This window comes from Oreochromis niloticus, linkage group LG7 (assembly GCF_001858045.2).
Source record: "Oreochromis niloticus isolate F11D_XX linkage group LG7, O_niloticus_UMD_NMBU, whole genome shotgun sequence".
NCBI classification, from domain to species: domain Eukaryota; kingdom Metazoa; phylum Chordata; class Actinopteri; order Cichliformes; family Cichlidae; genus Oreochromis; species Oreochromis niloticus.
In genome coordinates, this window is record NC_031972.2 from 32,150,162 (window position 1) to 32,212,719 (window position 62,558).

At 39.2% G+C, this 62,558-nt stretch overlaps 1 protein-coding gene across 6 annotated transcripts; it reads left to right on the forward strand.

Moving 5' to 3' along the window:
- Positions 1 to 31,312: 31,312 nt before the first annotated feature.
- Positions 31,313 to 60,685, forward strand: sh3bp2 (SH3-domain binding protein 2). Of its 6 annotated transcripts, XM_005470469.4 has the most exons (14): positions 31,313 to 31,442; positions 31,534 to 31,683; positions 54,073 to 54,212; positions 54,346 to 54,448; positions 55,580 to 55,697; positions 55,906 to 55,973; positions 56,624 to 56,709; positions 56,805 to 56,882; positions 56,987 to 57,680; positions 57,871 to 57,979; positions 58,545 to 58,600; positions 58,879 to 58,954; positions 59,197 to 59,256; positions 59,372 to 60,685. In XM_005470469.4, the coding sequence occupies exons 3-14, from the start codon at positions 54,077 to 54,079 to the stop codon at positions 59,498 to 59,500; spliced, it is 1,713 nt and encodes a 570-aa protein (XP_005470526.1). In that variant the 5' UTR covers positions 31,313 to 31,442; positions 31,534 to 31,683; positions 54,073 to 54,076; the 3' UTR covers positions 59,501 to 60,685. The 6 variants fall into 6 exon arrangements, with proteins under 6 accessions (XP_005470526.1, XP_005470522.1, XP_019216867.1 ...); XM_005470465.4 differs by lacking the exons at positions 31,313 to 31,442; positions 31,534 to 31,683 and adding an exon at positions 42,352 to 42,743; XM_019361322.2 differs by lacking the exons at positions 31,313 to 31,442; positions 31,534 to 31,683 and adding an exon at positions 45,285 to 45,436 and having other exon boundaries at positions 57,874 to 57,979.
- The last annotated feature ends 1,873 nt before the right edge of the window (positions 60,686 to 62,558 follow it).

Sequence of the window (62,558 nt, forward strand, 5' to 3'; positions counted from 1 at the left end):
CAGATCACAAAAGTGACACAAACTAAAAACTAAACGCTGAGTCCTAGAAATAAAACTAGAAGCTACAAGCACAAAGAACATTCATGATCACAAATTCTCCTTTTTTTTTTCTCTTTTTTTTTTGTTGCCTTACAGTAAACACAACTTTGTAAATAAAGTAATGAAATGGGGCAGCACAAAGCAGCTGGGACCTTTCTGTGAGTCTGGGTGTTCTCCCTGTGCCTTTGTGGATTCTTCAGATTTCTTTCACAGTCCAGGTATATGCATGTTAGGCTAGCTTGTGAAAAAGCTCTAAGCGTGAATGGTGGTCTGTTTCTTTGGCAACCTGTCCAAGATATATCCCGGTTTTTGCTCTATGACACCTGGGATAGGCTACAGTCTGCTTCGACAACCCTGAATGTATATTCGCTTTAGGGAAAAAAGAGGCATGGTCAAGTAGAAATTAAAGAGGGGAGATTGATAAAGCTACTGACACCGGTGGTAGTGTTGGTATTGTTGGGATTGCTCTGGTTGTATCAAAAAGTAGACTTGTCTGTGCAAACACCACTCCTCTCACAACATTATTCCTCCTCCTACTGAGTAAACACATGTAGGCTGCAGTGAGTGAAAGCATGACCCCAGAGACAAAGAAGAGCATTTTACAGCTGTAAATGAAAACACTGAAAACTGTGATGTGTGCAGGAAGGCTATTTGCTACTGTGGCAACTCCACCAGTTTATTCAAACATGTGAAAAGCTGTGACAAAGAAAATTTAGAGCATCAAAAGAAACTACCAGAGGAGGGAAATCCTTCAGATAGAGCCAGAAACTAATACTTCGACCCATGTCGAACATAAGACATTAATGTTGATTCTCAGATATTAGTGGTCATCATAGTTGTTACTTTAGCAGAATGGTTACCTATAGAGTCTTAAAGCATTTGAAATAAAGGCGACCGGCAACCTCCTTCTCGTTTCATTTTCATTAAATCACTGAAGCCCAAATGTAATGGGTTTAATGAGTAATTGTTGTAACTGTTTGTGTATGCTTTTGTACTACAATACATTAAGTCTAACTGATTTGCTGGAAAAACAAGAAACAAACATACTAAATGAAAGATCAGTTTGGCACTATTGCTGTGTATTCTTTTGGCTGTGATAATCATGCAGTGGACATCTGGACCTATGACAGCCCTGGCTGATGATAACACACCTGTGTCTCTAATAACACAAAATGCAGCACATTTACTGCATAGCACTGAAAGCGGAACTCCAGGCTGTGTCAGTCACTCTATTTGTGTTTTTACAGGCTCCCAAACTGCGCGTGACCTTATTGCTGTCATCTTCATTTACAGCATTTGCTGTTAAACCCACACAGACATGCACTTATAAATATATACATGTTTTAATTAGTAGTTTTCCTACAATTTGACATCATTTAACGTCATAGAAACATGGCCTGAAATACAAATTTTCACTTAATTGCAAACAACTAACTGTTTTGACACCTGATTAAACATCTCTAACGGCTATAAGAGCTTACATTAGCTCTTCATATAACTGATAGCAACAAGAAGTTCTACAGAATGCCCTTTGCATTAGAACTGGTGTAGGTGTTTGCTAGTATGTAATGTACAAACCAAAACCAGCTGAGTAATCACCCTCTCTGACCACGCTGACTTCAGTGCAGATGTGGCTGAATTGGTTCTTCTGGAAATGGAAAATCACTATTTTAGCTTATGTCTCCGTAAGCAATGACAGTAAGACAGCATGTAAGCCGCAACAGTCATGGAGCTGGTAAAGCTGAACTACATTTAGCATTAGTCTCCTAGAGCCCTTCCGGTTGTGTTCACCCTCAACCCCCCTACTTTAGTGTTCCCAGTCAAAATTGGTCAGTTTTAAGAGCTCTAAAATTAACGTAAGAAACATTTTTCACCACCAAATTCAGTTCAGTGGGTGGGTCAATGGGTCGTTCCGTGGTCATTCAGTCAGACATTCAGTGGGTTGTTTAGTAGGTCTTAAAAGAGGGTCTTTCATTTTGTCATTCAGTGGCCCGTTCAGGGGGTCAGAGGCCAAAGGGGGGGTGGGGGTGGATTCCCATTCATTTTCTATGGCAGTCACTTTTGACCGGGAACACCACAGATGTAACAAAGTTGATTAAAACACTCAAAATTCAACGAAAGAGGTGCTCATCACTTCTATATGTCCAAGTGCATAGTGTGGAGGATGTCATAAGGCCTCGAAGCAATCTGATGTAAAACACAATATTTATGAGTTTTTAAATTTGTAAATGAGTCAGATTTGACCCGAACACGACAGGAAGGCTAGTCTCACTGTCACACCTGAACTGTCATTTAGGGGTTAAACACACTAAAGGGAACAGTCTTTTTTGTATCTTTGTCTTTCATACATATATATATATACATATATATATATATATATATATATATACACACACATATATATATATATATATATATATACATATATTAAAAAAAAAAAAAAAAAAAACACCCAGCACGCCCCTGCGGGCGGTTTATCCTTCAAGCTCGGGTCCTCTACCAGAGGCCTGGGAGCTTGAGGGTCCTGCGCAGTATCTTAGCTGTTCCTATATATATCTATATATATATATATATATGTATATGTACACATCAATCAATACAAACTGTGATCAGTAGTAGTAGATACATTCATTGTCTTCCACATGTCACCATGTCATCACAGTGTTTTGTCAAGCCTATCCCAGCTACCAGTGGGCAAGAAGCGAGGTACACACTGGACAGGCTGCTGACACAGAGCTGACACAGAGAGACAGACAACCAGTCCACTCACATTCACACCTATGGGCAATTTAGAATCACCAGTTAACCTAACCCCACTAATTGCATGTCTTTGGACAGTGGGAGGAAGTACCCAAAGAGAACCCACGCAGACACATGATGTCCGTGGCCAGATGGTCAAGTCTCAATTCAAAACCGTTGAGGCATCAGTGTTAACCACCATGCCACCATAGAAAGATAACTTAACCTCTTAAGCACCAACGCCTAACCCCAAATGTGAACTCCTCCCTTTTGGCCCTGTATCTGGGGGCGTTGGTGCTTAAGAGGACAACACCCTTAACAGCAGAATGATGTTGATGTTGAATTCACTTTGAGGCCATAAATCATGTTTGTCTCATTTCACATACGCAGACACAGGTGAACATCGTTCAGTTTGTCTTAAGAGACTCCCCCAAAAAAGTTCAAAGTTAGCTTCCTTACTGTTAAATGAATATTATCCAGTGATGTCATAACAACAAGCATGAAAAAAAAACACATAAAGGAAACTTACTAACTTGAAACAGGTTTTTTTGGCAATTTTAGCCAATGTCAGCTAAGAAAATCAAGTCCAACACAGTTACTGGTGGTGTTGCTGAATAGACAGTAACACAGAAGACCCTTTTTTTCTTTTTGTGCTTGAGCACCTTTACTCCCAAAATGTCTGCCACAGTTCACTGACTGCAATCTTACCTAACTGTGTCATACTGGTCACATTCTCATCACCACACAGCCGTAGAGGCCACCACAGATCAAGACAAAAAGCAGGCCTGGAAAGTTTAGTGATGCATGTGCAAGTCATACCTGGTGTGAAGGAAAGTCACATGGAACTAAAGTTACTGCCCTTGTTGTGACTCCGTAGTTTGTTTTTTGTATGTGCGTGGGTGTTTTTTTTAGTGGGAACGGTTCACAGGGTTCGTGATGCTCTTCCTAACGTTAAACAGGCGGTTACAGTTGGATTGCTGCGTGCATTTAAAGTGAAATTGCGTGTAAATATTTTCACATTTAAGAGTTTAATATAAAGCTCTTGACTCTCTGAGTCTCATCATACATGCTGTGCGTGAGTGTGTGGAGATATTTTAACCAGCATCACTGTCCCAGCTGTTCCAAGTTATGGCAGCAACAGAGAAAAGATCCTGAGTGGTGTGTATTTGTGTGTGTGTGGGCAGCTGTGCGGTCAGTGACACATGACGACAGACTCATCCTCTTTAATGTGTCTGCACTAAAAAAAGCAAACAGTTAATGTATTTGTGTGGTCCTGACATGTGTGTGTGTGCTTCAATGCATTTTATAATGTGCGTGAGAGTGTGCAAAAATGTGCGTTCTTCATATCTCACGTATTTGTCACAAAGCACGAGCCAGCCAGCATGACTGTCATTTTCTGAGGTTTTGTGTCATCTTTTGTTCCTGGAATTATTTTAAAAGCTCACACTGAAGACTCTATTGACTGTGCTATGAATCTATTTGAGACTGCAATAATGGACGCTGGTTTGACATTTATGAATTTGTAAAACATATAATGCAAAGTGAAATATTGTCATTTTCTTTTTTTAAATTTCCTAAATAAGCTTGAGGTTTAGGGGAATTCTTGTGTTTTGAGGTAACATCAATCTTCAAAGTTTGAACCAAAACAGGCAGACTAAACAATAAACCTTCCAGCAGCTGTTTTTAGACGGGAGGAAGACCATGTCACACCAAAATCAGCCAGTCAAACATTTTTTTTTTGTGATTGCTGAGTCCCCGGGCACCTGCGGCTGTCAGAGTTGTGGGGGAAATGCATGGTTTCTTAGCCTGAAAACATCATAATTTGTCTGTCTGTTATTAATTCTGTTTGTCTGCGTAGGACTTCAAACTTACCTGCCATGTCAATGGGATGTGGTGGAACAGGAGATTCAATAGGAGATCCATTCATAGATGGATTCATATGGATATAGATATATAAACAACTTTTCTAATACTGTGCTTCCCTTTTAAGCCCTGGAGCTTCGTTCTTATTAAAAATATGCCAAAAACAGCAGTTTTTCTTTTATTTATCAAACTCAGTTGTTAAAGATTTCCATATTAAATGCCCAACTTAGAGCAACAAATAATACTACAGTTTCTTTCTTCATAACCATGTCTTCCACCTCTCATCTTGCTAACAGGAGTCACTGAACTCAATTGCTCAACATGGTTGTGGTGTGTCTGAGCGATGCACCCAAGCAGGAGTCCATATCATAGTATGGTTAGACTGAGGTTTGTCCTTTTTGTGCTGTAAAACCATTTTTCAGAGGAAATACAGCGGCCATAATCATCCACACACAAAAAGCATATTGTGCATCCTACTCAATGTGCCCTCAAGAATTCGTGCTGTGACCACATAGGGGCCTCCGTACACTTGTATGCATGTGCATCATTTTTAAAATAATGCAGGAAGCGACGGAGCCGTCGGACCTGAAGGTGACCTCACATAAACCTCATGTTTTCAGTCGTGTTTCACTCCTGAGGCTGGTCCAGGGAACATCCTGTTCTTCCAAACAGCTTTTAGGTTTGTGAAAGTATGCATGGCTCACCAGGACACAAACCAGTGCGAACACAGGAAATCTTTCAGGCTGTAACTTCTAAGAAGACATGCAATGGTATTGGTGGCAAAGTAATTAATCTAGTCTCCAACAACTCCAAAACTGAGTCATAGGACTTGCTGGTGACTACTCTGACAAAGCTGTTTGGTGGGCTAAATATCGCAACTTGATCATTTGGTCTTTTAAGATTGATAAAAAGAAAGTTTCAGTAGAGAAAGACCAAAAGAGAGAGTCATATATAGAAAATTACAAACAAAAGATGCAAATGGATATATATATGCAATGAAGTATATCATACCATATATCATATTATTCCATATTGACAGGTAAGTCTCATCGAAAAAAGTAAGTACATGGAGATAGGTGTGTTACACTATTAAATCTATAAAATAAAATCGCAGGTATGCCAAAGATCAGAAGTTCAAAGAATGATCATAAATGTGTTTGGCGCAGATCAAGAAAAAAGTGGTAGAAATGTTGGAACAAAAATATACTACATTTATCTCTAGGTTCTGTCTGAAATACTTTTATAATGACTGTTTCTCACTGAATTTGGCCCAGTTTTGGAACCACTGTGTCTTTTCCTCTAGCTTTTACCCACTTCTTGGTGCCCATGCCCAATGTAAAACAATGTAAAACCTGTTCTTCACACCTACACTCAAAAAAAAGCTGGTCTCAATGCCAAAAAGCTGTCAATTACTGGGTATAGACTTGGAACCAATGCATAAACTTTTCTCATTTCTCCAACCTGTGGAAATCTGGGATGGTTCTTAAAAAGCACACCTGCAAGTGCAAGATAATAATGCAAGAGTTTCAAAAGATTAAGTGATTATTGTGTGCCCAGTTTAAAAAAAAAAAATCCAACAATTTCAACTATCATAACTGTTGCCATACCCTGGGCTCTTCTCTTATTTGTCACATTTCCTGTAGATTTCAAGCTAAATGAAACTTTGTATGGTTCTGGGAAATTACAGTAAAACCACCGATACAGTAGGCCAATGACTCAGCTATAACCCCACTGGTCTCTGTACTGTCCCATGGTTTGGTTTATGCATTTTCAGAGCTGCTGAAAATGCATCGGTGAGATGCAGAACAGATTGAGAAGTAGACTTGCATGCTTTGTCATTGACCACAGACCTTTCACACAATGCTGAACCTTTTTCTCTGATGGCCAGTCAGCACATTTCCACCTATATGTGACAGAGTGATGATGTGATATTTTTTGTAATCTATTTCCATCATACGTAGATGTTTAGTTTGATATTTATCCAAACCTCTACTGTACTATCTTTCCCAACCTGAAGTTAAATTTCACCACTGGAAAGTGATCATTTCATTGGTCCTTTACAAAATACTGGAAAGGAGCAATTATTTTTGAAATTCTGCTGAGAAAAAGGTCTGCAGGGCTTGAAACGGAAACATCCTATAAAGCTCTTTGCCTGACCTGCATAGAGCTTGTGCACAGGCAAATGTAAGCACACATTCTGTTTAAACGTGGTCTTCTGCTACATGTGTGAACATGTGATTACACATTTAGACATATGTGTTTTAGCTCTAATTTAAAACATGCTCGAAGGAAGTTCCTTCTTGAAACGCCAACCCTTATTGGATCAACCTACAGTAATTACAGACTACCAGGAAGAGGAGGCTGGCACTCCCAGCCAGCAAACCTGAGCCAAGAGGCCCTTTTCTGGGGGAGGAAGTGGCCTTACATGGGCACTCATCTGTAGTCCGAAGCTACCCTCTAGATGTACTGACCTACAATAACCTCACGTTAAACTCACAGGTTGAGGGTGATTGTGTGGATTTATGGTTTTGAAATGTGTTATTTGGAAAGCAGAGCGAAGGGACAGCAGAAAACTGAGGTAGGAGGATAGGAGTGGTGCTCCCAAGTCATGTGGCACTGTTACACTGACACTCAGCATTTCAGTGATACCCATGAAAATTACCATAGATATAGTCCCAAAAAATAAAAATCCTAATGACTTTTCCCTAACTCAGAAAGCAATTTGTTCCGTCTTAGTGGAGTTGCATGTTCTCCAATCCGAACACATGCATGTTAGGTTAACTTGATTCTAAACTAGTCACCTGTCTCCTTCTACTGCCCCTGTGGGCTGGTTACTTGTCCTAGTGCACCCCACCTCTCACCCTATGACAGCCTGGTATTCAAACCCCTGTGACCCCAAGCGGGTGAACAGTTCAGAAACTGGTTGAAAGGACTTTTCTGTGTCATATCACCTTAGTAACAAAAAACCAAACAAAGAAAAAAAAAACCTCCACACATTTTATTAAACATTTTATTTCAGTTTTTTTCTCAAATATGTTGGTTCTAAAAAAATCCCCACGGGGGAGAAAATTTCTCCCTTCGTAATAACAGTTTTTCACTGTTTGGTGCCATTTATTTCTCCATGCAATCTGCTAACTACCAGAGTAATAAGCCTCACAGCAGCCTCACAAGTGTGTGATTTCCTGACTCACAGAAGTGTCACAGTCAGGTCAGTGTTTCTTTCAGCCAAAATAATAATAATAACTTTGGAGTCATGGAGAATATGCTTGTCTTTAAGAATCAGCCATAGTCTGTCTATTTTCACCTTGTTTTCCATGAGTTGTACTCTTGCTGCACAGATGATGTCTTGTCTTCTACTTACTGGAATGACCTCCATGTTTGAAATCCTCACGTTTGTAGTGAGTGGGTGGCTCCCAAAAATACTCCACTATATAAACATGTGTTTAAAAATGTCACTGAAGGTTACAGCTTTGGTGTTTTTATGAAATCACAAGTAATTACATTATTATGAATGTCGGGGAAGTCACTTATACCCTCGTGAGAGGGTAAAAAGATTCCATACGTCCTACATATGGAATGCAAGGCGAAGATTATACAAAACAGTGGAAACCATAGGAAAAATGGTCGCAAGCCAACCCGCCACTGTAACTGCCTCGTGCACGCTTGCCTAAACTAGAATATTTCCAGGAGGTTCGTATAATCTCCTGGTGTGTGTGTAAGTGTGTGTATGTGTGAGAAAGGAAAACTAGCTTCATCTTATTCGCTTAACGTTTTCCAGAGGTCGCATATTAAAAGAGCTAAAGTGGCATCCACCAATTTAAAATGAGCCTGCACAGTAATCATACTAGTTTTCCAGTAAATCACTTGTTTTTGTGCCACAGACGTAAGGCGGAAAGGCGGGGACTTACAGGTGAAGCTCTGCAAGTACCTGTCCTAATGTGGGTGTTCCCTGAACTAATACCAGCTATCTGAACTATTAGAAACAAAACCAGGAACAGAACCACTACTCCCAATCCAACTCATAATTAATAAGAAAAACTGCAAAAACAACAGATGGATAACACCACCCAATTAGCACTGGGTGCACATAACATCACGTCTTCTGATTATATTTTTGGGCCGCGTAGCCCATAGTTGTAGTGGTTAGCAACACTGCCTGAATTCAGATACACCAAATACCATGCAATCTCTGCATCTGCATGGGCGCACAGTCACTGTCCTGCAGTAGACTGGTAGTGTGCCCCTCTATTGATCTGATTCAGGAAGCTGACCAGACAAACATCTGTATGATTGTGTCTGGTCTTAATCACCATCATGAATGCAATTGTGAATATTTATAACATGCCGTTCCACATGATATTTTTTATGTTACTGATAACTCATTTAGTCCTGTTGAGGAAGTAAAGCTCCTGCAGTGCTGCTTGTATGTGTTGACATGAGGGTATTACACACACACACACACACAGATGGACAGCTAAATATATGCCCTTTAATATCAGGTTGGTTGTGGGCTTGTGAGAAGGAGGGTTTGGGTGGATGCCTCATAGATAAAGTTACAAGTAGCCTGTGTGTGTGGTATCCTGGTTTAGGATTCAGATTAGATCTCACATTTTATAGAGATTAAAGCAAATTATATGTTCTCCTGTTTGACACCAGCAATAATTCATCAATCTGTTGTTTCCTTCACCTCACACGTGACATTTACATGATTAAGTGCTTTACACAATGCTGAGTGCAAGCTATCCAGGGATTAGCCCCCCAGAAGACCAGACAGAGACTTTTCATTTGGTCACGCTCTGATGGTGTTTACAGAGTAACTCAGAGTGTAAAAGTTTTATTAGAGGAAACAGTGTCTTTTCTTAGGGGGTTTTATTAGGTTTACCCATTTTATTCGATCTTATACTGCCTCCACAAAGCTACTATTTTAATCACGGATGGCTTTCTTGTTGGCCTTTGTTCCATTTCCTGAAAGTTTTAGAAAAGCTGGTAAAAAAAGAAAATCAGAAAGAAAAAAAACTGTGGGTGAAAAAAGCAGGAACAGAGACTCAAAAGGAGAGAAAAGTGGAGCATTTAGCTGCAGTGTTTGTATGCATGAAAAAAAAATTAATGCACATTTTTGTTTTACTATAAATGATCTACACTGAGTTGTAGTGAAGTCCGTGCAGACATATTTGAAACAGAGCTTTTTAAATGCATATGCATTGATTTTCTTAGTGGTATTTTCATTTAGGGGTCACCACAGCAGATCATCTGCTTCCATCTCACCCTATCCCATTCAACCCTTTGTATGTAATATTTAACTATATTAATGAATTTTCTCTACGGTCTCCCTCTTTATCTCCTCTCTGGCAGCTCCATATTCCCTCCTCTGTACATGTCCAAACATTCTCCACAGCTTTAGTCGTCCCTCTGATGTACTTTCTAATCTTGTCCATCCACGTCACTCCCAAGGAAGAGCTGAGCATCTTCAGCTCCAGCTTCACCTCCTGTGTTTCTGTCAGTTCCACCATCTCCAAGCCATTCATGATAGCAGGTCTCACTACCCTCTTGTAAACCTTCCTCTCGCTCTTGCTGCTATCCTTCTGTCACAAATCACCCCTGACACGCATCTCCTTTTAACCTTCTTCTTCATTTCTCTTGCACACTGTCCATTCCTTTGACTCCAGGTGTTTAAAGTCATCCACATTCAGTCCTTCTGCTCTTTTCAGCTTAACATTCCTCCCACCTAGTCGCACACATTGTTTCATTTGTCTTCTACACTTCTATCCATGATCACTTTGTTGTATATTAAGGTAATAAAGGAGGATACTCTATTTACGCTGCATATGCTAAAGGTGGAGCTGGGGAAGCATATTCTAATTCCACAGAGTTTACTACAAAAATTCCAAAGTGCAAAAACAAATCAAAGTAATCTGGAATATAGATAGTTTATATAAAGAACAAGACTGAAGTTTGTGTTTTATGCGTGTGTGTGGAAAAAAATGTGTCAACCTCTTTGTGTCATCAGTTTTTCTAAATTATCTGAGTGGTTTATTTTTATTTTGTTAATCCAAGATAAGAGTATATAAGACACCAGAAAAGGATTCTCAAAATTAAAGTAGTGGACAGCTTGTTTGCAGTGACTAAATTAATCCACTAGATGATGCTGCTGTATCCTGGAAAAATGCCCAGGACATTTTTATTCTTTCAGTCTTGTACTCCATTAACCTCTAGAGGGCAGCATCCCCTATTCTGCCTATCTCCCACTTGCTGTCAGTAAGTTGTTCAAACATGTAATAGGTGGGTTGAGTGACTACCGACATTCAGGAATCATTTTTTCTTTCTTTTTTTTTGATTGTGTGTCATCTTTAGTTCTTTAGGGGGCAGACCTCTTTAAGAAGACCAATGTGTACATGGATTAAAGTCCAGCTGCCACACAGGCTGTCAAACACCTCAATGACATGCAGAGAAAGAATCTTTAATGCTTAAAGATAACTTCATTTACTTAATGTCTGCAACAGGGTGGGATTTTTTTTATCAAGACAAACAGAAGAAGTGCAAACAAGTGCAAAAGGGGGAGGAAGAGCCCCAAAAGACAAGGCAAAAACTGTGAAAAACAACAATGCAGAGACGACCAAAAACTGCAAAGACAAAACAAAAATGTGCACAATGAAAAGAGTGTGGAGACAAAGTAAAAATAGTGTACTGACATAGTGAGCAGACATCCTGACCACCGTCTTAGTAATTTCCTGGAGTGACAGGAAAATTAGACACCAGGTAACAGTTAAACATGAACTAGAATATAATTCAGTGAGGCTCTCAGCCATTGTCTTTTTTAATAGCTCTCTTTGTGTTTGTCTTATTGTAGTTTCACCAGTCTCTGAATACTCTGTGTGGAAGTATTCAGCTTAACTGTGCATGTGTCACCTCCTCACGTCAGTTTGTTTTCATTCATAAACCAAAGAGAAATATATATGTGTTAAAACTTCAAATGACCCTTAAGAGTAAAATGCATCTCAAATACGTTTCTGAGCTTGCCTGGAAAACATGAATGGAAGTCAACATTTTGGTAAGGTTGGACATCAAAGTAGCAAAAACATCTAATTTGGTTGTAAGTGTGGTTACAAGTGTGAATTTGTGTATTTCAGGGGGTTGGGGAGGAACAAGTGCATGTGTCTACTGTGGGATGACTCATGTGCAAACACCCAAAATGTACACCTGTAGTAAGAGAAAACCCACAAAGGCACAGGTGGGGATACGGAAACACAGACTGTTTTGGTTTTTGCATTTGTGGTGCAAATTTCCCAGCTTAGCCCTACAATGTATGCAAAGTGTGGGAAACAATTATCTGATCCCCTGTTGAATCTGTAAGTTTGCTCACTTAAAAAGAAATAAACAGTCTCTAGCTTTATGTTAGAGTCATTTTAATCAGGAGAGGCACAATATCAACCAAAGATCCAGAAAAAAATGAAATTATAAAAAGTTATAAATTAATTTGCATGTCACTGATTTAAAATTATTTTCTAGTAAGTATTGAGTAAGTATTTGATCCTCGAGCAAAACATGACTTAATACTTGATGGAGAAACCCTTGCTGGCAAGCACAGCAGTGTGATGTTTGTTGTAGTTGGTCACTGGGTTTGTTCCTTATGCCTTAGGAGTGATGTTAGCCCACTCCTCTTTAAAGAAACACTCTAAATCCTTTAGGTTTCTTGGCTGCTGCTTAGGAATTCAAAGTTTCAGCACAAATTTTCTGATGGACTGAAGTCTGGAGACTGGCGAGGCCACTCCATGTCCATAATGTACTTCTTCTTTAGTCTCTCCTTTGTTGCTTTAATAGTGTGTTTTGGGTCACTGCCACGCTTGATACCCCATGCACAACCCATCTTCAGTGTTTTGGCTGAGGAAAGGAGGTTCTCATCAAAGATTTTATGGTACATGTCCTCTTCCATTGGCTTCCCAACATGGCAAAGTTAGCAGATAAATAGCCCAAAACATAATATTTCCACCTCTGCGCTTGACTGCGAGGTGACATAAAAAAATAACATAAAAATATTTAAGAATCTAAAACAAGAATAATGAATGAGTCAAGCTTTGTTATTTGACATAGAGTCACCTTGACTCTGTTAAAATATGTTGAATATAAATGTGAAAATACTGCAAATTTGGGGTGTTTGCACATGAGTCGTCCTAGTGTTCTTTGACTCATACTCAACATTTCTCTTCCTTCAAACACGGCAGGTCGAGTTGATAAGAGCTCGATTTTTGGTTTCATCTGACCTCAGTACTTTCTCCCAAGCCTTCTCTGAGTCATTTAGATGTTCACTGGCAAACTTAAGATGGGCCTGTAATGTGCCTCCTTCAGGAGAGGGACCTTAGAGAGTTCTTGGTGACTGTGGGTCATTCTTCCTGCCTTCAGCTCATTAAGACGCTCCTGGCTTGTTGTGTTGGGATGATCCATCACCTTTCTTGTAGTCATCCTCACCTGATGAGGCAAAATTTTTCATTGAACTCCAACCCAATGGTCATTTTATATTTCTTCCACTTCCAAATGGTCTCGTGTCACCTTCTCACCAAACTGTTGCTGATGGTCTTGTAATCCATTCCACCCTTGTGCAGGTCTACGATCTTATCCCTGACATGGTGGTGGAGAGGTTGGATTAGAAGAAATAGATTTTGTGGACAGATGTGGTTTGTACACATAACAAGTTGAGATCAGGAGTATCTATAATTGATTGATGGGCTGATTATAATCTGTGTTTCATGTGAGCACGTCTGGTTTGCTGGAGATCCAATAGACTGTAAATTTATTAATATGTGAACAAACCTAAATTTTCAGCGGGGGCTGAAATAATTATTGTATTTGTTCGCTGTATTCTTCAACTTTTCTAGTTTTTTCAAATTGAGATGGCATTTGGATATTTGTGACACCGCATGAATGCACAATCAGATGCGGCTATGTATAGAGCTTAACAAACAGAAACCATAATTATCTGCATGGCCACAAGATGTAGGAGGAATTCAGGAGAACTGATCTTTTAATGTCAGGTACCATAACCCGAAAAGCTGCAAGGCAAGCAAAAGACAGGATGCATGATACCGTGACAAAGCGGGGGGGACAAAAGCATTCAAGAAAACTGAAAGTTACTGAGGCCGAAAGCAGCAGAAAGACACAGAGAGAGGGCGCGAGCTGAAAGAAGAAAGTATCAACCAAAAAACAGAAAGGAAGCGATGAGTCACAGACAGAGACTAAAAGACTGAGTGAGAGTCGGCTCAGTTCGCTGGTGTGGTTCAGCATGCTTCCTGTCAGGGATAATAATAGAGCTGTGTGTTCCTCTCTGCGAGAAGCGTGGGAGGAGGAGGAGCAGTGATGTGACACGTGGGAAGGATGCATGTTACTGTCAATACGGGGGAAACATCCCCTTTAACACTCACACATTAAAAAACATACACGCAAACATCCTACCACTGCTCTGACTCACTGATAGCTTTATATGTGGGTTACTACATCTTTACTACATCTGCATGTTTGTTGTTATTAGATGCAGTGCTTGACTTATGCTTCTTTTCTCATTTCACCTGTGAAGCACTTTGGAACATGAGCTGAAAAAGTGTAAAAATAAAGAACCAATCAGACATTTTCATTACATGTTCCACATAGTTTAGAGGCACACGTGGAAGGATTCAGGTTTTAAAGCACATTTTATTCCAGCTCCTGTGTTGGAAATGATGAAATATGAAAATGCTGCCAGAAGATGTGGACCTTTGCAGTTACTGGGTCACTATTTTTTATGCTGCAACATGTTTGACAGTGATAGGTGGCTACTATCACATCACAAGTGAGAAAAGTAACAAGAGAAGCTAAATGGACTTTTTTTAAAGGGGTGTGCCAATACTACACAGAAATCTACAGATCACCATAAAACCACAGAGCTGCTTATCAGTTATCACAAGACAAATACATGTTCATATACAGTATAACTGAAACGCCCTTATGGGTCTTTGTCTGACTTGATTCTGATATACTGTGACTTTTGCATGAACTCTGATAATATTGGTAAGAAGGAAATTATGGTAACACATATGCACTGCAGAAAGTATATTAAAAATAATTGCAGGCTTTCCAGCTTAGCATATTTTCCATTAAAGTGGCCACTGTGGCTTTCTTGGTTTCTTGGCCATCGCCCTCATTGAGGCAAACCCTGGCTGGGGAAAAAGGGACTCACGCAAAACACCAACAAAAACAGGGTGAGTGACTCATATGAGCCTGATGTTCCTTTAAAAAACAATTACTGAAATTATTATTGGGAAGAATTATTCAAAAGATTTCTTTCAAGCCTGACTAAACATAATATTTTACATGTCCTGTGCCTCGGCCTGCTAAAACATCTCTTTTTAAATTTCAAGCATTTCAAGGACACAGAGAGCCTATTAACCAAATTGAACAGTTGGTCAAAGTTGGGAAATGTTTTTGACTCACACGCCTTTCAAATGACAATATCTAAGACAGGAACAAACTCAACAGTATAGCATCTACCTTACCTGTAGAACAAAGAGACATTTGCAGTATAGGTTAGCAGAACACAAAGATGCCATGTGCACAGGTAATATTACATAAGCTTGTGATCATTGTCCTGTTCTATGACCCAGTTTCAGTCATGCAACAGGATGGCTGTTGCGTGACAGACAGGCATCCTCACATTTGACTCTAGAATACGTTGGCATACAGAGTTCATGGTTGACTAAATGACTGTAAGGTCTCCACATCCTATGGTTCTGAAACAAGCCTGAATTATCACGCATCCACCACCGTGCTGACAGCTGATGTGTTTAGTTTTCTCGAAATGTGGCACTGTGCATTTCAATAAGGAGAGATCATTAGAAGGAATTGAACATGATTTACTGATGTATAGAATTTGTGGTATTTGTCAGTTAAACTCCGATTTCCCATTAGAGCAGAATGAAATCCCAGCAGTGATAGGGATTAGGACCACCAGGAGTCTAGAGGCTGGTGGTGGAGATGAAGATGGAGGCTTGAATGGGGCCTGAGTGACACGGGAGAGGCAGAGATGGGAAGGTGGGCTACACAAAGGTGTCTGCAAGGGAGAATGACAGAGGAGCAATGAGATTTAAAGTGAGGATGGCATGAAGAAGACTGGACAAGACTTGTGATGTCACAACCAGCTTGACAGCATAGGCAAGTGGTTTCCTTCTGTCCAACTAACACACCAGCCTTCTTTGTTCACTGTCAGCGAGTACTTAGATTCAGCTCCTGTAGTAATTCTCTTCTATACTGTCATTAATAATAACAATAATAGTAATACATTTTATTTGAAAGAGTCTTTCAAGACACCCAGGGACACTTGACAACGAAGAAAAATAAGAAAACAAAAGGACACGGCAAAATGAACAAACAATAGGTTCACAGTAAATATGCAGATTTGAATAGATTGGTTGTAAGTTGAGATTTAAACTGGAGGAGAGAACCAATGTTTCTTATATCTGGGGCTAGAGAGTTCCACAGCCTGGGAGCAGAGCAGCTGAAAGCTCTGCTTCCCATGGTGGCGAGGCAGAAAGAAGGCACAAGAAGAGGATTGAAGTGAGCGGGCAGAAGAGAGAGTGCTTAACAGGTCAGAAAGGTAGGGAGGAATGAGGTTATGAAGGGCCTTGAAGGTGAGCCGAAGAAGCTTGTATACTATTCGGAATTTCACAGGGAGCCAGTGAAGTCCCTGGAGAACAGGGTTGATGTGCTTGTAGGAGGGGGTTCTGGTAATAATTTAGGCAGCAGAGTTTTGAACCAGTTGAAGCTTATGGAGGGATTTTGGGGGGAGACCATGAAGAGAAGAGGGCCTAAGACTGAACCTTGGGGTACACCAGAAATGACTGGGAAGAGACGAGAGCGGAATGATTTGAATTGAATAAATTGGGAGTGATCCAGGAGATATAATTTGAACCCGGCTGGGGTGTCTTGGAGATACCAAGAGAGGAAAGTCTGCTTAGAAGGATGGAGTGAGAGATGGTGTCGAAGGCTGAGCTCAGATCGAAAAGGATGAGAATGTTGAGAAGACCAGAGTCAGCTCCAAGTAGTTTCTTTACTGTGACATGAGTGAAAACCAGATTAAAATCTCTCATAGATGTTACTATTAACCAGGTGTGAATGAAGATGAGCTGCAACTACTTTTTCAAGTATTTTAGAGATGAAAGGTAGATTAGAAATCGGACGAAGATTGTTAAAGTTGTTAGGATCTAAGGAGGGTTTTTTTCACTACGGAAGTGACTGAAGCAATCTTGAGAAAGGAGGGAACGATGCCAGTGGTGAGTGAAGAGTGAATGATAGCGGAGATGAGTGGAAGTAAGGAAGAGAGGCAGGATTTCACAAGCCCTGTAGGCATAGGATCAAGATGACATGTGGCGGGCTTTGATTTACATATGATCTCAGTAATATCAGGTAAATCAGGAAGATGAAAGGTGGAAATGGGCTCAAAATGGAGAAAAGGTTCTGGAGAGGGGGTAGACACACAGCATTTGAACTGAGTTGCTGGTGAATGCTATTAATTTTTGAAGTGAAAAACAGCATCAAGGAGTTACAGGTAGTGTTGCATTGCATGTAGTGTGTTACCTGGAGACTTTCTCTTGTGTTCAGTGCTCACCTGCAATTCCAGGCTGGTCTGTTCCTTTAAATAAAGGATTTACATTCATTTACCTTGGGAATCTCACCCTCCTGTCAACCCTCCACTATCTCCTTGACTTCTAGAAAACCCCAACTTGCTATTGACTGCCCTTTTCTCAACCTAATCAAGCAATGACTCAGAATTCAATCCAGATTCCCCACATTCCCTTAATCCATGGCATCTCCTGGAATCTCTAAATGGTGTCCGGATCCCGGGGAAAACATTTGCCCAAACACCGTGGAAAAGACGGAGAAAAGACAGGAGTGATCACATCTCAACAGCAACTAATCTGCACCAACACTTCTCAGTGAGGAGCGACTGTGCATGGCCTGGAACAAAAGGCTACCTGCCAATTATTAAAATACTCAATATTCCATAAATAAACCTCTTGTGTGCAAATGGTAATTGATGTGAAAAGCTATGCTTAAAGTGCGGTGCTCAATAAAGTGCAATGGTGCTCCTAAAGTGCTGTACAGGTTACCAACATAAAAATGGTACTAGTAAGGAAGCCCTCTTCCTTACACTGGCCATTGACCCATTTCCACCTGTTAACTTTTGCACTGTGATATTTCTCTTGCACATTCATTAGTCTGTGCAACAGTAAAACCTGTTAAACTGAGCACCGTGCATGTGTCAAAGTCTTGCTTTAGTGTTCTAAGCAAATTAGCTCCTGCACTGGTTATGACACAAACATCTCCATATTGGTCGTGTCTTTCCAAAGAAGACATTTCTACATTCATATCTACAGTCTTTATTAGTAATAAAGAGTGCACATCTGAAGTTTGTTCAGATGCAACTTTGAAAATTTATGCTGTGCTGCAATGTTATTTTTTGAGAAAGGCCTTTTCCTGTCAACCCTTTCAATCAAGACATGCTTAGTTCAGGCTTTTTCAAACTGTACTGTCGTGAACTTTAACATTTTACATGCTAACTGAGGTCTGTAGAGTCTGACATGTACCTCTTGAGTTTTTTTTTGTTTTGTTTCACTGAGCATTGCATGGTCGGACCTTGGGGGGAATTTACTGGGATTTCCACTCCTGTGTAGATTCTGGCATTGTGTTAACACACATTAATGAATGCTTCAGACCTATACATAAACAACTTCTAGTTTTATAGACATGATCAGCCTTCTTAATTCCTATGTAAGCAGCAATGGTGTACTCTTTCACCATGAAGAGTTCCAGTGTTCATGTAATCTCTTAACTCCCTGATGTAAAGCTTTCTAGGTTAAACACAACTGTGCCATGAGAACAAAGGTATTATAAATTTTATTTAAACTTTGATGATTTTAGTGCCATATCACACTTCTATATGACCCGTATACATCATTATTCATGACATCCTTCGTGTGATCTTTGATAACTAATACACCAATCAGTTAAATAGGAGTAAAAAAGGCAAATCGGCTACTCTCAAATTAAAACACTCAGGGGAAAAAAGGTCAGGATTCAGCCCAGTGTGACAGCCAACATTAAATGTTGTCTGTACAAATACCGCATGTACGTGAGTTATTTGAAACTCTTAATGTCATTCTTCAACGATCCCCACATATTTACAGTGTTGCTGAAATATGTGGCTCTTTACTCTTTGCTTAAGGCTACATACTTGTGCAGAGCGTGGGGTAAACATCGCTCTGGTTAAGTGATTAAATGTCACTATACTTTGATACAGCCTACATGCAACCCGTCATTTTCTATATCAAAGTGCTGCAGAACCACATCTGTCTGATTTTAAACACCTTCCGGTTCCAGAGGGAGAGGTGAGTGGTGGGTGGCATCATAGCATCTGAGAAAGAACAATTCACCTGTGTTTACATTAATAAAATACAAATAATTTAACCGAGTGTTGCCACAACAGAAGTAATGTTTAATTGTCTAGTCACACGTCACACATTGCACTGTGAGGCCGAAAGTTAACAATATTTGGAAAAACGGAGTGAAACCAAACCCACCTGCTGTTACCAGCTGTGGCTGCTGATTGTATCTGAACTAGTTTCAGGCCTCTGAATTACCAGATTTTGAAAAAATCCTTAAAGTCTTCAGTTATTCTGTTCAAGCTTGTGCTTTGCTTACACACTAATTTTTCTTCATGGGATGGTTGGAGAAATGGCCAGCCAGTCAGAATGGCAGGTGTAGTTCACTGTAAACCTTCTTAAATTAAGAGATTGTTCTGCTCTCTTTATTACTAATACTATTTGACTGAAAATAATGCCAGCAGGATGATTATGTTAGTTATTTATTCATTTTATATACCCTCAAATTTAGGATTACTGTAAACATTTTATACCTAACTGCAGTATTGTTTTGTATCTTATTTAATATCTTTCTGTGAGATGCATTTGAATGCACTGCACATTTTCTAAAAACAGAGGACACATGGACAGAAAGATAAAGATCGCGGTGGTCATAAAGTGCAACAGCACTCACTTTTGCATAAGTTCTGCAAATACAGGAAGCTTTCAGTCTGTGGCTATTTTGGGTGTCATACAACCTTTTGTAAATGTGGAAACAGACTTAGAACCACAAATGCGTATATATGTGAGCCAGTCCCCCCCCCACCCACTTAAACAACCTTAAGACATCCAAGTCAGCACTAAATATAACTTAAAATATTTGAAAACAAAATATGAAACTAAAATATACGTCATTACTTAAAGCAGTGTGAAAATGATGGTGTTATTTTTTCCATTGTTACTCTGTCAAATTGTCAAAGTTGGGGGGGGGACTGAAAATAAGCGAAAATATTTTTTATTTTAGTTCATTTTCACTTTTAGTGCAACAACAAATGTGCACACTTCAATAATTGCATGAATTTGGGGGGTTTAATCATTTCTTTGAATTGTTCTTTTTCTATTTTGTATTTGTTTCAGATTTTCTCTAAACCATGCAGGGTAAAAAGTATACAAGCACTTTTAAATAGATGCATACACCACCACTAATATTTGGTTAAGTCTACGTGCAAGTTGTATCTCGACCAAGCCCTTTTGGTAGTCAGCAACAATCTTCGACGAATAATTCTGGGTGCATATTTCACTGTTCCTCTGGGCAGAATTGTTGGAGTTCATAAATCGGTTGGTTTCCTGCCTTGGGCATTATTTTTAAGCAGAATCCAGAAATTTTTAATAGGAATTAGGTGGGGGGATTGGAAAAGCCAATCCAGAAGCTTAAAGATAGCCTGTTTTACCCCAAACCAGTTTTGATGTGCGTTTGGGATCATTGTCCTGTTGGAACACCCAACTATGTCCAAGTTTCAACCATCTAGCTGCTGATGTGAGGCAAAGTTGATGAATTTTGAGATAGTCCTCCTCCTTCATTAATCCACCCATGTACAATGCACAAGTACTACTGGTAGCAAAAACAGCCCCAGAGGTTGATGCTATCACCACCATGCTTGACAGTGTTCTTGGGTGACCTCTGACTATAAAACTTCTACAGGAAGTATTTGGCATACCCATGCAGGCAGCAGTAAATTTTAGTCGAGCTTAAAGGTGTTGATTTTTGGAGCAGGGGCTTCTTTCTTTCTTTTATCTCTCAGTCCATGGAGATTTAAAACTCACTTCACTGTGGACAGTGACTCTAGTGTTCCAGCGATTTCTAGTTCAATTCAGGCTTGAGCTTGATGCACCATAACTGCATTAATGCGGCAAATCTCCATTAACGAGTTACCGTGGATAGCCCCGTGCGTGGGACTGGACAGTGTCAACGAGTTAACGAGCTAACCCCGCTAACACATTGATGCCGTCCAGCCCCAGGCTCGGGCGATCCGCAGCCTGTGTGGATGAGAAAAAATCCAGAATAAATTCAGACTTGTACACCCAATTCATGCCCATGGGAACATACTTTAATTGGATTTCATCAAAAATAGAGGTTATGAGTCTGAGCCATACTAGCAGTGAGCTAACTAGATTAGTTAAATATAAAGATGAGCTGGCTAAATGATTGAAAGACAAAACAAAAACATCCTGGGCTCCTGTAACTTTGGACGACTGGGAAAAGTGAATTTAGGTTAACATATAATAATTGGCTTCTTGGCCTAATATAGAAGCAGTGTTCATATTAGTGCTCTCTAGGTTGACTCTAATGTTCTAGATTATTTGCTGTTTACAGTGAAGAGTGTGCTTCTTCACTACTGTACTGCTGTACAATACTGAAAACACTGTTGGCATTTTGAATGGTTATTTACAGAATTTTGAGGTTGAGAACCTCCGAAGGTGAATAAAACTTCGTACAAAGCAAATAAAAATAATCTGTTTCACATCCTCCTGCAGACAAAAAAAAAAGAAGACGGTCTGTAGAATATCTGTGTTCCCATCATTTGTTAAACAATGAGAAGCAGTTTCTGTACACATCCTTCCTCCCACCTGCACTGTCTCCACACACCGCCCACCTCTCTGCATACCTGCCACATGTTTGCACATACACCTACGTTTGTCTTAAATCTGTCTCCCCTCCTGGTGCTTTCTTCAGAAAAAAAAAACTGCAACATGCAAATCACTCATTGCATGGTAACTCCCACACAGAGTTTTTAAGGAGTATTTACAAGCGTCAATATCTTTGCATTTTCTTTTTCATCACTATGCTAGCGGCAGTGCCTCCACAACTCCCCCAACAGGAAGTGGTGGTGCAAACTGCCCTTGTTCCCATGGTGGTCAACTGATTGAAAATTTCATAAGCAACCATAAACACATGGTCAAACAATTGAAGGAATTGTGAGTTGGCACATGGCTCAAGTGTTCTCACAAGTGTTCATTGTGTAAGCCTTGGGAATACCAGGACCCTGCAGCTGAAGCAGTTCAATAGAACTTAATCATGAATAATTTTCCTGTCTTCTGTAAAAACTATTATTCTATTAGGTAATGCAAAAGGAAGGAAACTACACATCCATATGAAGAGATTATGTGGGGAAGAAAAAACTCATGGATTAGAGCTCTGCTCACAGCTGAGGCACCAGACTTGATAGATCAACACTGATTTTCCAACATACTTTAGGATTGTACAGTGTGGGTTGTGTTTCAAATTGTACTGTACATTATTGCCACTTGACTCACTTGTTTCGGATCAGGCTTCAGATTCTTGAAGAATATGTGTGGGGAAAAAAGCTCCAGAGGGAATCGGTCCCAAAACAGAGTTGGGGCAGGGGAGCAGATTCAGAGTTAGGGAAATTCTGTCACATTTCAGTTTTGATTTTCAGTTGATCAATGGACACTGTTAGATGTGAAGAAAAACACTGAAATATATAGGTTAACATATCGATTAAACTGATTTTTCGCCTACTGGATTGAAATTGTACCCAAAAATATATCTTCAAAAGTCTCAACTTGCCTTTGTTTATTTTTTTGCATGTAGCAAATTAAACTAAACTAAATTTCTATTTCATCCATTTTTGCAGATTTGTGGAAAAAAGTTTCGGCAATGGTACAAATTTTGTTTTTCATGCACTTTTCTGCTTCTAATTTTTTTCTAGTATACCAGATACACCTGACTGACTTTTATTGACTAATACATCAAAATCTATTTTTGGCCATTTGGTTATTGCCACTTAACACCAACACACTATGTTTCAGTTATTAGTTGTTATTACTCCCTGGCTCTTCTTCACAGTCTCTGTCCTGTCTTCCTCCCATAACTCCAACAAGTTATGGAAGATGGAGGCCCATCCCGGAGTCTGGCTCTGCTGGAGTTTTTCCTTCCCATTGTTGCCAAAACACTTGCTCATAGGGAGGGGGGGTCACATATGGGTTTTTTTCCTCTTTACTATTGTAGGATCTTCACCCTACAATATAAAGAACCTTAAGGTAACTGTTCTTGTTATAAATTTGATATAAATTTGTTTCAGGGCCACTTCAGTAAACAGATGGAAACTAATGACTGAATGGAATGACCAAGTGATTTCTTTTAAATGCAACTTTCTTTTTGTTGGCTCCTTGAGACCCTTCTGGTGTCTCATCAAAGGCTTTTTCTCCCTTTTCAATGGAGTTCTCCGGTGACATTTGTTTAAGGGTCATTTTTACGTGGGTTAGTTTACAGACTTACTGATGCATGGGGGAAAACTGCAGAAGTGAGGTGAGGGCAGAAGTGACATTTTTTTTTAAAACTTTAGGAAAACACAATGAAATCTTGTTGTTTGAACAACTACTTTGTTAATCAAGACAATTACTGCTAGTCTTGCTTAATGAACCAATATGGGGGTTGATGATTTCATAGAGACAAACAACCATTTGCACTTACATTCATGGGTAACTTAGAATCACCAATTAACCTAACTCTAATAACACACTGCAAACCAACCAGATTGTGAATTTGAACGCGGGCCCTTCTTGCTGTGAGGCAACAGCACTAACCATCACACCACCAAGCTGTCAATACAGGCTTAACAAAACTAGGAAAGCTATGATTACAAGGCTTGATGCAGCATTTTCTGTACGTTTTTGTCCTTGACAGGTTAAACCACAATAAATAGTGAGAGCATACACGTGGTGTGGGTGTAGCTGTCTGTCTCTTAAAACTCCAGCGATTTTCCTGCAGTTTGACATCTAATGTGATCTTGTGAATTTTGTGAGTCCAGGCAACTAACCACTCTTACTAGAGTGTATCACGTCATCTCAACAAGAACAAATTAAGTTGCCGAATTTCATGCAGATGCTACATTATTTAATTATGTTCACCATAGAAACATGAAATTATTTAGTTCAAATTGCAAGTTTGAATCTTGTACATGTAGCAACCACCCAATTTCATTTTTTTGAGTGTACACAGTCTCTCTTCTGATTCTGATTTTCCATCTTTGAAACTCAAATGCAACATTTGAGCCCCTTCCTGTTTGCTGCTCACATTAAAAAATGCCCTGAAGTCACTGGTAAGTTTACACTTTAGTTTTTTGAAGTGATGCTTCAAGGCTTTGGATATTACACATATCACTGATGATTGACCTCACTTCCAGTTTATTTAGTATCATATACAAAATCTGTGTGTTTGTTTTTTTCTTTCTTTCTTTGGCTGCCAAAAGCCTTTGGATGATCTGTAACTTCCACATCATCAAAAGCTGAGTGACCAAACTTGACACTCAGGTAGGCCCGATAGTGTAGAAGGGGTTAAGCATTTAACCAAGCGGCCACATTTAAAAAATTGGGACTGCTGTGAAAGGCAATTAGCTTATAAATGCTAATTATTTTAATGTTGAGTAAGACTGAGTTCAGCTTATTCCTGCAACACATTTTTAGCGTTTAGCACCTAAACAAACACCCTTTAAAAGCATTGTATCATTCCAATTTCATGACAGGTACATCTCATAATAGCTCACCTTTATATATGCAAAACTGGAATTATACATGCCAATGGACTGAAATGGCTCACTTTTAACATTTACCACCACCAATCCCCCATCACCATTTTTTTTACTACTTTTTCAGTTCAATTAGGTATATCAATTTGGCAGGGTAAAAAAATATATGTGCTAGTTTACTACACAGGCACTTAACAATATTGCACTTGCAAGGTTATAAGTCAAAATCCCAAAATTTTCTTCCCAGCACTTCCAGATTGTGGTAAGGAGTCTTGACAATGTTCAACAGCCACAACTTAACCCAATAGATGCTGAAAATAATAAAATATAGATTATTATTAAGAACGCACAATTATTATTTAAATTTGAATAAAAGTCTTCTAATGATTTAATAAACTGTTGAACTTCAAGACTAATGTGTAACTAGTTGTGCCTCTGTTGTTCTTATTCTAACAACCCTAATATAATAAGTATTATGTGTTAGTAATTTTGATTCAGTGCTATTAATTCATATCAAAGAGCAGATGTTTTCACAGTTGTTTAACAGTTACCTTTGTTTTTAACACGGGGGACTCTAGCTGACAACACAGCACCACAGTAGATAACGTCTGCAGATTTGGAATTTCCCAGAGAGGCAAAAGTAGGCACACTATCTGACTTTCCCATCAAGGCACCACCACATCAGTCTGAGTGACAGGGGAAACAAATAAAAGTGAAAGTTTTGCGGGCACTCACCCTGTAAGGTTCATAATGGCAGATATCGTTGCAGAGTTGTAGGATCTTTCAAGTGGTTGCAAATTCATGCAATGCATCTGCTCTGAGACCCTGTTTTTGAAGTGGAGGAGCTAAAGAGTTAAGACTTGATATTGTCCCACAAAGGCAACAAAAAAGACACCAATCTGTTACCGGCATAAGAACAAAAATCAGCAAACTACTGAGATTTTGAGATGTTTAAGAATAGACATTGGGGTGCACTATGCCCTTAATTTGGGATCTTTTTATTGTTCAAACATTTTTGAGACTGCAGCTGCGGTTGCACTGCTGTATGGGTGTGGATACTGTTTTCTCCAATAGTTTCTGCTTTTCTGTTAAACCATGCAGCAAGAAAATGTTTCTAACCCACCAAATCACTTGTCTGACTTACAGATCCAAACATAAATCTCCCTTTTAGCTTCACTATAGTTTCATTTGTGTGCGCGACCATGTGCAAAATGCCAGAAGGGGATAAGTCTAAATAGTTTTTCCTCAGGTCACCTTTAAAAAAGGACATATTTAGTTTCAACTTGTTTATTTAAATAGTACATGTTGTGTACTTGGTTTCTGCAGCTTGTTATTAGAGCAGATATTCATTTTCTTGTGCCAAAACACCCCCCGTTATTTTCAAATGAGCACCAAGCTTTGCATATGCTGCAGGAAGATGAACTGCGGTGGAGCTCTTGTTCTGTTTTCAGTCTGATTATCCCCTATGCACTAAAGAAGACGAGCCAAATATGCCCTTCCTGTCAAATACACACTTAAAGCAACAGTCATTATATCCAGAAGTCCAGCAGAATCATGTTTGGTGCTATGCAAACATCATAGCTTATTATTTTGACATTGTTTGTGGGGACTTTTGGGAAACATGGTTAGAGAATATTCATTTTTAATCATCTGAATAGACTGGCCTGTTGAATAGCTATGTAACAAAGCTACACAGTGTATTTAGCAAGTAAATGTTCCACTGTGAGCTCTGAAGCCCCACAAAGCAGTGATTTGACTCACTGACAGGTCTTTCGATGTGTAAGGGCAGTTTATGTAATTATAGAAATTTCTGGTACATTAACTAGGCTACCTGTCTGTATATTAAGTTGCATTTTATACGGATGGTTAAAGAGATCACAGGAGAAATGGGAAATGTCCATGTCAACACTTCTGATACAATCATTACTACTGCAGTTTGAATTTAAACAGATAAGCAGAAAAAAATAATAAACTTATGTATGAAAAATATGTTGGCCTGAAGTAAGCAGATCAAAGTTTTAGTTAAATTATAATACACCACTGGTTGCCATGGAGTTCTAACATTTACACATTCACCAAAACTGTGTCACAGAGAGGAAGGAAAGAGAAGAGTCATAGTACAGCTGCACAGGGTCAGCCAGCTGTTGCTGGGTCGTGTAATGAACAAACTAAAGCCTTACACTGATAAAACATTGCCACACAGATCATATCACCATCAAAGGTGCCTGAACTCCCAACACAACAAACACACCCATGACTGGAGGTCACTGCGAGACACAGAACTAGAAAGAGTGGGAGATCAGATTAAAACTGTGTGGGCAGGGGATTCTGGGCATTTCAGAAGTGTGGGTTTAGGCTAATTATCGGGCCATATTTTCTCACCCGTTTTAATCCTGAACCTGTCTTTTCTCATAATTACCAAGGAACTAACTTGCATGAAACTGTGGCTATCTATCCAAACACAAAAGTAGAAATATTTCCTTTTAGGCTCATGTGATGATTACAGCTGATTAAAGTTTTGGCTGGGCTGCAGAAGACTTTTTACATTTCAAAATAAGCAATGTCGGTTTCACAAGTTTTTTACGTACATATTTCTCAAATGATGGCCCCAAAATGCATAGGATGCGGATGTAAACAAAGAAACAGACCATAAATCTCTCATTTAAAAACAATAAAACTGAAAAGGTGAGATGAAGTCCCTACAATAATACAGAGAAAACCCCAAGAATCAAATGGCCAGACCCGATGAATCAATAAATCAATTAAATAGTATCTGTCTGACAAAGTGAAGTAGGCTAACATATCATTTCTCAAATTAGAATTTATGTGATGTTCTGAAATATTGAGTTGTGACAAATATGCAAAAAAAAATCCCCTAAGAAATCAGGCAGGTTGTAAATACTTTGCCACTGTGCTGTAAGTGATAAAGTCACACCATCTGCTTCAAACATGCTTAGCCTTAGTAAAGTAACATAATAACAACTTTAATGTCTGTAAATATGGAACAAATGAGAGCCCCATTAATAACTGTTGACACAATTCATGCGTCACAGTACCAAACAAGCACACTCATTTATAGAATTGCTCATTCAATAATTCTTTCCAGTGGTCCAGCTTGCATATATCACACACACATATTACTTTATGAGTGCACAGTTTCACATATAGCTAAAAAAAAAAAAAAAAATACTTAAAAAAAAACCACACACACAAACTTCAATTTTCAAGTTTTAATTCATAAGGAAAATATATTCTATATGAAGACTTTGGTTCAGGAATGGGAATCTCTACAAGAACCTAATCCCAGTAATTGAATTCCTTGGAATTATTATTCTGCTTGTCTTTTGATTCCACTTATATTTATACTTGTGCTACAACCAGCTGATTTCAGCTGTGTGCCAGAGGAGGAAATAGTGGTGCAGTCTACAGTGATTAGAATTTTAACAGAAACCAGGAAGAGAGAGCAAATCACTCCAAATCTCAGCTCCCTGCATAAGATATAGTGAAATACATATTTGGATTTAAAGTATTTTTGATTATTTATTAATCAATAAATGACTGGCTATAAAATATTTGTATGAAATGGCGAAATATCTGAGATGCTGAGTGGATACAAGCCTAGTATGTGTCTAAGGTCTGCAAGATCTGGTCATCCACTGTAGTAAGGCAAGGCAAGGCAAGGCAAGTTTATTTATATAGCACAATTCAACAACAAGGTGATTTAAAGTGCTTTACAGAGACATTCAAAACAAAAACAAATAAAAAGCATGATTTAAATTTGATTAAAACAAGCAAACAAACAAACAAACAAACAAACAAACAAAACAGTATATAAAATCAAATATCAAAACAGTAGATAAAATCAGAACAGTAGATAAAATCAGTAGTTAAAAAGTAGGTTTTGAAATTTAAACTTAAGTGTGGATTTGGTGCTTTATTCAAATGCAGCTGAGAATAGGTGAGTCTTCATCCTGGATTTAAATAAACTGAGTGTTTCAGCTGATCTGAGGCTTTCTGGGAGTTTGTTCCAGATATAAGGAGCATAAAAGCTGAATGCAGCTTCTCCGTGTCTGGTTCTGACTCTGGGGACTGATAACAGATCGGATCCAGATGACCTGAGGGATCTGGAAGGTTCATACTGGGTCAGGAGGTCACTGATGTATTTCGGTCCTAAACCATTCAGAGCTTTATAGACCAGCATCAGAACTTTAAAGTCTATCCTCTGACGGACAGGCAGCCAGTGTAAAGACCTCAGAGCTGGACTAATGTGGTCCACTTTTTTGGTCTTAGTGAGGACTCGAGCAGCAGAGTTCTGAATGAGCTGTAGTTGTCTGACTGATTTTTTAGGTAGACCTGTAAAGATGCTGTTACAGTAATCAAGCCTACTAAAGATGAATGCATGGACTAGTTTTTCCAGGTCCTGTTGAGACATCAGATCTTTTATCCTTGAAATATTCTTGAGGTGATAGTAAGCTGATTTTGTTATTGTCTTAATGTGTTTTTCTAAGTTTAGGTCTGCATCCATCACTACACCCAAATTTCTCGCCTGGTTTGTGGTTTTTAGGTGTATAGATTGAAGTTCTCTGGTGACCTGTAATCGTTTTTCTTTTGCACCAAAGCCTATTACCTCAGTTTTATTTTTGTTTAGCTGGAGAAAATTGTGGCACAACCAGTCATTAATTTCCTCAATGCATTTACCAAGAGCCTGTACAGGGCCTCGGTCTCCTGGTGACATTGTGATATATATTTGTGTGTCATCTGCGTAGCTATGATAGTTTATTTTGTTGTTCTTTATAATCTGTGCCAGTGGGAGCATGTAAATGTTAAACAGAAGGGGTCCCAAGATGGAACCTTGGGGAACTCCACAAGTGATACTTGTCTGCTCAGATGTGAAGTTACCTATTGATACAAAGTATTTCCTGTTTTCTAAGTATGTTTTGAACCAGTTTAGTACAGTTCCTGAAAGACCTGCCCAGTTCTCCAGTCGTTTGAGTAATATGTTGTGGTCAACTGTATCAAATGCTGCACTGAGATCCAGTAAAACTAAGACTGACATTTTTCCACTGTCTGTATTCAGACATATGTCATTAAACACTTTGGTCAGAGCGGTTTCAGTGCTGTGGTTCTGTCTAAAACCTGACTGGAAGGCATCATAGCAGTTATTCTGTTTTAAGAAGTAATTGAGCTGTTGAGAAACTGCTTTTTCAATAATCTTACTTAAAAATGGGAGATTTGAGATCGGCCTGTAGTTATTCATTTGTGTCTTGTCAAGATTGTCCTTTTTCAGTATAGGTTTAATTACAGCAGTTTTTAGTGATTCTGGAAACACACCTGATATTAAAGAAAAGTTGACGATCTGTAACAGGTCTGACTCCAAAGTCTTTGTGACCTTTTTGAAAAAACTTGTTGGCAGGACATCTAAACAGCAAGAGGAGGAGTTCAGTTGACCTAAGATGTCCTCCAGGTCTTTGCTGTTAATAGGGTGAAACTGTTTGATGGTGTTTAAACAGTTTTTCGGTGGACACAGTACATTTCCTGGATCTGCTGTTGATGTATTAATTGCTTGTCTAATCTTTTGGATTTTTTCTTTGAAGAATTTGGCAAAGTCATTGCAGGCCATGGTCGAATGAAGTTCAGCTGCCACTGAGACAGGAGGGTTTGTTAGCCTGTCAACTGTAGAAAATAAGACCCGAGCGTTATGACTGTTTTTGGCGATGATGTCAGAGAAGTAGGACCTCCTAGTAGTGCACAGACCTGAAACTAAACAGGGTGAAGAGGAATTTAGCCGCTGTGCTACCCATAGATGGAACCAACAACCCACTGAGGTCAAAAGAAGAAGCCAAAAGAGCTTTTTTCATGATTGTGTTCAAGCACTGGTTTGTTGTTGTTGTTTCTGGTATTATTTCTGGCAATTTTTCATCTTTTACTCTTTTCTTTTTGATTTTAGATTTTACTTGGGAGTGTCCTCCTGCAGTGTGTCTGTAGCCTCTTCTCCAAATCAGCTGTTCAGAGCAGAGCAAGGACAGCAGTGGACAAAAGTAGCAGGTGTACGTCAGAAGGAAAACATGTCTTCTTTCTCGTCAGTGCCCCTTTAGCTGGTCATGATAGCTTATACTAACAACCTGTCCAAAGGGTCTGTGATTCATGTGTGGTGACTGAAAGTGGGATATTTTATTTGTTTATATGTTGCTTAGCACTAATTAGTAGTTTTCTTTATCTATGTGCTGGACATATACAGTCTATAGATCCTATACATGCTAATTAAGCTAGCTAGACTTTCCTCTCCAATCTGCTGTCCAAATATAGTCACTTTTGGTGGGGAGAAACCAAAATAGCACGGCATAACGATCAGTTGACTTCAAAAGGCCACACACTACTGAATGATGTCACATTGGGCTATGAATCATCTTTTTTACATGGTGTCCAGAGGCTGTGTAGCAGAATTATAATACCCCAGTAAGAATAACTACACAGCTTCAAAATGATCCTAACATGATCCTAAGATATGATATATGATATGGATTTGGATCTGTGGATTTTAGGCTTTTGAAAACTCCAAATTTATTTTATAGTGAGCACACTGAGAGCTATATGTGCAGCAGCAGGCCGCAGGTTAGTGTTTGTTTGTGACATAATTAGTGACCAGAGGAAGGAGTGGTCCATCTGCACTGTAAAGGGGAAGTTAGTTGTGTAGTTCATGCAGCAGTCAAAAAACCGATGAAACTTGATACATGACTATGTCTACACTGGTGTAGGGACTTTGTTAGATTTTGTAAAGATTCAAACAACTCAAACCTTTACAGTCCAAAGGAGAGTTAATCATGGTCACACCATAATCGTGGAAAGGAGCAGGGTTCAGTAGTTTCTGCTGGTAAGTATACTGGTTTTGGTTGTTTTTTTTAATGCTGGCTTTTGTATGTCTGCTTGTCTGTGTTGAATGAGCGCTGCATCTTGTGGTTTAGGGGAGGGTGTTATGACACTTTGTACAGCAACTTTAAAAAAAGGCAGGCCAGGAAGTGAACTGGGCTGAAGTGGAGCTCTGCAAGGCTCAAACCACATTGATGACACGGACACAGACGAAGGAGCTACACAGCTGACGCGGCAATCCATGGGTACGTTTCATGAAATATTTTAACAGTTTGTCTAAAATGTGTGCAGTATTGTATGTTTTGGCTATTCAAGGTATATGCTAAGGGACAGCTGCATTGCTATCAGATGTCTTTAAACAGAAAGAGATGGCGCCCCACATGCAAGTGCTCAGATAGCTTTCACTAGTTTGTGAGTTCTTATATGTGTTGTACTAGGTTTTGATGGATTCACTCACAGAACCAGAGAGAAAAGATCTATACACATAAAGCATGCAGTGAACTGTGAGGCTTCACATGAGCCTTGCAGAGAATTTCTACCTTGGCATGTCTTTTAAATTGTTGGACAATATTCTGTTGCTCAAATTAACAATTTACTGACTGATGACTGAAATTTTTGTTTCAAGGTTGGTCTCAGTGCTGATAGCCTCCATACAACCCAGACAATCCTGGTACTGTACACTTGCAAAGAGAGCGGAGATATTTTTTAACCACAATATTTGACCACCGGCAGAAAAAATCATATTAGTCAATCCTTCCAAACACCTGACACCACTTCATAAGCAGGAATTCATCACTGATAGCCTACAGCAGTGGAACAACTAGGTCTGACTTTGACAAGGTCACAGAAATTTAGGCCTCGCTTGGTACTGCTTTTAGGTTTGCATTCAGCCACTGTTTCCTTTCAGTTTCACCTGTTCGGCCTATGCACCAAAACTATGTGGTTAGAGGGTTGGAAGAGATGATAGTTTTAATTTAAATACTACTTTTAAAATGTGTAACAAGTGCCACATAAGTGCCACCCCACCTTAAGGTCCTGATGTCATAGTGTGTTGATAGTCCAAAGGAAGTACCACACACAGGATAAAAGATGGATATGACCCATTAGTTTCTGAAGTTCAGGTTTTTAGTGCTTCTATTGTGGTTATCTTGGTGTTTTCAAAACAGATATGAGAAGTGAGGAGCGAATCGGAAGTTGAAATTGAATGCTCATTGGCAAACAGCTTGTCAATCATTAGTCATTAGACAGTTAGCATACTCTGAATATTCATTCCTTTGCAAAAGTTATAATTTAAAAAATAATCAGAATATTTTACTTGTTATGTAGGTAGATAATTTCGTCTCCCCTGCTGTATTTTCTTTGATGCAACCCTCATTTTTATCCAGCGTTAAACTGTGGATCTTTGGTGTGTTAGGCAAATGTGTTAACTACTACAACTGAGACTAAAAACGGAAAGTACTTTCAAAAGGTGAAACTCAAGGGCCGATTTTGCATTGACTTCTATAGGGACAAAGTCTTTTTGCAACCACATGTATAGCATTCTGCTGCTGATTAAAAAGAATGTCACTTTCACACTGGCTTCATTTGGAAACTACGTTAATCTTGTATACTGTCTATCTATGCTATTAAGAGCTTTGTTGTTGTCTGCTGTTGCTAGGTGCCAGTATCAAAACGATATGAAACAGCTGGTTTTTATGGGTTACCTGTGTTCATGTTTGGGCTATGGTTTGTCCTTTGGCATAGCCTCTGACACAAATAAGTTAAAATATTCAAAGAAATTCTTATAGTGAAGTGAAACTGAGTGTTCAAAAAAGTCAAAATTCCAGTGTATCTACTGTTTGTGCTTCTCATGGTTCCATTTTTAGCACATCCGGCCATAGACATTAAGAGCTCAATTCCTGGTGACGTGTCTGTTGTCAGTCCATCCACAAGTTTGCAAGGTGTGACCAGTGTTTCCTCCCAAAACATTTGTCAGAAATTCATTAAACTTAAGTCCTTTTTCGATTAGTACCTACTCGGATCGGCTCAACACGACTCGAGGCGGTACAACTCCCCTCGACTTGTTTTCTATTACAATCGAGGGCCACCTAATGTGCGTGAGGTCATTACAACAATGAGGCCTAGCGTCTCATGACATAATTAGTATGCAACATGAACGGCACAACAAAGATGGATGTCGAGATAACGATTATACCTGCTTCTTGGTCTGTGGCATATTGTCAAACTCAGGGATCACTGCGTTGTTTTTTTGTTGCCATTTCCCTCATTGCCGCGTTTCAAAGATGGTGATTTTGATTTTCATGAAGGAGACGCACTGATAACTCATCAAGTGATGCCACCAACCAGCTAGTCGTGGCATGCAGTCTGCCACGATTCTGGCAGAGCAGGCACTAAAAGAGAACTTGGTACCAGGTACTGTGAACTAACAGAAAAACCCTGAAAACTGTGGTGAGCCGATCCGAATAGGTACTAATGGAAAATGGGCTTTACACTCAGTGATAACCTAATAGGGCTTCACCCAACTTCCATTCAAGGTCAAGATCACATTTGTTGTTTTGCCTATCTTTGATGGGGGAGTTTTTTTTAATTTTGTATTTCTTCCTCTAAATGTTAAAATCTACTGTTGTTCCCTTTTCTTTTCAAGATAACTTTTCAATGAGTCAGTGTTTTACATGTGCATAGGCTCATCACCAAAAGGCTACCTGCTGTTTGGTCTTTTTGGTTCTATGTATCTCTAAATAGAGCTACATAAATAAACATCAGTGCAACACCAGAAATTCAAGGTAAATGCATGCATGTATTCTCGCTATACTTAAATTTAGTCTATAGGTCAAAATTGTGAAGGTGGTGAGTTTCTATACACATAAAAGCATGCAGCAAAGTGTCAGGCTTCACATCTTGCACAGAATTTCTACCTTGGTATGTCTTTTAAAATGGTAAATGGCCTGTATTTATATAGCACTTTTCTAGTCCCTAAGGACCCCAAAGCGCTTTACATATCCAGTCATTCACCCATTCACACACACATTCACACACTGGTGATGGCAAGCTACGTTGTAGCCACAGCCCACCTGGGGCGCACTGACAGAGGCGAATTGTTGTACAATTTTCCGTTGGCAAAATTAACAATTAACTGAGTAATGACTGAAGTTTTTGTTTCAAGGTTGGTCTCATATGACTTTAGGTCATAATTGTGGAGGTGGGAGGTCTCCATTTGTCCCATAAGCAAGGTCACTTTTGGAGCTTAGATCAGTTACAAAGTATCTGGTTCTTTGATAACAGCTGATGGTCCAAAATTGCCAAAGCAGAAGTTACATTCAATTTGGAAAAATTACGAATTACATTTTGGAAAAATCTAATTCGTAACAACAAAGTATTTTAAGTAAGTAACGAACAAAGTATTTTAAGATTTGTGCCTCAGACTTCGCCGTTCTAATAGCGCCCAAGGGCCATGATTCTTATAGTCTTTAGAGATCAAAAGTCCAGAAATACTTGTAGTATAAAGAAGTTTTAATGTATTCATACCAACTGTATGAAAGGAAAAATAGTTAGCTCAACAACTGCTTTATATTTTTCATTTATAGGTGCTATGATAAAGACATGTCTTTCTGTAGCATTGCTAAAGACATAATTTCTTATTAACACAAGCAACATAGAGGCTCGATTAGTTTCATAGTTCCACAGAGGCATATAGATACACGTTCTATAATAATCGAAGTCTTGTGACGCTGAACAATGCTAATTCTTGAGTAACATACCTTTCAATACAGCGCCTAAACACTTCCTTTTTTGGTGCTAACATACTACATTGTATTGTCATATAGCTCATGATTACGTATCGGCATTTAGCCTTAGAAGTCACTAACCTAGCAGCTACCTTCAGCCTCCAGTAGAGTATTTTAACATGTTGCCATGCATGCACTCGGTAAAAGCAATCCATCTTCTTCTGTCCGAACAGACTGTTTGCATGCGTTCCACCAAAACCTGTTCAAACCGATAATAAATATAAATGTTGGAGGAGTTTTACTTATTCTAACTTAAAATACAGGAACATGCACGTAGCCATGTAAAGTACTTTAACACAGGCTCTTGATTTAACTTCGTGCAACCTTTATGCAGCCTGTACCAAAAATAAAAGTTCTACATGCTAATGTGCAGCATCTGCTTACACAAACTACAGTAAGACAGAAGTGCTTTAGCTCAGAATCATATTATTAATATTCTGTACCCATTTCCCCTACAGAACAGAAAACATCCTCATAAGCATTTCTGCAATGACTCATATTTCCCAGACCTACTGAGAGCTGCATGTTTGATCCATCATTTACTCTCCGGTTAATATTAAGTCAGTTTACTCCTATGTCTGTTTGAAGCCATGCTAACTGTGTGGGTGGTAGTTCCACAGTGGGGTTAAAGCAAAACGTGATTCAGTTTTTAAGTCTTTTCTGGTTTTTTATGGACTAGTCTGGGTTAGAAAACGTTATAAAATGCCTTTACTCTTTGAATGACAGTGTTTGAAGTCCTGCTTTATGTGGAGTCATATAAAACCACAGTCTAGCCATATGTGATTTAAAATAATTGTATATTTTCTTAAGATTCTTTCTAACAAGAACGTTTGTGTTGATTCATTTGTGTATTGATACAGTTGATCTGCTGCATAACCTTCAAAAAGGATCAGATTTGTGTCCATCTTTGCGCTCTTCAGGGCTGTTTCGGCTGCACTGGTATTCTGGCACTGAACATACATATTTCATCATAGGTTTTGCAGACAAAGTCAGTCAGTCTGTCAGCTTTAGCTTCTCCTTCTGTGATTAACTGGAGCTACTGGGTTGTAAACTGTAGTTACAAGATATGAATGAGAGGGAGTTTGAGCTTTAGCAGCACAGCTTTGTAAATGTGTGATATCTGTGATAAAGGGCAATGCACTATGGTACACATAGTTTAACCACCGCTGTTGTCTCTATAGTCAAGGTCAAGCGACAGTGCTTTACTTTTACAGTCAGAAGATGTTTTTCATTCATGTCCATCATTATCTACAATGTAACACTACATCCATTTTCCACTGATTTTTTTAACATGACATAGTTCAGTCTATTTCTCTTAAAAAAAATTATAGTTTTTCTATAGGGGTTGGCAAATTAGTGTGGCTAATATTTTAAACATTAGAGAATTTGATTTTATTGTAATTTTACAATTATTATTCAGTGTATTGAAATTTAGCACAGTGACCCATGACTTACAGCTCTAGAGTACCTGAGTCACACTTAAGGCCCCAAAATGATAATGGAAATAGCTCAAGTTACAGAAATTAGTTCAGTCAACTCCTCCTGAAAACCATATTTGTAAACCATAGAACATTTTGGAATATCTGTCATAGATGAGGAAACATACAGCTTTAGTAAGCACTAATAGAGACATTAAAAAAAATTGATAGTGTGGCCACACTTGTCCAATTGTGAAACCACTAGGTCACTTGACAGTTAACATATTATTTAAGAATATAACAGATATCATTTCATTTAGCCTTCCCTTTACAGTTAAATTTACACAGTGGGCTTGCATATCCTTTCCATATATATTAGATAAGGCAGAATAAGGTTAGGAATAAGGTTAGTAATAGCTAACTGGCTAACTAGGTTAGCAGAGGATTCCTTTTTGGTTGTTTTTGGCTGAGAAGTGTCGTGCGGCGCCAGCAGGACAAGAACTGGTTCTAATCACCTTTCTGAAACACTGGTGACATCACCAGTGCTTGACACTGGTATCAAGTATAGGACATTAGTCATTATTTGACTCAGCTACAGTAAAGGCAGCAGCCATCCTCAACTTTCATTGGTTGTTTTGCTTTGTGAGTTTTGCTTTGACCCATTTTAGTTGTGTTTTTTGCTGTCAAGCAAAGCCCTCATGGTTTCAGACTCAGTGCAACAGGGACCAGCAGTCCCCACTTGCATGAATATTAAATGTCACCACATGCCTTTCACAGTGAGCAACAGTACCGCTACAGCCTTGCAAGTCATTCTGTTTGGCTCATACTGTACAGTGAGTTTGGTCAGCTGTTACGTGCTGCTGCAGGTTGTGTGGTTAACCTGCATGCTCAGTGCATCAGTGAAGGTCTGAAACTAATGCAGCAAAAAAATCCTGTCACTTTTTCAATCTTCATTTTTATTTATTGCTCATATTCTAATTAACCAGTATCTTCCTATAAAGGTGTGCATAGGGCTTTTAAAGGCACTGGTCATAAATTGCTTATTGCTAATTTAATTTAATTTAATGCTCAGCTAACTTCCTGGAAAAGGGAAAGAACTGGCAGGTCAGTGCTCGCCAGCTTCAGCAGGGCTCTTATGAGGAATGTTGTGCAAGAAGACTCAGTCATCTGCTGCACCAGCATTTACCAAAACAGGGTTTATTTATAATCAGTGTCGTTATAAATAAACCCTGTTTTCTAAGAAATTACATTTCTATGATTCAGCGATTACATTTTGAAGAAAAAAAACAAATCTCTGGATCATTTTTTCCCTCCCAAAAGTGCACAACAGGATTTTTGAAAACTAAGGTCTTTGTCTAATAATAACAAAAGTGTTTGTTGTTACTTTGTGGGAATGGGCTACACTGGGTTTAAATTTGGCTGATCTCACGTTCAAGATCATCTTCTCATGCACTTCTGGACCTCTGTGGCTAATATCACTGGATCTCGCATTAGTCTTTGTGCTCATTGCACTCAGGCGATTTCATTTCCGATGTCTGAAAATGCAGGTATTTTGATTTCATTTGCATTTAAATGAAGTGGATAAACTGGTGATGAGGCGGTGAGCAAAAACCTCTGGCGTTTTGAGCACGCTGGTGCTGATGTAGTGCTTTGGGGCACTACATCAGTAGTCCATGTTGGCAGCCTTGTCCAATGCAATAGATTCAAAGTGTTTCCCCTTTTAGGATAAAAATTCCCCTGGCATGCTGCCTTCTAACTGTGGCCTCTTTAACCGAAAACTCCCGAAATCTGCTCCCTTAATGTATAAAATTTGGGTCAGCATAAAACATGAATTGTGGTCTGCGGCAAAATCACAGCATGGTCAGCATAAGTGGCCTAAAAAGAACCTTTAGGAAGAGATCTGAAAATAGCAGCTGCACTTAACCAGAGCTTGAAACTAAATTAGCTGAGGCTTTATTGACAAATGAGGAAGGAACAAAATAAGGAACACTTACATCATACATCAGCTCTTGCTGATCCTCTTCAAGTTGAAAATCTTTATTGATATACAGTGTGTATTTTTTCTCTAGACAAATATGGCATAACAAGCAGATATTCGATTTTCACTGCTTGAGATACATTGCCAGAAGGAAAAAAGCAGAACAATAACAAAAAATTTCAGATGTTATTTGTGATATTGACATGGAGATGTTAATATCACATGATACAAGAGTGCTCAGCCATTGAAACCCAGACCATAAACGTCCCAGCGCACAGTTTTTGTGCTGATTTTAATCTCGAGGAGGCTTAAACTTCAAATCAGTTACTGGGTCAGCAGAGCGTTGGTGACATTTACACACCTCAGAGGCCCCGCTCTGTAATTTTACATGGCCTTTCACTAATGTTTGTATAGGCCTACTGAATGGCTAGATGCTGGATTGCTGTGGCAATGAGACTGAAAACACCTGAATTCAAAGATTAAGAGGTTTGGTGCACATACTTTCGTATTCAGTGTAATTCATCCTTTCGTTTCATGTTTAATGTTTTGTTTTTCACTATAAAGCAACACCACTGTCACTGCAATTTGTCCACTGTGTTCACTGAGGAGGAGAGCTATGCAAATTACACAAATACAAGGAAATACAAGGTTTTACACCCGAAATAGCACTTTCAGCATTTAGTAGCACGTCAAGTGTCCATTTCACAGAAGGACTTTTCTAACGTTACGTTCAAAGAAGTGGTGCAGACATCACACCTCAAAGCTGCCAGCCAGCACACTTTGTTATACTTCAGCAGCAACATGACCGCCGTTTTGTACCAAATATGTTCACACTTTAGATGATCTGGTTATACATAAACTATTCCTTGCTTATTTATACCCCCAGATGTACTAACAACTGTCTCTGGATTAGACTTACAGTGAAAAAAGAAGTTCTGAAGCATATTTATATAAAATGTAAAAACATACAAATTCATGATTTAGTCTTTTACCAACTGTGAGGCAACAACTTGTGAGAAAAGGAGTGTGGGGTTTTTTTTAATTTTCTGTCAGCAGATGGCCTCATCATCTGTGTGGATAAACAGTTAATCAGCTGATGAGACTTCAGACCATAATGACCCCTTAGCCTTAGCCGCCCCTTTTGATGATGGGAACTTGACAATAGTAGAGACATTACACAAGGATTGGCATGATTTTTTGCTTCCTCTTTTTAGTGTGTATGAAAGCTTTGATAGCAAAGTTAATTGGGTGTCTAGTAGAGCAGTAGATTAAAATAATATTTTATAGCATCATCACAAAAAACAACATCAAAATTCCCAAAAATAGTGTGACCTTCTTTTTCTTTAACTCGTTGATTTGCAGTCTTGCTCTGGGGCTTCGCTCTTTGACATCTGGCTAACAAGCTGCTTGCTACCGGTTCGTTTGCAGCTGATGCAGCTGCTGTGTCGGGCAGATACGGCCATGATACTCCATGTAAGGAGCATCCTAACCTAATCACAAAGTGCAACCTGATACGTTCACTTGCAGGACACTTTATTAGGTATACCAAAGTAGTACAGGGTTGAAGTTCCCTTTGCTGGAAGCGTTCCTCAGAAAGTTTGACCCATACTGACATGATAGCGTCACACAAAGTTGCTCCAGATTTGTCTGCTGCACATCAATAATGCGAATCTCCTGTGCCAGTGTGAATTGCAGTGGGTAACAAATACACTAACATGCTTCAGAGTATACAGGCTCATGTTTGGTCCTGAATCAACACCCAACAAACCTCACCCAAGTGATATGAAACACTCTAGTGGGTTTTTATCTTCTCACATTCTTGTATTCAGATACATTACAGAATAACTGTGTGAGCCCTTGACTGAGCCCAGCCTAATATACTTGTAAATGATTGAAGCAATGACAGAAAAGGGGACAGAAGAGACGGGAAAAGTTGAGAGAGTGGAAACACAAATGCTAAAACAACACTAGGAAATGTGCAAGTGATACAAGATGTAAAGGAAAAATGTTTAAAGAGAAACTGATACAGGACTAGTCATTTTTAGAGGAATGACTTAAATAGTTTAGTTCTTTTTGTAATATGAACTCACTTCCATGTAGTGTACAGGAGGGGTATGGTGGTTTTAGACATCATGGGGCTTCCTGTGTGTTCACGGTAGTATGGTGGGGGGAAAAAGGAGGCAGAGATCTGTCTTCTGTAGCCTACAATATAAAAGTTATTTTAGTGAACTAAAAATAAACTAAAGGCTCAACCCCGCCGTGTAAAAATAATAGAAAATTAAAACTAAACTAAAATAAAGAATATTGTTTTTATTTTAGCCTTTAAAATTTGTGAACACAATAAGCACAAGGAAGTATTGAGGAAGCAAATGTTTAGCGAGAGTGAGAAAGTCTGGGTTTAGGATAGAGACGCCTGCTCGAGTTTTAAGCTTCAAACTAAAAGTTAGGGCTGGATCAACTGACCCTGAACCATCCTGTAGCTACACTGCTACAGGCTCAGACTGCTCAGGGGACTTCCCATGATGCACTGAGCCTTTTTCCTCCAAAGATCTCTTTTCTCACTCTCACCGGTATTTTGTGTTTCATTGTCAGTTTCTCTGTGCTTCTCTTTGCGCTCATCTTTTCCCTCACTTCCCAGTCGGTTGTATCACATGGATTCTAATAACAATCTCTTCCCCACCATCACCAAGTTCTTCACGATGAACTCTAAGCCATGTCTGATTGACTGGTTTATTGTCTCTGTCTAATCTTTTAGGGTCTAGATCAGGGATGTCAAACTCATTATGCAGTGCAATTGCAACACTATGGATATATACGCAACAGTAAATAGAAAGAAAATCTATCAGCACGACTCTTGGAGAAATAACTGTGTAAAATAAAGAAACCCTTTGGTAGCTTGTAGCCCAGGCTAATTCACAGAGAATAACCTTTTTGTTGTTGTTGGCCCGTTGTAAAAAAAACAGACATTTTCTAAAGTAGATAATTTAGTCATTTATCTATTATTTAGTTACTTTGGCATAGCATGAATGGCAACGGGGGAGGTCTTTATCAGCAGGAGAAGCTGGAAAATCTATTTTTAAAGACCAAAATTTATGCCCTGCTTCACTTTTTAAAAAAACGTCCATTAGACTGGATTTCAGTCTCTGTCAGCCCAATTCTAGTCCCCAGGCCTTATGTTTGCCACTGCTATTCTAGATCATTAAAACTGAGTTGAAAGACATTATCAGTGACAAGTTTATGCACTGCAACACTGATACATCCTGTTGTTCTAAAAGCTTTCTGCCGAAGCACCTTATCTGTTTTATTTTGGCCTTTTTAGTCTTTTATAAAGTGCCCACAGGTCTATTTTAAGGGTCAAAAGGAAGTTAGGGTCTCTTAGAATTACTACACACTAGAAAGTATTACGAAGTTCACCTGTAACCTCACAGAGGAACGGCTCTGTTTCAGTGTGTGTTTTCAGATGCGTTTCTGAGTCTGCGTCCTTGTGTCTGCGTCCGTGTGCTTGACCTCTGAATTATTCCAATCCAGTGCTACGGAAAGTCCCCAGGCCTCTTTCACAGGAGCTGGGTGTCCAAGTGTGTGAGTTGTGTGTTTGCAGAAGTGTGGGCTACAAGCGGCAGCCTATCACATGCTGTCTTTGAGGAAGCAGGAAGGAACATGCTGAAAGCAGTCAGCCAATGAGGTGCCAGAGCTGAAGGAGGAGCCCCCCTCAGGAAACGCTTGGTGGAGTATCAGGGGTTCAGATCATCAACAGACTTCCTAATCGACACAGCTGATTGTTCTCTCTGCTCATCTATCCATTTCTTTCATTATTTTTTGGTTTTTCTTTCTTCGTTAACACTTCTCTACAGCTCCAGTTCCATTCATCTGCATTCTGTTTTCATGCTTCCACCCATAACAATTCTTATGGTTCTGAATCTTTGACTTGATTCTTTCTACCTTGAGTCCATTCAACCGTATATCCGTCTCTCCACGTGGGTTGAAAATTATGGTGGTATATTATCCTGTACTGCCACTGTCATGTCCGCCGACATGTCTGCTCCTTCGGTAAAGAAGAAGAAGTCGATTGCACGGAGCTCCAAACCAAGCACCAGGATGTGTATTCGGGAACAAAGGGACATCATGTAAGTTCAGATATTATCCTCACTGCTGGGTCTGACACAGCTTTTCTGGCATCTTTATTTTTTCACTCTTTTCGGACGTGTCACTGAACACGTCTTCACCAGACTGAGTCTGGTGATCGGCTCTGAGACTCGTTTGAGGTAGAGACTATCTCATTAGTTGGTTTTTGTGTTTATCAAGTGGCAGATATCTGGTATTTAGTGGTTCTTTTGAATGATCTTGAGTATCATCGTTGGTCTCAGGTATGCAAAACCACGCAAGTAAGAGTGAGCTTTGTACCATCTTTACTGGCTGCTCTTTGATCTGGTTGTTACAATAATCGCATGGAATTTGAACTAGCATTCTCTGCTGCCTGAAATGGGTAAACAGCAAATTTAAGATTTCCTAAGTGAAGTGCAACATTTCAGACTAAAGTACTGAGAAAAGTTAAATCTTGTTTAGAAGTCGGAAAGTCCGAAGCAAACAGATTTGAAACAGATGAATTTTACCACTTTTCAATAAAACGGACGTTAAGTTGGCTTATTTCGAGCAATACTTATGAGTGAGTGAAAGTAGCACATATTGCACTTTTAGCACTCCCTGTCCCTGTGCAGTCAAAAAAAAAAACAGCATGACAAGAGGATCAAGTAAATACTGGACAAACAAGATGTTTTAATTAATAAATAAAACAATCAGGAATAAAAAAAATAGCATTGATGTAATATTTTTTCCAGTAAAGCAAAAAGGAAAGATGTGAGAGAGCGCAAGTTTGTACTCAGGAGCATACCCAGTGAGACTAGATATGATGTAACCAAGTTACAAAATACCATGACAGTACACAGCACATTAGGTCATGTCTTATTTTAGAACTCGCTGAGCTTTAGTAGGCACATTTCACAAGGTGAATGACAGACTTTACCCCCTGAAGCTGAGGATACGTGTCCAGGATGTAAACAGCAAGAACAAAAACACTTCCAAGTTCCAAAAAACTGAGTCACATTATTTACAGATAAATGCTAATTCAAGATGAAAGGTCCACAGTGAGTGACGTTATTTGATGAGTGATATATTAATGTATGAAAGCATTTTACCTGCTTCTCTGTTAGAGTTTTGTAAGGAGATTAGGGAGAGCAAGTTCTTCATTTTTGTAATTTCACTTCTTGAAGACCTGAGCAGTTATTTTTGCATCTGAGATGTCTAGAGGTTGAACATTGCAAAACAAGCAAAAAATGCAGTTATCTGGTTTTGGTGTTTTAAAATTCCCAAACCCTCAAAGACAAATGTTTTTTTTGGTTTTGTTTTAAAGCTGTTGTACCTTATAAGCTTATCCAGCTCGCTCTTGTCTCTGAGGTAATCAGACAAGGCTCATTTATGCATAATCTATCTTTTGTCTTTTGATGCACCTGGCTATGACAGTAGTGACACAGGTGTGCCACTCCCAACTTAGCATTTTTAACATCCAGCCTGGGTGCATTTTTCCTAAGGCTAGCTGAGTAGTTTTTTTGTGAAAGTAACCATCCTGACTAAAACTACAACGGCAGGACACCGACATCTGCACCCACCATATCTCCAGCCTTCTTACACGAGCTTCACAGGAAATGGAACTGTTCTCGCTCTGCGGCCAGCATAGCCGTGGCTCCAACACCAAAGGAAACTTTATTCGTTACGGGGGGGACATAGGAACATTTGACAAACCAACATTATATTACCGTAAAACTATAAGAAACAAAAAACAGTTTGGTACCACACAGCTGAAGCTAACTACAATGTACACAAGTACACAACGTTTCCAAAACACATGTTCTCATTCAGGACAGACAGAAAACATCTGTCAAACCAACAGAAATGATTTTGAAGGGAATGTGTTTCAATTCAAGGTTACCAGCAGAGCTTGATTTGGTTTCCATACACAGACAGTAGTCTGTTGTAGTTCAAAACAGCTAAAAAATAATCTGCGCGATAGTAAGTATAACTTGCTTCAGTGCTTTATCAGGAGTAGGAATTCAAGATTCACGACTCTTTGTTGACCTTATGGAAGCATAATGACAATAAGACAAAACTTCCTCTTAAATAACTTAAACTTAAATAACCAATAAATATCCTAACATAATTACAAATCCAAGATGCAATATATATATAATGCATGTATTACATGTATGACAGGCACGCATCCAAAAGGACAGATCGATATTAAACCTTTTGTTCGCAAGGGTTAAAACTTCATCAAAATTCCAGTATAAGATGATTAAGGATTATTGCGAACTGTGAATCATACAAAGCTACTCTAATAGAGTCCAAGAGTATGAAAATTGAGCTGGAAATTCTGGTATCGTTATCATATAATTTAGTATATAACAAAAATACAACATGGACAGCTGGGAATACTTTGTCGAAAGAGAACATTATGCAGGAGCAACCAGTGAACAGTGACAGGGCTGATCTACTGCAAAAGTTCTCAGTCATAACAAACACAAGTCATCAGTTATAAATCACACCTAGTGTGTTTGTGTGAGTGTAAACTGTAAGAGAATGCATAAGAGATGAAGAGAAAGAGGAGGGCGCAGACACTCAGAGGTGAGGCTGAAAACACGTAGGTGTGAGGCTCTAAGATGAAACTTTTGTGCCAACTTTCTTCAAAAACCAAAGTCAAAGCAGAAATGTTGTTGTTGCACATTGAGAAAGGGACAGAGGAAGAACGAAGCATGCAAAGTGTAATGTAAGTACTCGTATTTCCTGAGTATTTGCATCCATAAAAATAGCCTGAATTTGTTACAAAAACAGGGCTAGCTGTAATCTGTTGCTTTCATCTCTAAAAACAGGCAAGCGATACTTTGCCAATGGCTCATGATTGCTTTTAAAAAATAATTTTATACGGTAAATTAAACCAAGTCTGTTAGCTTTGGTGATTTGTCTCCTCAGAGAAAAATCCACTTTATTTGTCAGTGGAGATGAGTTTCCATGACGGTCATCAGATGTGACCACGGTAGTTCCTCAGCAAGGTTTGCGCTAGAAAGAGAGAGAACGAGGAGACGTTTACAGGAAATGAGTTCTCATTTTTCGACCCCTGCGTCGTGGGGGGAGGGTGGGCATGCAGTCAGAGAGCAAAATCTCAATCCTATCTCTCTTCCTTCCTTTCATCCGGTGTACCTTTCTCTTCACCGCTTTTTCTCTTTTTTGCTAAATTACAGTTTTTAATTTGTTACAAACCACTACTGTAGGATTTTAACCTTTTGAATCTTTCCAACTGAAGACTTAGACAGCGTGTTTGTGTGCATCAGTCTGAGAGGAATCCTTCCTGCAGCCGTTACAGAAGTGTGACGATGGTGTAGTTCCTGTTGAGTGGCACTGCCATATTTGGACACAGGAAGGAATGATGCAGGTAGAGAAAGAGGACCTGCTTTTTACTATTTCAGCTTTCTCTGAGCCCGTCGCTGCAGGTGTGTGTGTGGAGAGCAAAAGACTTTCTGTTTCTCTTCTGCTTTTCCAATTTTCCATGTTAATAAGAAACCAAACAGTCCTACACACCAGTGGTCACTTGTTCTCCGAATTCATTTCACATTAAAAACCGAGGAAATGATATTGGAAACGCCAGACATTTCCACAAGCTAAAGTGCCAAAATTACACAAAGTATTGCTTCTTGAAAGCCAAAGCTGTTCTAATTCTTAAACATAAATCCAACTAGTTTTAATAGTTACCCTGTGGGTACAGGTCTCACACTATAGAGCACTGTAGAGCTTATTACAGCAACTTCTTGACAGCAGGAAGACCAGTTGCTGTGTTTCTTGTGTTTGGCTGATGATGACATTTACATTCAGCTGACCCATGCAGACGGCTCTGAAAAGCTTCAGCTACAATAGTCATTTTTATATAATTAATTATGTAAATTCAGGAGGAAAAAGCAGCCTTATAACAATACACAGAGGTAGTAGCCCACGACCAGACTACCAGGCTTCTTCTGTAATTGAGCCAGCCTTGGCAGTCCTTAAAAAGCAGCATGATATTTACAGTACTCCCTACAACAGGTCAGACTAGAGAGACAGAGAAAAGACCCCGGTGAGTTACCACTTCCAGAAAGAAGAGAAAGTAAAAGATATATATGGCAGCATTGTTGTAACAACGATGAATGTTCTACCTCAGTTTCATCTCATTCACAGTAGAGTAAAAATAAAATGACAGCCTGCTCGCAGCAACTAAAATAGTGGTTGTGCAGCAACGAATGCTTTGCTGTTTGTGACTGATTGAAAGCAGTTGCGCCAACCACTTTTGATCACAAGGTGATTGCACAGATCATCAACCGGCAACCTGTCTCCAAATAATCGTTTTTTTCACTGACTGCACTGAAAATACAGACAGATTGCCACTGAGTGCAACTGCTCTGCCAAGCGTCTCTTTGCAGTAGAGTAGGACTGGACTCTATTGGCTGCCAGCTGGTTGTATTCTGGTTCTGGTTTTGCAGTTAAACTGCCATTCTGCAGCAACTATTTTTGGAGGAATTTCTGAATATCTGTTTCTCTGGAGTCTGAATGTAGTTAGTTCATTTAAATTCCTGTGCATGTATATATGCAACAAATATGCACTTTTCTCCAATTCATGACTATTAATTGCTATGTTATCACAAACAGATTGTATGTAGTTGCCAACTTGACCCCATTCACTTGTAAACTGATAGCAGAGTGATATCTGACTCAGGCTTATTGCTGTTTTATTACCATGTTGATACAACAAAATAACTTGACGGGGGGTGGTTGAAGACCCGGTCCATCTCTTTAAAACAACCATTTCAAAAATTCATTGCACATTTTTAAAATAATTTTGACTGTACGCAATCTACAGCAGCTCTTTCCTGTGTCAACATTAGTGAACATATCAGCTGAGCAGATAAGATCTCAATGACTGGTTCTTTAATCCATTTTTAACGTCTTTATTGTCTTTAAACTGTACATACATTAGCTAACTTAATGATTGTAGAATTTTTCCTAATATAAAACTTTTTTTTTTCTTTAAAAAGGCACTTAGAACCAGTAGTTGCTCAGCGTCTGGGCCGCAACCCTGATGAAAGATCACACATGCCAAAAAAATAGAAACCCATCTTTTATTGAAGTTACAGATATATCCAGATTAGGGCTGGTTAGGGCTATTTCCTGGATGTAACACATGATGGTGTTTATAAAACGTATTCTAAACTCAAAGAAGTCAGTCAGCAAATTTATAAGATCTGTGCCATTAACACTTTAGCTGTGTTAATCATTATCACCTGGACAGCTTCACAGAAGTGAGTAAAAGAAAACTGATGACTTGAGATAAACCCGAAGTTTCTATTCATGTGTTCACACCTGCGTATCACAGTCACTATGAAAAAAAATGTGAAGCTGAACTAATGGAGGAACCATTGTGGTCGGTCGTAGGGGAGGTGGGGAACAGGAAGTGCACTGCAGACATGAAACACAGCACAATGACACTGTTTCCTGGATGGGGCGATCTGCATCGGCTGCAGCTGTGTCAGCGGTTACCTGTGACCTTTGAGTCAGCCTGAGGTTGCGAGCAGTGAGGGTCTTTGTTATCTGGTCTAAGCACGAAGCATGCACTTTGCGTGGACATTGGTTAGCGGCGTGCTTTTTTTGTTGCAGACACCTGACAGCTGCCGAGATCTATGACACGTAGACAGTGATGGACTTGTGCATGTGTCTGTGCACATCTTATTTTGATCTGTGTTTTGTGAATAAAATAATAGCTCACAACAAAAGAACGCAACAGGAAAACTACACCACCCTCTCCTCTTCTGAGATATTAGTTGATTTTTGGTTTTGATAGCAGTTGTGTGTGTGGTTCACAAATCCAACTCCTGACATCATTGTGACCATGACGCCATCTGTCCACTACAGGTCGCTGTAGTGGACATGATGTATCAAACAAAGAAAATTACCTGGACTTTTCCATTTAATTGTATTTTGTTGTATTGTATGCAACAGTTACAGTCTTTCCAAGGTAGGCAGGCCAAACAACATCCCACTAGGATGTCGCTATAAAAGGTGGATTTAGCTGCATTCTTTCCAAAGACCAGCAGGGGGCGACTTCTCTTTTTGTGTAAACAATTATGGTTGTAATGAAGTCTATGAGAGAACGACCATTTTTCTCATCTGATCTATGACTGTCAACTCCTGATAGGTTTACAGCTTCTGTAGAGAGTTAAATTTCTAATTTATTACTATATCATGCCACATTTTGAAATATGGTCGCAATTACAGTCAAACAGATAATAAACAGGATATAATTACTCACATGATACTGATATGTTGCTACTATCTGCATGTGCAGTGTATCTAGGAATGGCTTTTTTCGATATCTTTATATAACAAGCCTTGAAATGTGATTATCATTTTTCAATCAAGTTAAACTACTAATTAAAGTCCCACAAGATTAACATTGCACCTTACATTCGTGGAACTTAGAGGTGTTTCTATCATGGCTGGGGTCCGGTGTACACAAACACACAGAAACCCAATGAAAACATTAGAGAGGGGAAGTATTCCTTCTCAGGTTTAATTAAAGGCTTTTCACATCCACGTTGGTGGATGCATGACGCTTTTAAATCATGGAGTACTTTCAGCAGTAAAGGTTTTTTTTCTCCTGAGCTGTGCATTTAAGTTCTATAATATGAGGATATGTTAGGTTGAGCACAGAAAGCTACTTCAATAAAAATATAATTACGAATGTTAAAGTCTCTGCATTTGTTTTAACTTGTATTGTATCACTATAAGTTACAACTTTAACCCATTTAATTTGAAATCTAATGTCCTCCAGTGGAACATACTGTGCTGTATTCTGTTAATTAGAAAGAGTTTGCTTGTATTCCTTTGCAACAGCAGTGTTCTATGAGGTCACACAAGCAGTTCCTAGGACTTGAATCATCGGGGGGATTTCCATTCGAAAACTGAACTAGTTTCAATTTCGATCTGAAAATGAGCAGTCAGCCTGCTAACTATAGGTGTCTTCATGCCCTCTTCTGAGTTTCTTCAGCTTGCTGGAAAACATATTGGAGATGAGGACACGTTGTGTAAGACTTGAATTGTTGGCCCGGTAAGACACGTTGTGTAAGCCCGGCATCTCGTAATTGTCTTTGTCTTTTTCCTGCAGTCGTTTTTTCAGTCATCTTCTCGGGAAGACAAATTTAGATGCTACGTGAGCGATAACTGGATTCTATTTACTTTTTCATCATGTCTGCTGATTTCTACTCTGATTAATTTGCAGGCATTGAACTAAACTTTGACTTCCGTCTCAGGTGAAGAGCAAATAGGCACTGGCACACAGTTTAAATGTGGAAGATAATTTTAAACTACCGCTCGGGGCAGACATTGTGTTTGTGTCCAGAGAGGAAATGTGTTTGAATGTGTCTGGCATGTGGGCTGTGTGTCTCTTCCTGAGAAACAGCAGTTCTCTGATTAGCATCTCTTCAGGAACTTTAAAAAAGCAGTAGGTGAGGTGAGCGGGTTTGAAGCTAAATCACACTGCCTTTTTTTGTTCTTCCATGGTGAACCCACGGCAAACCCAGTTGTACTTGGCAGAAGGGTTTTTTTTATTTACTTTTTTTAATGGGGTTTTTTCTGGTCACCGTATTTTGGTCATTAAATAAGTCATGCGAGAACTACATGATGGGAGAAGCAAATGTGATATCAGCATCCAGAAAGCCTGTCAGCGTGCTGATGGGGAAACTTTGTGTTTCATTGTTTTACTTGTTAGGAAGTGATCTAATGCGACACCACTAGGGGAAATTCTTTTTTATTTATTTGGACAGGATTTCCTTTCCATGCCGTCTCTGCTCTGCTATATTTAAAAAATGTCTTCATTTGGATGACATTAAATATGATTTTTGAGAGTTGAATTATTGAATTATTAGGCTAAGTTGAAGCAGCCAAGTCAAGATGTGCTGATGTGTGCCACATTTGAGCCAAATATTCAGTGCTACCTGTGGGATTGTTTGGCTAACTGTGTGCAAACTGAGCTACAGTGATGATCGGGTAGCTTAGGTAACATACAAAGCTTATGGATGTATGGATGCATGTATGTTTTGGTTTCTTTTTAAATACAGTTTGACAGCCATGCAGATTATGAGAGTTGAACAAAAGAAACAACAAAACATGAGTTCGAGGAGAGAACTGCAGAAGAAACCAGTGGGGGTTTGGGGGGGTTCGCTAATTCCCACAAATTCCCACTACTACTTTTGACTGATCTTTCTCCTCTGTCAGTGGAAAAAGAATTAACACATTTCCCAGAAAACATAAAGGTGCTGAGTACGCAGTCACATCGCCATCGTGTTGTTTCAGTTCTATCATGAGGAGTTCATGAAATCCTTTTGCGGACGATAAGCAGCAGCTGACCTCACTCGGGCTGAGATGAGATGAAGTGCAGAATGTCTGGCGTGCCTGTTCGTTTGTGTCTGTGCTGAGGTCTGTATCAGATAGTTATCAGTAAACATTACATGGGCCCAGGCGAAGAACGAACCACAAGATAGCTTTGGTATGTCTTTTTGAAGTCCCACACACACACACACAAACACACACACACACACACAAACACACACAAACACACACACACACACACAGAGATATGAAGCAGGGCAGACTGAGGTCATAAACAGGCTGAAGCTTCACCCTGGTGATGTATTTAAGGCCTGCCTGTGTTATCAGCTAACAGGTTTCACTCCTTCCATCTGTCCGTGCAAATGCATTTTGTTCTAATTCTCAAAGTAGGCTGCTTTGGTTGAATTATGACCAGGGTGTGGTGATGTGGAGCGGATCTGCCAGACCAGGCAGACCTTCCCCTACGCACAGCTTCAGTCTAAACTGTTGCAATATTTCTATTCATCATCTTCATTATCAAGAAACATTGTTTAATTATGTTTGATCATATTCTAACCATTTAAAATATTCAGAGCGGAATAAATCAACAATACATAAAAAAAAATCTCACTGTTATCAAATATTTGAGAGGGATACATTTCCTCTAAATCTCTTTGGTATATAAGAGACTGAGGCTGATTTTAAATGATTAGTTCAGTACATGAGCTTGCATGCTAATCGCTAGCATGTGTGACATGTGTAAACATGCTAGCTGTGGGTAGTTGACTCTGACACGACCTACTTCTGTTTTTGTGCTCGCTATTTTCAGTGCAGTCAAACTAGTGTAAGTGCATACAATATTCTATAATAATCATGCTGTTGTGTTAGTGTTACCCAACACTTGCTAGTTGGCTAACAGCAGGTTAGCCAACTAGCAAACAGTATGCTTGAATCAACAGTATGCTTCAAACAATGTCTTGGAAACCAGATTGTCACTGGTTGAGTCAGGGGCCCACGTTCCTGCAACAGTTTTTTTTTTTTTCTAAAATCAGACCTTCAGAAATAAGCAGAGTCTCAGGCTCTATTTTTTATCCTTTATCTCCTGCATATAATTACATTTAACTCTTAAGTGTGGGATGTTTATCCTCATTCATTCATCATCGCCTCACCTAGTTTATTTGAAACACTCTGAAGTCTAAAGCACAACACAAAAACTGACTTTGGCATGAGTAATTTTCAAGGTGTTTTGTTTTTTTAAAGCAGCCCTGCCAGGATCTGCACTTCAACATCAGTAAATGAATACATGCCCATTTAATTCTCAAGGTCTTTTTATCTCAGGGAAAGGGGGTGGATTTTGGCACCAACTAAATCCTCCTAAATGCTTCATTCCTTAACTTCTTTCCAACTCAGTCTAGCAGATGCTGGAGATAAACTTCAAGTTACACATAAACACTTTAGATCATGGAGGAATGTTTATTTTCATTACCCCCACCTCCCTGTCTCTTTCTATCACACCCACATTTTGTTTTTTCACATTACATCTTGAACACTTAAAGGACACAGGATGTTATGCATTTCCTGCATGAACTAATTATGTGCCTTTGCTCATGCAAAAATTCAAGGTTCCAGTTACGTAGGTCCTCCTCAGTCTGAGTGTCTTTATGAGTGAGACAGATAGATATCAGCAGAGGCCGTCAGAGAGAGCGGCGGCGAAAAGCAGAAAATGAGACAGACTTAAAAATTGGATGGCTAAATCGCCCTCGGTTTGGATTTGATGGGACAGTAAATGCCACGGAGGACAGAAACAAAAGGTTTCTTGTTTCTATTATGGATATCCTGCCAGGATTAGCTTCTACTATGTTAGCCTCCACAGTCAGCATACTGAGGGAGAATGCTGCCATTCAGATCTTCACCAAGAAGTTCAACAGGAGGTAGGCAACACCTGATGTAGGTGTAAGAGCAGGATTTTGCAGAAAAAGTTATTGAAATTTACGAAAAGATGTTTCATTCTTTTAGTATCTTTGTCCAGTTGTGGTGAGCTACCTGAGCAGCACAGTGGACACAGCAAGGCTATAACTCTCCATCTGCTAGTCCACCGGGACCATGTCCCATTAGCAGTATAGAGTATCTTAGCTGATCCTTCATTTCTGACAGTGTCACAATTTGTTTGTCTTTAGCTTGTGACTTTTGATCCACAACTAATGATTAGATATTCCTATCCACACCAGTAACTAGTAGCCTTACTCATGTTACTACAGAATGTATGACTCAGTAATAAATTTAATTTAGTTTAGATTAAAAGAAAAATAGTAAAATAGTCATTTTCCCTTACTCACTCCCTGTCATGACTGCTTATCCAGGCATGACTGATGTATAAAAAATACACTATAGGGAGTCAGATACTGAACCCAGAGTTTCCCCTGCTGCCTGCATGAATGTTGGAAAGCACTTAGGCTTGGATAAAAGCTCAGTATGAATGTGTGACTGTGTGAATGAGACTTGTAGAAGAAGCTGCTTTGAGTGGTCAGCTGAGTAGAGGTGTTTTATGAGCATTAATCTGTTCATCATTTTATAATTCCATTTCTATGAGCGTGCACAGCCCAAAAACAGGCTTCACCGTTGGATGTTTTGAGTGGCCGGTCTTTAGTTTGGGGTTGTCTTATCGCTATTTCTGCTTCAAAAATGTTTCAGGGTATATGGGAGAACAAACCAGGTCATTTTTTGTTTTGTTATGAACTGCTGAGTACCTTCTAGTTTTCTGTGTGAGAGCTGATGTAGCTCAGAACGCCCTAAAGCTAAAGGGGATAGGAAGCAGGTTTGCTAGCAGAGAGGATGTGGTCCTTTCTAGAACAGCAGAAGTTGTGTGCTGCCTCCCCAAAGCTTCTTGGTTTTTGTTTGGTACCTTATTTATGCTGGCGTTCATTTCCTTATTCATTTCTGTGATCTTGTGCGACTAGAGAGATTACAGTTTCACCTGACTGACAGAAAAATATTGTGTCCTTTGCTCTGCCGTAGAACCATGTCATCTCCAGAGATGTGCTGGCCGGTGCCAATGCGGGCCATTGGGGCTCAGAACCTCCTCACCATGCCGGGAGGGGTAACCACTGCAGGATACCTCCACAAGAAAGGAGGCAGCCAATTCAGCCTAATGAAATGTAAGTCGAAAAATTAAAAAAGGAAAACAAATGCAGACATGAAAGAGCAATATCCACTTACATTCTCGTCATTGATACAGCACCTTTTACACCACCATGAAAACATTCTTAATACATGTTGCTTGCCTTACAGGGCCACTGAGGTACATCATCATCCACAAGGGCTGCATGTACTACTTTAAGAGCAGTACCTCTGCTGCACCACAGGGGGCGTTTTCTCTCAATGGCTACAACAGGTCAGTAGAAGACATTTTCTAAATTATTATTCATATCAAACTGAGTGTTTCAGGCTCAAGGGTGAAGCCTGTGCCAACATCTAGATATTGTTGTGTGAAGATTAGGTACACTTTGAGGTTAATGATTCTCACATGGGTGTCACTTCCTCCTGAGCCACAGAAACCCAAGTGTTCTTTGTCAACTGTGATTAGACTGTTACTCTCTCCTTTGCACCCATAATGTTTTGTGTGCTTATTCGGGCCTTTATTATTCTGGGGCTCAGCCCCAGCGGCTCTCACATCCCACTGGCTTAATTTAAGCTTTATTGCAGCATGACATCTATGGAAATCATAATTGTAGATAATAAGGTTTAATGCAGGAAAAGGTTAAGTGCTTGCTCAAAAATGGGCCTTCAGTACCGAGTACAAGTGCCTGAAGCTCCAGTAATGTTAGACCTGAGCTCAAGGGTATATAAATGAGTGTTCATGAAACTGAAAAGAACAAATATATGTAGATTGCTGGCCTGGCTGTCATCGAGAGAGGGAGGGAGAGGGAGGGAGAGGGAGGGAGCGCTTACATTAGACAGCTGTCAGGGCACCTGAAAAACTCCCCAGGAAGCAACACTTAGCACATAACAGCTGCCCCACAAAAGAGGTTGCTCATTTTGAAACTTGTTCATAGTTTACTTAGTTAAAAAGTGTGGCAAACATCCCCCATCAAAACATCAACGTATTCAGATTATCTCATGTTTGCTGCTTTGTGACATTTGATTGATGAAGGGATGGTGAAGAAGCTCAGGATGCTTCTTCAGGGCTTCCCCACGGAGAGTGATTGGCATCTTATTGCATTTCCTAGTCCGTACTGTATGAGTGAATGGAGCTTTAAGGAGGGAAGAAGGTTGTCTGATCCTCAGCCTCAATCAATGCCAGTGATTCAGCAATAATTCAGACTAAAATTATTTAAAACAAACTCATTGATTTTTTTTTCATACTTCTGTATATTACATCGTAATAAGGCTGTAATTATATCAATTAAAGGGGGCTCATTAGCAGCACCCAGTTGTACTTTGTTGTTGTTTTTGTACATTTCCCGTGACATCAAATAATGTGGAGCACTACTTTATCTTATGTTACATTTGTCCTCTTCTTCAGAGTGATGAGAGCAGCAGAGGAGACAACATCGAGCAATGTTTTTCCTTTCAAGATCGTCCACTTCAGTAAGAAACACAGGACGTGGTTCTTCTCTGCAGCCAGTGAGGATGAGAGGAGGGTAAGAGTACAAAAATTTAACCTCTTTGTCAAGTGCTTTATTGAGAACTTAGCATAACTTTAGAGCCTGAGAAGAATTTTTAGTTTCTGCCTTTGTCTCAACTATGGTATTATTTCAGTCTTTATGCAAAAATTGTTTGGGGTTTGTTTCAATTTAAATGCTGCAGTTTCACATAATCACGTGTTGTTTTTTGCTTGATGTCTTACAGAAATGGATGCGATACCTTCGGAGAGAAATAGACCACTATAACGACAGAAAAGAGGCCCACCTACCAAGGTAACCTCAGTGAACTCGGTCATGTTTCACCTCACTATAATAATATATGCATCAAGACATATAATAATATAGATTATACATATTATACATATTATACATGTATTGTTGTAAGAAAACTACAGACATGGGAAAATAGTCTTTAGTGCTATGAAAAACCAAGTACAGCCTTACATAGGAATTAAGAGGTAATAGCAGCGAGGTGTTGTCAATTAAATGCACAATAGCCAATCATCAGCAAGTGTGACCACCTCTATAAAAGCTGATGTCATGGCAATCTTGTGGTCTCATTCAGGGTTATAAGTTATTAAGTTATTTTTGCCAAAGGTGGTCTTACAAGACATTGGGTTGTACCTTTTCACAGGTTTCTATGCAGTCATGTTAAAACGTATTTTGTTTTTCACAAGATTTTATGTCTTACATGAGCAAAATAACAGAAAAGAAAAAATAATCATGGAAGAACGTGTCTAAAAATAATTTTATACCATTTATGCTTCATTAGTCACCTATGTTTTTCAGTGTGACCTTTTGTATCTAATTTAGATTTTTCTTGCTTGCGTACTTTCATTGAAATCTCAGTCAGCCTACAGTCAATAAAATCAATATTTTGGCATATTATTTGTTAATTATGTCTCCATCTTTGTTTGTGACAGTGACTCAGATTCAGATGCAGACAGTTTCTATGGCACAATCGAGAGGCCGATGGATGTGACACATCTTGTTGATACCACCGAAATTAGTAAGACAACAACAATGAATATCCATGGATAAGATATAAGGTTATATGACATTTGTGCATTAATAAATTGTTGCACCTCTTCTTTCTATGTGAAGATTACAGTGATGACGATGATGATGACGATGAGGAGGACTATCTGAAGCCAGACAATGAATGTTCGCCAACGTCTTCAGGTGACCACCTCAACCTCTTTCCCTGTACTTATGCCTCCTTAACACAAAGATCTTTACCTGAAACAGGAACCAATACTGACTCTCTCTATTCATTACCTCGTCAGGTCGACCCACAGGTCCACCGCCCTCTTACCCTCCTCCACCTGTGCCAGTGACATTCCCCCACCGTCAAGACTCCAGTCCAGGTTTCCAAAAAAGCCTCCCCCCTCCCATCCCATTACAACTGAAAACCCCTACCTCTCCGCTCCCCAGGAAACCTTCACCTTGTCCACCCTCTCCTTGCGCAAAGAAGGACTCTAGCAAAGGCCCACCCCCACCTTTACCTTTTGCCCCTCACTTACAGAATTCTTTTCCTTCCACACCTCCACCTATTCCTCCCAATGCAAAGAAACCAATCAGGTCAACCTCCATGGGAGTAACAGCAAATGACAAAAGAGACTGGAGGCCTACGCCGTCTGTTTCAGTCCAGTCACCAGCTACTTTGCCCATCTGTGAAAAACTAGACAGGGTAATCCTAAACGGCCCCTGTCCCCCTCACTCTGGCGGGAGCCAGTCGCTAGAAAACAACTACCGCCGTAATAAGCCGAACATACCGGTTCCACCATGCCCGAACGCAAATGTATCTCTCAATCTAACGTCCTCCAGTCACCCACCACTGCCTGGTCACCCTTCACACTCCCCGCTACTTAAACCTGGACAACTCAATAAGCCATCTATACCCAAACCTCCTTTACCTTTAGTAGGAGTCAAACCATCACTGCCTCCACCCAAGCCCAAGTCGCCAGGAACACCCTTTCAGTAAGTCTGACTTAAACAGTGAAATTCAGGTTGATTTTTATGATCAAAAGATTAATTGAAAGGAAAACATCCACAACCAATCATTCCAAAGCTGTCTTACTGACACTGTTTTAATGGTTAATGTATAAAATAGGTATGTAAAGACAACATAAAAGTTTCCCTGCATCACTAAGGCATGTTTTTTCACCAGAAGAACATCTCCAGAGGGTCAGAGCTTCCGTTCCATCAACGACGAAACTGCAGATTTCAGGAAGAAACGAGACTCGACCGCGTACGACTCTGACGAAGACTATGAGAATGTAAGAGAGACTGAAATGATGTGTTAGCTGATAAAAATGCTAAATTACTGTGGATAACCCCTTGTATCATCATGACTGAGCCCAGGGAAATCCCTTTTGTTTTAAAAGTCATTTTATCTGGACTACATTAGTCTTTATGAACTGCCTTCAAAATTCACTTCCTGTAAAATAAAGCAAACGAAAAAGAAACAAAAATCACAGAATCCGCTGATTCTGAGGAGCTCAGGTGGGAGGAAGTCATAATCCAATCATAATAATCTAATTTTCTGCTACAAGCAACACTATTTTATGCCAATTTTTCAAATCATGAAGTTGAAGCAGTTAAAATTTTATTAAACAGTGAAACAAGATATTAAAGTTTTAGCCATGCTTTGTTACAGTCAGTGCCAGGCCAGACATGCTTACGATCTAAACTGTAGTATCTTTATGTGACCTGTGTAGTTATTATAACACACAATTTTGTTCTTTATGTTTCACTGCTGTATATCTGAGCAGAGAGCTCAGCCTCGTGAGAGCCTAGTATCAGTAATGAGTTGTGTTTAATCAGTTGTTTCTGTATCTGCAGGTCCAGCTGCCAGACTCTGTGTTCATTGATTCGAATGAAACCAGCTTCGTAGAAAAGTACGTATCTCACCTTTAGTTTTTAAATTTAGAGCTGGAAGCTGAAACGGTTCTTCAGTAAACTGAGCTGTGCTGCTTTTTGGTTTTTTCTGCCCTCTATTGGCAAAAAGCTGCATTTCTTTCTGCTTGTGTTTTTCTTTTTATGAGCCTCACTTAAGTTTTAACTAAATTACTACTACTTATTTAAGTGCTAAATTTAAAGTGACTTTTAACATGGGGCAATTGCTTAATGTTTTCCTCTGATAACTCATAACCGGTGATCATTTTTCTGTTTGTAGGTTATTCAAAGAGAGTCCAACTCCTCCACATGATGGACTGTACGCCATCAGAAAATCAGGAACCAAAACAACAAAGGTAAAAATAAATTAAGATAATAATAATAATAGTTTCCAGTCCAGCATAATGGAAATTTGTGTTACTCTAATAATAATTGTAAACAGTAACAGTCAATATGATCTAATCCATAAATGTGTAAATTTTCTGAACACTTCATTTTTATTTTTTACTGTTTTTGGGTAGACAGTATTATTTTAATAATAATAAAAGAGCTTCTGATATTTGGGCCTAAATAAAATCATTTTTGGTGTGTTATCCAGGTGCTGGTGGTGTGGGACATCAGTATAGGCAAAGCCAGAAACTACAGACTGTTTGAAGAGGTAAGAAACCTGCTGCTCACTGTTGTATTTTAGCTGTATGGTATAAGTGCTTATTATGTTTTGTAAGTAAGTTACACATCAGACTAATAAAGCTTCCTGTTGGGTGTTTTGGCAGCATGACTGTATATTTCTGGAAGCTGATTTGACCTTCCCCAATCTGTCTACACTGATCGAACACTACTACTGCCACCCTCTTCCTCACCACGGCTCACTGTGTCTCCAGAAGCCCTACACAAAGACGTGAGCGGCTTACTGAACTGTAACTGAAACCAGAGGACACCAAAGCAGCTGAAACCAGTGCAGAAGACTCTGACGGTGCACTGGACTGCACCTTAAACATGGAGAAAACTATACAAACTAGACTCTTACTTTGACAAATCTACACTCAACGAGATATTTCCATCATGGCAAACTTTCTAAAAAAAAAATCTACCAAACTCTCTAAGGGATCAAACATCTTTAAAAGAAAATCAGAAATCTGCTGCAAATTCCTGATGTTTCATGTATAGTGAGCAATGGTTGTGATGTGTTTTGGCCACAAAGGGGCGCTGTGACACCAAATGCTAGCATTAAAAAACATTGATGTTTCTGCGTTGGCCCAGCAATGGTCTAGCAAACTGCCTAGATGGTACTCTCCGTCATGCCCTGTGACAGCTGGGATAGGCTCCACCACTCCGGTGCATCGATAAAGGGAAATGGATGGGTGGTTTACAAGTTTTGAGAATAATATAAAGTATAGCTTTAATATTGAGCTTAAATGGATGAGAGCGAGAAGAACTTTAATGATGCCAGCACAGAAGTTGAATAGTATTAAAAAAGTAATTAAGATAATTATTACATATAATTAATTAAGTTTAATTTTAAAAATAAACTCTTATGATTCTCAGTGACCATCTGTGCTCCTCATACTAACCAGAACACATCATCAGATTTATTAGTATCAGACTAAAACCGATGATGATGGAAGCAATTCTTTAGATTTAAATGATATTCAGTCATTCTTAAAGTTAGTCCAAAAGTAAACATTTAGTTCCTTTAATGCTGATAACTTGATTGGTTTGAATAGATTTCTGACTACCTGGAGGTAATAAGGTGTAAACGTGGATACTGGGACAGACTTGCTGTCCTTTTTCTTCAAAAAGACCCCAGTTTGTCCACTTTGTCCCAAATGTGTCGTCCCAACCAAATGCAGCTAACTGATGCTCAAGTGTCAAAATCATAGCAAACTATCAGCTTCATCTTTGTGCCATTTGCAGGCAAACTCTTTCCTCTGGGTGTAACATCCAAAACTAGTAGCTGTGATGTATACTTATCCATGAGAACTGAATTAACATTAGAAAAAGTACAACATTACAGGCAGAAATGTTCTCTTTGTCAGGTTTCTTCTTTCAGAAATGAACAACATACGACACTGTCGATAAAAAAAAAACTCACCTTTTTACAAAAACAAACTGATGTAATTGATTTTTTGTTGTGTATTTGTGTGTTCTGTTTGTACAGCACTATAAAATGTTCCTCTATATTTATATGTAAATGTTATTCTAATTTGTAAAAAAAAAAAGTGTATCTAAACTGTAAATATACTGTGTTTTTTTACTTAAATATATTATTAGAGATTATTATAAAAGAAAGCTTGGAGTGTCTCGTTCATAACACACACCAACAGTGGTTAGATCCTGAATACATCACTAGTAGTTTATCCGGCTGTTCTCAAATACACTCACCTGCTTTATTAACTGAACTGTCTGATTCTCCCATTCTATCACATGCCAAAGGTGCTCTACTGATCTGAGATCTGGTGACTGGGGAGGTCAACCTGATATACTGGAACAATCCCAGTACATCAGCAGTTTCTCATTTTCTCAAACCAGTCAATGATGTCACATTTAAAGTCACTTAAATCCCCATTCTGATGCTCGGTGTGAACTTCAGCAGGTTGTCTTCCATTGGGTTGTTGCCATGTAACTGGCTTGAATTTATCTGTTTAGATCGTATAGTTTCTTCAGGAAGCATTCAGACCCCTTTGTTAAGACTTTATATCAGCGGTGTCAAAGTCACTCAGCTCAATTTGATTGTTCGTCAGTATGAACCGTTGCCTAATAACCTTTAAAAAGATACCGACAAATCGTCCCCGTTAGTTTGACTGTAAAGATGTTTAACTACATACAAATCACTGAGATGTCTTAAGAAAGTGAAGTGCAATTTCGACAATATGTCTCATGTCTCTATGTTATACCGAAATGTTTCGTTAATCTAAAGCAGTGGTTCCCAAAGTGTGGCCTGGGGGCCCCCTGGTGGGCTACAAAGATACTGCAGCTGGGCCGCAATAATAACAGCAATTCATTTATTTATTTATAGAAAAAGTGAATTAAAATGGTAACTGGAGGTGGTTAGTTTTTGATATTACTCATTAGTCTGGCCTAAATCTACTGCTCTGTATTGAAGTTTTTGTCTCAGTGACAGGTGGGTCACACATTGGCCTTAACACTTTGCATATGACTGGGTAGCGCTAGCAATCTATAACCAACAACCTGTGATTTTATGGCTTTTAAATAAAGTTTTCAAGCACTCTTGACTGAGAAACCTGCCAGCACAGCTATTTGGGCTCACATTTGACAATAATGTAAAATTGACCAAAATAAATATAGTTCAAAATCCAAAATGTTTGTTTTTCTGGGCAGTTTTTACATTCTCCAAAGCAATCAGACAGGGTGGAGCCATGGATGGTTCCTCCATCCAGGCCTTATGTTTGACACCCCTGCCTTACATGGATAAAACAAGTATTGCTTATCTACACTGTAGATAAACAATACTAAACTTTCAAACAGAACTGTTTGAAACTTAGATCTCTCATTCACAAAAGTATTCACATTCTTTGGGCAGGACATATAGCTTTTGGTCATCCTGACCACGTAGAGGTCTCACACACGTGGATTCAGGCAGGGTTTTTTTTCATCCTTTTTGCAGATCCTTTCAAGCTCCTTTAGATTGAATGGGAAGCCTCTTTGAACTCCTGTCTTCAGGCCTCACCACAGATATAATATGAGGTGTAAGGCTGGGTTTTAGCTGGATTTTTCAAAGGCAAGGAGTGACTTGTCTTGGCTGTATGCTTTGGTTTGTTTTCCTGAGACGTGAATCAGTCTTTATATATATATATACATATATATATATATATATATACACATGTTGCACTGTTGAACGCAATTTGCAGATGCTATTAGACTGCTATTCATTCTATAAATACAATTTATGAGAGTGTGTTTGTGTGTGACAATGCAGGATAAGTTGCAAATGGCAAGCAT

Bases quoted from the DNA above. Each gene is read 5' to 3' on its own strand.
- sh3bp2 (XM_005470468.4), top strand. From the start codon at position 45,330: ATGAAACTTTTGTGCCAACTTTCTTCAAAAACCAAAGTCAAAGCAGAA. The intron at 45,437-54,072 runs GTAAGTACTCGT...GCTCTGCCGTAG, and splicing joins CGAAGCATGCAAAGTGTAAT to AACCATGTCATCTCCAGAGA. The intron at 54,213-54,345 runs GTAAGTCGAAAA...CTTGCCTTACAG, and splicing joins CCAATTCAGCCTAATGAAAT to GGCCACTGAGGTACATCATC.